Raw genomic sequence first — 70,299 nt, forward strand, 5'->3', positions numbered from 1 at the left:
TGCAGTCACGATCCGATATAATGGATAGTGGCAACCCATGAAGTTTATACACAATGTCAATAAAGATGCGAACAATTTGTTGCACTAAAAAGGGATGAGTTAGTGGGATGAAGTGTGCATACCATGAAAATTTGTCAATCACCACCAGACATGCATTGAAATGATCCGATTGTGGTAATCCTTCTACGAAGTCCATCAAAATGACTTGCTAAGACTGAGTACGTACTAGTAGGGGCTGCAATAATCTGGGATACTTGGAACAGTCAGGCTTCGCCTATTGTCAGATGAGACAACTCTGCCCAAGTTGATGCACTTGTGATTTGAATCCCTTCCAAGCAAAGATCTGCTTAATACGTCAATATGTGACTGGGAATCCCGAATGACCGCTGAGAGCACTACTATGGAGTGTTGTGATCTGCTATCGTATTGCTGGATCATTCCCCACCCGGATTCTTTGCTTGTACCAAATGACACCTTGATGAAAAGTATAAGGGCCTTTCGAAGATGATTTTGTTGTTAATGCCACCAATAGTTTCTGAGCCTATGGATCATTCTTGTAGCTAGCAATGACCTCAAGCAACCAACTTGGTTGACAGGAAGATATTGCACTGAGTTCAGAATCAGCCTGAGGATGGCGGGAAAGAGCATCCGCCACCCTATTTTGGTGCCTTTTTCTATAAATGATTTGATACTGCAATCCTAAGAGTTAGGTGAATACTTTTATGTTGCTATGGTGTATACAAACATTGTTCATTTAAGTGAGAAAGATAGCAGTGGTCAGTATATATTACAAATTCACCATGTTACAAATAAGAATGTCACTGTTCAGTTGCTAATAGCATTGCAAGGTATTCTTTTTCGTATGTCAACAAACCTTGGTTTCAAACTCCCAGTGATTTACCGACAAAGCGATGGGATGACCGTTTTGCATTAGAGCAGCACCCACTCCCACTTCACTCATGTCTATCTCCACATGAAAAGGTTTCTAAAATTTTTGAAGGGCCAGCACCGGGGCTTCAATTAGAGCTTGCCTCTTCCTCTGTCTATTGATCATATACTCCGTATTTCTTGCTTTGTATCATATCTCTTCCTCTGTCTATTGATCATATACTCCGTATTTCCTGCTTTGTATCATATACTCCGCGCGTGTGTGTATAATAGCGGGCATAGAGCATCTACATTTCCAAGCCAGAAAATAGTTTCGAGTACTACAATTGGCAAACGGACTGAATTGTGCAAATAGATTGTAGAACACATGCTTGCTAATCTTGATTAGATCAACATGTTGTACGGCGATTAATTTTTAATGACTGCTTTGTCACACTTGTGGAGCGTGAGTAGCCACTATTCCACTAACCATGTCGTAATCAGTCCTTCCCAAAATCACGGCAAAACACCGAGAGGCATTGTGACGTTCCATAGATATTTTGTAATTTCTTGGTATTTATGCTGGGAAAAAAGTATTTGTACTATTTTTACCATCCAATATATAATCTTTTACATACAATACTCTCACGTGCGCAACACCTTTAAAAACTAGATTTCCATATCACGCTTACTGGATTTTTGCTTCTTGGTTTTATTAACCGCAGTAGAAACATAAGCAAACGTGCAGCTCCTGCAGTAAATTCGGACCCCGGTTTACCCTCTCCTACTCAGTTCACATTCAATTTCGAGATGGATGGGGCACTCTGACAGGCATCCCATGCCGAATTTAACGCGCACATTTATCTTGCCCGCCATATTTCCAGCTTCACCATCGCGAACAGCGCACGCAAAGTTTACCCCCCGCTGACTGCTGGGGCCACGCACGCGTCGGGCCCGGCTTTCGGTCACACAACAGAGGGCGAGTTCCCGGTGCCGCCAAACAGCCAACCCCGCCGGCAGCCAGGTCGCTGTCGGCACTCCCTGCCCCCGGATCCCACCGCCGGTTTCGTGCCGCGATTGCTCACGCCCACGCCACGCTTGCGCTTCGCTTCCGGCTTCCCCTGCAAGCTCGCGAGCCCAACCCTGCAATTTCGCGCACGCCCCAGGGGCAGCACGGGCAATTCATGTGCCCCATTAATTAAGTCAACACCAGTCGCGGGCTCCCAGCCCACGCTGCCCCCGCACCCGGACAGGGCCACTTTCCCCAAACTGCCCCTCCCACCATCGTCCCCAATTTCCAAAACCACCACCACCCTTCTCTCCTCTGTCCTCTCTCTCGTCCCCTTCACTCGGACCTCTCCACGCCCCGCACCAATGGCCGATTCGCCAAACCCTAGCTCCGGGGACCTCCCCGCCGGCGTTGGGGGCTCGCCGGAGAAGCCGGCCCCGGCGGATCGGCGCGTGGCGGCGCTCGCCGGCGCCGGCGCGAGGTACAAGGCGATGTCCCCCGCGCGGCTGCCGATCTCGCGCGAGCCCTGCCTCACCATCCCGGCGGGATTCAGCCCCTCCGCCCTCCTTGAGTCCCCCGTCCTCCTCACCAACTTCAAGGTGATTACTGATTCGCTGTACCTATCACTGCTCCACTTGTTGTTGCAGTGGGATCTGCGAATTCTGCGGCTCCCATGTCATGCTGAGGTTGATTTGGGGCGAGGAAAGAGGGATTCCGATGCGCATTAGCTTTATGCCCTAGTTTATGAGTCATTTGCGCCGGTGGGATTGGCTTGTGGCGTCGGAATAATGCTATGCGCTTTTGCCGCGCCCTTTCGCATTTCCAGTGGTGCTATGCGGATTCTGGAGCTCCCTTTTCTGGAGGTTCTCGGGGATATGGTTGTTTTTGCTCTGTTTCTCCTTTTGGCGCGTCCCTGCGCCGCCTAATTGGTGCGGAGTGAGGGGAAGAGCTGTTGCTTGTGCGTCTGGAGCTAATTATTCTGTCCTGCACGCACTTGGTGGCTCGGAGAACAAATCATCACTTGGCATGTCTCTTGTGGGGGGCTTTAAATGGCCTTATTTAAGGAAATGTCTCCTCAGCCTCGGGTGGTATTGTACTGGTCGTTTGCTAAGGGATGGTACGCTTCCATAAAGAAAGCATCACGCTGTTGGGAGAGGGAAAGAGTGAATTTTGTAGGCTTTGATTATGGATGACCGTTTCATTGCTACAATTTCTTGGGATTGGTTTTAGTGTTGTATTTCTGGTTCTAATTCTTCTTGCTCACAACCCACAAGCTGAAATGGCCTTGCTTGGTGAGCATGGGATACTTGATTACGTCTTCATAATTATATGCTTTGATCCAGTTTGTTGTTTTTGCCGACGTTCTTCTCCATTTTTCCTTTTCCAACCATCAGATGCTTGGCAAACATATTCTTAGTACATGAATAATTGATGAACTTAGCATTCATTTCACTGGTGTTTCTGAGTAACATTAATTTGGCATGGTTTAAATACTATTTTAACCATGACAAAAATAGCTCGAACAAGTTGCTATACAATCTGGTGGCATGAGTGTTGTTGTACACTGTCGGATGTTCAAAGTTTGTAGAGTTTACCCTGCTTGACCAATAATCAATAATTTTTTTCTATTTAGGTTGAACCCTCTCCCACAACTGGTACTCTGAGCATGGCTGCAATAATCAACAAAAGCACTCATCCGGATGTACTGCCTTCGCCTAGGGATAAACCAGTTGGTAGCAGCCATGACGATGGGAGTTCTTGGGATTTCAAATTCAAGCCTCATCTCAATGCATCTACCCAATCAGTGGTATGGAACCATTTTTTTGATATATTACATCTTCAGCAGTATTTCCTGAACATAAGAGGTTAAGGATTTTTTTTTTATATGTGACCTACAAAAAAGAAATGCATTTTATCTTGTATAATAGCAAAAGAAGTTTAAGCATTTGTTTATATGGTACTGCTAAAATAAATCGTTAAATAATCTTGGAGCTCTGCAAAAGTTACGGTTCTGATATACTTTACACCACTTCCTTTTGGCAGCATGAATCTCTCAAATTGTTTGAGCCTTATTATTTTGTGAGTCTTAGGCAACATTGCTAATTGGCTTCATTGTATTGCATGTTATTTAGCTTCTCTATCTTGCAATCCTGTTCATCATTTGTTTTTTAAGTTCTTGCATTCAAAATAAAGTGTCCCTTTCTATTCTATTTTGGTCCTTTGATATGTGTGCTCTTCCTTTTTTCTTAACTAAAATTGAGAGTACCATAAAGTCATAATCTGGTAACATTCTTGATTAGTTGCACAATTATTCACTAGTTGGTCCGATAATTTAATCCAAGAGCTGACATATTGACAACCAGTATCCTACCTTTGCACACTGAGTACAAATGCATATTTGAAATTTACCCCCCCCCCCCCCCCCCCCCCGCTATCTTCTCTTTGGAAGGTGGGAGGTGAATTATGTTCAGATGAATTAGAACTCTTGAATGTTAGATCCGATTAGCTCATACTTTTGTTGCATCTAGCACATGTTGTCGCTAATCCAAGATTTTTTTTATTAAAAATGTCAATGCTTATATTTATGTGGATTTGCTACAAATGGAAGAATTAGGTAACACTGCTCACACTCATGGCTTTGGAAAATTGCCCCAGACCTTGCACTGACATGGGAAGTACATGGAGACTGGAGACATGCCATGGAGTGGCCAGTAGTATTTTTAAATCAATCACATATGAGTGATATAAACCCTAATGTTCCCCAGGATTTTAAGCCTGAATAAGTACATGATTTGGTTACAGTGGGGTTTGATGGCCTAAAACAGGCTGCTGTGTTGGAAATTGAGAATGGGAAGTGTCCTGTCATCCCTCTAGTGAGAACAGGTTATAATACAATGACAGGAAAATTCTTATGAGGTGAAAAGGTTGCTAGTACGCTTACTTATTCATTGACAGAAAATATGTGTAACCACAATACAAAGATGAAAATCTGCAGGAATTCTTGTAGGAACCCGGTATCCAGTGAGTGTGGATGTTTCGTATGAAATTTCGATGGCATTCCTGCATTGCAGAACTGAAAGGAGGTCAATAATCATCAATTTTGTCCTTAGCTACTCTACCTATGCTTGGCAACGGGGCGGGTTGGGGCCGGGTGCAGCAAGAACGCACCCGACCCGAAACCCGAATTGGAAAACCCAACCCAAACCCGATACACATAACGGGCGCAAAATTGCCCCCAGCCCCGAACCCGACGGGGACCCGCGAGCGGCGGCATGCGCCATGGAAGCGACCAGAAGCCAAGGCGGGTGTAGACGGTGACCAGGAGGCAGGCACCGGGGGGGGGGGGGGGGATGCGGGTGGCGGCCGAAGCTGAGGAGGACGCGACGCGCTAGCGGGAGGCGGCCTGGGGCACGTGCAGGTGGCGGCTGGAGCCGAGGGGGACGCGACACGCCGACGGGAGGCGGCCTGGGGTGCGTGCGGGCGACGGCTAGGCCTAACTGGTGGTGTGGGCTTTTCGGGCACCCACTGAGGTCCCGTGAGCAACAATTTGCCCCCGCCTTCAACCCGACCAGCAATCAGGGCCCCGACCCGTTACCCCCGTGGGCGAAAATGTAGCCATGCCCCCGCCCCTGACCCGACCCGCAATCAGGGCCCTGACCCATGACCCCCGCAGGCAAAAATGTAGCCCACGGGGCCTTGACCTGGCCCGCCCCGTTGCCAGCCCTAACTCTACTTAATTAGTCTACCTCACTTGTGCAGAAGTTTAACTTATAAATTTTGAAGAAAAAACTTGAGTACAGATGTGTGATCTGCCTATGCTGCGTCACTATCTTTCTTATTCTTGTCTTTCTTATTCTTGTTGACTTATTCTATAAACAGTTTTGCATTGTATAGCATTCCTAACGCTCATACTTTGTACTGCAGGTTCCTGCTATCAATGATCCAAAACATCATGACACTTCTATGCAAACTCATAGCCTGAATCATGCTTCATCATTTAGCAATTTGATGACAGAAAGTAGATCTCTCTGTTCACAGGAGTCAACTCACACAGTGAATGTTTCAAGTGCTCCAAACCAACCTGTTGCAATGATTGGTCCATCTGACAGCATTCCTGCTGAAGTTGGAACATCAGTCCGCCAGATGAATAGCTCTGAAAATGCTGTGCAGGAGACACAATCTGAAAATGTAGCTGAAAAATCAACCGAGGATGGCTATAACTGGCGCAAATATGGACAGAAGCATGTCAAGGGAAGTGAAAACCCTAGAAGTTATTACAAGTGCACACATCCTAATTGTGAAGTAAAAAAGCTATTGGAGCGTTCGCTTGATGGTCAGATTAGTGAAGTTGTTTATAAGGGGCATCATAATCATCCTAAGCCCCAGCCTAATAGGAGGTTAGCTGCTGGTGCGGTTCCCTCAAGCCAGGGTGAAGAAAGATATGATGGTATGGCAACTGCTGAAGGTGAGTGCGCCACGGTTTTGCAAAATTATATTTGTTTTCATGTGGCTTGGAATTTCACCTTGTGCATACCCATATCAACACCAGTGATTTAAAATGCACTGTATTTGCTTGCTCATTTTGCCAGTCTTTCTCTATTACATTTCATGAATATTTTACTGTGGTAACAGCTCAAGTCCAGAGTTCTTGAAATTCTTTAGAAGGAATGCTGTAAACCTGCAATAATCATTTGATACTAAGTTTATACATTGGGCAGTGTCGGCAGTCCATACATCAAATAAAAGAACTTGTTGTAAAGGCATAAAGCTGTTTTTTTCTTCTTCTTACATTTAGATGGGTCTCTGAGAATTTTCTGCCAATATGCAGACAAGCCCTCAAATGTTTCCAACCTCTGTAATCAAGTACATTCAGCTGGCATTATAGATCCTATGCCAGGTCCAGCTAGTGATGATGACATCGATGCTGGAGGTGGAAGACCCTACCCTGGGGATGATGCTAATGAGGATGATGATTTGGATTCAAAACGCAGGTAAAGTGGTTTGAACTTGGGTACACCCTAAAGATTCCCTCCTGTCAAGTGTTAATCTTATACTCCACAACTGTGCAATCAGGAAAATGGAATCTGCTGGTATTGATGCTGCTTTGATGGGTAAACCAAATCGTGAGCCCCGTGTTGTTGTACAAACTGTTAGTGAGGTTGACATCTTAGATGATGGGTATCGCTGGCGCAAGTATGGGCAGAAAGTAGTGAAAGGAAACCCCAATCCACGGTCAGTACTAATTCTGTTATTAATTTTATGCCTATTGTGTTTTCTTCTTTTTGTGTGTATGGCGTGTTAATAGAATTTGTAACCATTATCTAATAATTCTCTGGTTATGTTCTTTGGATCAGAAACTAAGAAAAGTTTATATTCAGCATATTTAAAGTAATTAATCATTTGTGTACCTTTTGACTTTTGTCCCTTCCTCAATAAAGCTGTAGTTAGTTGTACTCTATAAAAACTTCAATCCAGTGTGGAAGACTAAGAAACAAAAGTAAATGGCCAAGAAACAAGAATTTTTTCTACTTCACATCTATGCACTGAAAGCTTGAATTTGAACAAATTAGGAGGACGATCTGGTAAAGATGTATGGTGGATGAAGATGCAAAAACTGCTACTTACGGTCTATAACTGAAGTGTCAAATATGGATAGGGAAGCATCCATATTCAGATCTGTCCATGTTTAGTCTGTTGATTCGTGCTGTCATTTGGTTCTTTTTTTTTTCAAAATAAAATTTGGGCAGATACTAGCCAGTAGCTTTTATGATCATGAGTTCTATTCCTTTGGTAAAAATCACACCTAAACATACATGAATTGAAATAGTGGGAACTATGTATATAGTAAAAGAAAATAATAATAATATCAGGTGCTGTACATTTCGTTTGTATCATGATACAAGATTATTTTGACGTATGTATATATCCTAGCCCTGCAAGAGTACATTTCACAGGGATTGAAAGTAACATTTCAGTGTACCATAAATAAAATGTGGTTTTCCTAAGAATACGAAGTCAACTAGTCAAGGCAATTGGTTGGTTGGTTGGGATATGTCTGTTTTTCAAAGAGTGGTCTTTGGTTCAAACCCCTGAGGGTGCGCATTATTTTGTCGTAGTTTTTGGCAGTTTAATGTTGGCTGGGGAGTAAGGCTTTAAGGAACTTGCTCTCAATCGGGTTTCGAGCTGGGCATGTTGAACTTCCATTGAAGTTTGGTTTGAAGCTGATAAGATTTGTGGCGCTGATCAGATTTGCCATCTGGTTTGCTGCCCAAAATTTTGGATAGATTCCGTTTCGTATCATCCTGGGCCAATTTGGAATGCAGGAAAAGAGAGGCGGTTACACTTCAGATACTTCAGGGGGGAAACACAGGATCTCTAAAGGAAAAAAAAAGGATCCCATTCCTATAAAATTCCCACAAAAATCCTTTGTTCCAAACAAGGACCTAGTTTGTTTTCCTGCCAAATGTTGGTCAATTCGTGGGCATGATCAGATCTTTGGCATTCCAAATTTTTATGCACATTAGCTCAGCAGACTTATGCACAGCTAAACATCCTCTATTGGTGTGCGCACGGCATAGGTGTATGCATGTCACAGACCTTAGTTATTCAGGAAGAATAATTTTGTATTTTGATTCACTTTCTTAGTAGGTCAATGTGTTCTGTATCAAGATAAGCAGATATGTTCTTTGGGATGACACTGTTTTTTTAACAAATGGATGACACATTAGACAGTGCATTCATTTTTATTTTTTATCTTTGAGATCGGCAGTGCTTTTGTATGTGATATCCACTTCTGTTCTTGATTGCAGGAGTTACTACAAGTGCACACACACAGGATGCCCTGTCAGGAAGCATGTTGAGAGAGCATCACATGACCCAAAGTCAGTGATAACAACATATGAAGGAAAACATAACCATGAAGTCCCTGCTTCCAGGAATGCAAGCCATGAGATGTCCACAGCTCCCATGAAGACTGCTGTGCATCCTATTAACAGCAATATGTCGGGCCTTAGTAGCATGATGAGAGCATGTGAAGCCAGGACCTTTGCCAATCAATATTCTCAAGCAGCCGAAAGCGACACCATCAGTCTTGACCTTGGTGTTGGTATCAGCCCAAACCACAGCGATCCAGCAAACCAAATGCAGCCTTCAGTTCCAGATCCGATGCAGTATCAAATGCAATCCATGGCTCCTGTGTACGGTAACAAGGGACATCCAGGAATGCCAGTGCCATCAGTACCTGGAAATACAGCTAGCAGTATATATGGTTCCAGAGAAGAAAAAGGAAGTGAAGGATTTACTTTCAAAGCCACACCGCTGGACCGTTCAGCTAGCTTATGCTATAGTAGTGCCGGTAATTTAGTGCTGGGTCCATGAGTGTCTCTATTAATGGTTATACCTCCAAGGATCATATATTACCGATGCGCTCGCCATGAAGATTCTCTTTAGAAGATGCTCAACTGTGTATCGTTTACACATAATTGAACCAGAGGCGGTAAAGGTATACCCAGCGGGCTGCAAGCGATTACACGAGATCTTTCGGGGTTTGAGATTTCATTCGTTGTACAGCAAACCAGTTATGATTTATTAGATTATGAGGATTTGGTTTTGTAAACTTCTTTATGTACTGGAATACTGGGATAGAACCAAAGAGCCATCGGTGGCAAAGCTCTGTTATCTCCTGCATATGAACGATGCCTGTTTGACATTCATACGGAATGAAATATGTCATTTGACAAGTACTTTCTCCTTGACTCACGAGTCACGACGTATGGTACCTTCAGCTACGCAAAATCCTTTGGATTTCTAAATGATTTTTCTGTTGATTCAGCCCAACTAGCCAAGACTTTCAAAGGATTAGTGATTAGTCAAGGGTGGATGGCCTTTCTTATTGAGATCAGTTTCATGCAAAAGGCTTATCGAAGCACAACTGATTTAGCTGAAACATATACCCTCAAACTTGTACTACATCTCATCAGCATTTTCTAGGCTGGCTGGCAGTTGCCATTACAACATCAAGGTATTCTACTCCATCCCAGTATCGCCGTAGCTCCCTATAGTTCGTGTTCAACCAAGCATACATCTAAACGACTACGAGGTACAAATTCTTCGTCAGATATCACATCACGTCACTAGTGCCAAGCGGAGGAGACCACCAGGGGCCTGTTCTTCCACCCGAGGTAGAGCACCCCGTCCCTCTCAGCGAGCTTGTAGTTGAGCGAGTAGCTCTGCAGCAGCGTCTTGATGGTGGCGTTCACCAGCGCGCTGAGCGGGGACGGCCTGAACCCGGCCATCGTCAGCCGCGCCTTCCACTTCCCGAAGACCTCGTGCCGCTCCACCCTCTCCTCGCCCTCGCAGGCCACCAGGTTCACGATCTCCCTCGCCAGGCAGTGCTGCTCCATGTTGATCCTCTCCCTGTCGTCCCTGGGGAGGGTCAGGTCGATGGACTCGAAGACGGCAGTGTAATAGTCCAGCGTCTCCGCGAACCGCTGCGCGAACGGGGCGGTGTTCGTGTTGGACTCCTGCTCCACCAGGGTGAGCACCTTCGGGGACAGGCCCTTCACCAGCCTCAGGATCCGGTCCCGGTGGTTCTCCGTGCTCACGGTCTCGTCTGGGATGTGGTGTAGCTCCAGGGTGAAGTTCACAGCGACGGCTTCACCTGGGACGATGCCCATATGTCCCTCTTCCACCTCACTGCCCGAGATAGCAACTGCATTGAACTCAAAGGGCACCTTGCACAGGCCAGCAATGTGTGACAGCCTCCTGCCAACTAACTCCAGGCCGCCGCCTCGGGCGTAAGCTGAGACGGAATCATCAATGCCCGTGATCCTGACGAACGGTGGTCCACTAGGCCTGGCTGCAAGGGCCTGAAGGAGAGAGATCCACTGAGCGCCTTGAGAGATATGGAAGTCAATGATATGGATCCTGTCTTCTCCCTTGACAGCCTCTGCAATTGCACCATTTGCAGACATGTAGCCAAACTTGAAGTAGGGGCAGGCCTCATACAGGAAATGCATGTAGGACAGGAGTTCAGAACTCTTTGGCTCTTTGCACTTCAGAGCTTTGTAGATTGAGTTGCCGGAGGAAGCGAGCCTAGCAACAAGACCTTCAACCATGTAGGCTCCCAACCTCTCAAGAGGCTCACCAGACACTGAGACCATTTTCCTCAACTCTGGAATCATCAGATTGATCGCGAAACTGTTATTCTCTTCCACTGCTCTAGCGCAAGTAATCAGCAGCTCCTTCAGGTTGCCTCTGGGCATGCTCATCATCTGCATCCACACCTCTGGTTCCAATGAAAGTTGGTTTGCAACGGACATCTCGAGGCTATTGACTATCTCTGAGTCTGTCCCAAGCATTGCAGCCTCAAGATCCTTCAGTTTTTGCTTGAGATCATTAGGGTCCTCAGTGACACATGACGCGCTTACAGGTGATCCATTGCCATTGGTGGATCCGGAGTGGCTGTCATGAGATAGAGGGCTGTCACTCCCAGTTGGGAGACTCTGACTGGTGGGAGAATCATGTCTCATACAACCAGAAGCTGCAGAGGAGTCCAGTGTGTACCGCTTATGGTCTTCAGAACCAGCATCTGGCGAATGAAACTTCATGGTACAATGATGCTGTGCTACAACGTGGGTGTCCGAAGCCGACTGATAAGGATGACAAAGGTGCTGTGTATTGCCAGAATAGAGGAATTGTTTCGGAGTCTGCCTTGGTACATTGCCAAAGGAGTGCACCCTGCGGGAAGTTGGAGTATCAGCCATCCTGGTTCAGTTGAGAGTCCAATGCACTAAATCTCCAAGTTATCAAGTGCTTCTGGTATAAAGAGCATGTCCAATTTTAAAACCAACTCGGAGGAAACTTTTGCAGTTTGATTGCAAATGTCTTCTAGTCCTCTAGTAAATCCAGATTAAACAAAAATCTGCGACACGAGATTAAGAATGTAAGAACAAAAACATACAGAGTTTGTACAAGTATGAATTGGTACTGAAGCGTGACAGTGAAATATGGGAACCAAGCACAGCCTTGTCGGTAACTCAAATAAATTTAGAGGGCTATGTTTTTAAAGATAAGCACTCACAGAAGTTCCCAACCGTCACAAGTCAAGAATCTATTCCTCAGAAAACAACACCTCAAGTATGAAACTAAGGGCACTTCAAAAATCTCAAGTGGCAAAATTACCATACATGATGAAAGGAAAACATCAAGTAACAATAGATAAAAAGAGATGACATTTCTCATTTTGGTTAGATAAGTTCATGAGTTCACTTTACTAAGTAATATTCCCTCAAAAAGGTTCTTTTCACTAAAGGTAACATAAAGCTGTCTTCTCTATGCTAATTCTGAAAACCATGACACAGAATACTAGTTAGTCTGATCCCCATGCCAAATGACTTAGCTGCTAATAGTTGTACTTGTACCTAAAACTGGAACCAAATTGAAAGGATAGCCCTACCCTGCTGGATATACGATTCCACAAACACACCCAGCGCAAAACTGCAGCCTTGAAGCAAGCATTGTGGGTAGTTGACATCACAAACGCCTCGGATGCCGGATGCAGATCAAATAGCAATCCTCAAAACCTCAGCTAGATTTGCCTTGAAACCGAACATAAAATGACTATCTGTGCATTCCTACCGACAGAAAGGGAACGCAGGAGGATGCTGTAACGCTGACCAAAGAAAAGCTACGATTTGGCATCATGGTGGACGTACAACGTACAAGTTTCGAACTACACGTACTGCTAAAGAAGTACTCGTAGTATGACCAGTCAACAGACCAGCGGCTGTAGGTAAGAGTCATAAAGTATCCCCGTCTCAAATAATTTCCTGCGGCAAACCAAACCACCCGCACAAGGAGTTTGACCCGTCTGTTGAACCACTCTTGGCTCAAGATTTTTTAATCCTGTTTGAAAAATCAGGAAAAAAAATAGGTGGTCAAAAGCTTCTAGATCTGCCTTGTTTCTGTCGTGGCTCAGCACAGATCAAGAGATCTGCGTACTAGCCACCACTCGTGTGCAGCGTGCTCATCCAAAGACCTAACCAATTGACATGGTGTCCAAAAAACAGGAAAAAAAATCCGCACAACTTCAGAAGCAAGGGCATGAGTGACAGTAGGTACTGAGTAGTACCAAGTATTACATGGTCCTGTTCTTGCAAAATATGCAGCCGAATGGTCATTAAGTCATGAACCAACAAGCCCCTTGTGAGCAAAAAGTTTCTATTTTTGCAGCTCCATGCCGCAGCAGAACGAACCGAGCATAGATCGATTCACACAAAAGTACTGGCCACATGCAAACACCAGGAGGCGGTAGTGAGGCGGCCGCTAGAAGAGTGACATAGTGAGAGGAGATGAGGCCTGAAGCAAGCTAAGCAAAGACAGCAGCTTCGCATCCGTTTCAGGCGCTCACCGCATGGAAAATTAGAAACCGGAGAACCAGCTACGGAGCTACTACCAACAGGGCAGGCAAGAGGGAAAAGCGCGCCAAGAACGCACCTCTCCCGTGTCGCGGCGCGCGCCCAGGCCGGGACCCTTCAGCTCGACGCGTCTCCGGAGAGGGGATGGCAAGAAGAGCCCTGCTGGTCGCGCGGAAGAAAGGGAAGAGCAGTAGTAACACGAACAGGGAGGTGGGGGTAGCTAGGGAGAGGAGAGGAGACGGGTGTGCGCGCGCAGGCAGGCAGGCAGGCAGGTGGTGGTGGGATGGTGGCCCGGGGAGTGGGAATGTGGGATGTTTCCGCCAAGGGGGAGCTGGAGCTGGGGGTTGGCGCTGGCGCGCCGCTATTTCTACCCGCGTCGCGTCGCGTGGCGCCTCCCTCCGCTGCCTGCCCCTGCCCGTGCGGGTGCGCGTCGTCCGCGGTTTATTATCGTGAGGCGTGACGTGCGCGGGCGCGGGCCCTCACACGGGGACACACCAGCCACCAGGCTGTCTAGGCAACCGCGGGGACGGGGCAAGAAAAAAAATCTAGACAGCGCCCTGCTGCCCGCCCGGTGCATAGGGCTGGTAATGGGTTGGGGGCATGTTCTCACGGCTTTTAGATCTAAGTGGGAACGAGAGTAAGAGTTAGTTTAAAATTAGTTTTGTAGTATTGTAAATTGAAAATATTATTAGTGTTTGAGTCAGATAGGAGGTAGTTTTTCATCTGCAAACGTAGACGGATATCCTATAACGACGGCCTAGCCACCCGCCTAACCATCTAGGACAGCCTAGTCGCCCCCACCTAACGCTAGCCCTGATGCTCTGTGCTCATGTAGCCCGTGCTACTGCCCACACCCACCTTCGCTCCCGTCTCGTGACAGCCCATCACCTCTCCCGCTCGCAACGCTAGCGCGTCGCCATGCCGCTCGCCCTAGGCCATCACGACGTCGGCACTCAGATCCTATCCGCGGGGTCCCTGTCGGATTTTGGGTTGGGTCGGGCTTCGAATCAGGTGTGTTCTTGCTGCACCCGATCTTGTCCTGCCTCGTTGCTAGGCCTACCGGTGCCTGAGCCAACTCTCTTGATATCGCTCGCGCGTCACAACCCATGACCTAGTGCAGATGTTGCGGGATTGAAGAGGGGTCAAAGCATGGAATCGCTGGGTCGCGTTCGGGGAGGATCGATTCTTGATGAGTAGCTGAGTAGGATTTTCACTTGAGAGGAGAGGTAACACTGCATAGGGGTAGAGAAACTTGCAACTTGTAGCGTAGACTTTTTTTCACGCTTCCTGTCGCTCCCATGATTGAAATCGATCAGCTATTGAACGCCAGCCTTAGTCAGGGAGGAGGGGTTTCATAATTGGAGGTGTGTTCCATGGATGCTGAATTTAGTAGGAGGCCCTTAGGAGGGAGACTATCCCGGTAGAGGAGGGTGGCTGCGTGCGAGGCAAGAACAACAGCTCTCACTACATAGCATCTTTTTTTCCTTCTTTGAGTAGCTTGCAGGCTTGGGTGCCACATTTCGGCTAGGATAATTTTGATCTGTGAAATAACGATGACGTATTTATTATAGCGGCGTCAGCTTTCTGACTCGTATCACATGCTCTAATTGTAGCTCTCACTGGATGATGAGGTAGGTTTAGGGCCTTTTGTCAAAAGTGATACAGTTGTACGTTGCCTTCGATCATACATGCAACTTCTTCCGATACAAGCCGTCATGGCACACCGAACAACAACAGCTCAAGGTCAGAAAGCAACCTCTCAATAGCTGAGTAACAAATAATATCTATCACATCTTGTGCTACAAGCGTATTTTTCTTGTTTTAGGAATAACTAACTGAAAGTGAAATGATACACTGCACATGTAAATATTCCTTTTGCTTTTGTACTGTACATACACGTATGTCGGTACTGAAATCGAAATAAAAACCAAGGTGCAAGCTCATAGTTTTGAGTATTCGTTTTTTTTGCAGCCAACTTTTGTAGCAGAGCTCTCCCACACGCAGGCGTCTCCACTGATTTTTAGAGGCATACATCCATCTATTAGCTTTTCTAGCACATCACCGGTAGATTCTTTGTGTACACACAATTAAAGGCTCCGATGTCCTAATCATGCATTCTGTAACCTTTATCATTTCCTGTTTTCTAGTGGCATGATTTCTTATCTGTCTCAATGTTATCGCCACCATCTTTTTTCTTTCGTTTTGGCTGTACTTCTCTTTGAGCAACCTTTTCGTTTAATTATACCGCCTTTTTACTTCTGGATCGTATGGTGATTGGTGGGTCATGAACATACCCTAGCTAGTCTAGCACTGATGGTAAATAAAAGAAAATGGTAAGGCTTGTATTTTCTTTAAACATTAATATAACTCGTAGATACACTCACACCCTCACACCACGTACTCACACAACATCTATCGAAGACTAGATATGCGGAGTTTGAGGATTGACGACGTCACCACAGGCGCAATATTGTTGATGGGTACGTCGTTTACCACTAAAAGAAAATTTCTGTTTTGGTGAGACACGTAAAGAGAAAATACGAGGTTTGATTCTAGTGGGTAGGAGGTAAAACTACATCCACTAACCATCTAAGTCAAGATTTAGTTCTGGTAAGGCTTGCATTTAGATTAGCGGATATCGACATGAGTACTCATTTGTATCCGTTTGGTGATAAGTGGTAGGCGAAACGGCATGTGTCCCTAACTCCCAGCATGTGTGGCCGAAAAGGCTTATCGACACGTTGTGTGTCGATAGACCCTGGGTAGACATCGATATGGCTGCCAGGCTAGACGAGAGTCGCAACTGGCGTGCTGACATGTGGCATTTTAGTATATTTTTTTGTTTTTTAATAAATTTTTATTTATGTAGAATCATGTATTTAATGAGGCACAACCAAAGCAAAATTCAGTGTACATCTATTTTAGACCCGTTAGGTATATGTCGGTATTAAACAATACCGCTTGTAATATTGATATGTTAAAGCACATGAAGCACTATAGGCCATACATCGAATGTAACAACGATAGTGGCATGTTCGGTATATTTTTCATTCCATTATAGTTATGTAACAATGAGAGACCTAACATGCCTTAGGGAATTTAAAGAAGCCACATACAGAAAGTAACGACGACATTGTCATTTACGGTATAATTCTGAAAGTGACCTAGACATGTACCGATTCTAAACCTAACATATCTTAGAGAATTGAAACTAGCCAATTACTATTGACACTCTATTGAGTGCAGTATGGGTACTTTCCCTTCCTCATCGCCTCGGGTCTAGCTTCACGAGCCCGACGTGCCCTCTCACACTTTTGCTCCCTATCTATCTCACGTGCCTCCGCTTTGAGGCGGTTTTGCTCCTCTCTCCTCTCCTCCTTTAGGCATTTACGGGTCACCTCTCTCCTCTTGTCGACTTCCATTTCATGGGATCATCTCCATGCTGTCCAGTGTTGAGTGTGCATGAGGACCACATCAGCTTCATTCTGCTCATTATCGATCCACTTGATGAAGTCGTATAGTGGTGGCAGAGACTGCCAAAGAACGAAAAAAATCGTAAGTGGTAAATGACAGATAGTTGTGTTTTAGTTGTGCAATATGTTAGTACCTAACTGGGTTAGTGTGACAGTCCAAAATGCTTAAGCATGTCATTAAGAACTCATGAGCATCATTAGCATCTTAATCAAGGTTTTGGCCTGAAATTAATGCAATATATAACAAAAAAGGGTTAATTTTAATAATAATTGATGCTCTATGAAGGAGCTCACAAAATTGCTATCAAACATAGGGTTGGGAATAATTTTAGAATTTAGTCCATGACATGTGAAGAATATACTGATTTTCCCCAAATTTTGGGAATTAAATTGATGGCTTAAAAATTGGTGCAAGTTGCAAAAGGTTGAAACTTTCGAGAATTTTATTTCAAATTTGTCTCAGGCCTTTCAAGTCAAACCAGTTAAAATGGGTTGCATTCGAATTATAGATTCACACAAAAATTGTCCCACAAATTTTAGAGATTGGGAAAGTTTTCTTTTGAATTAGAGAAGAGGAGAGGATATTTCTTTCGGCTAGTTACTGTTCACACGCCCCACCGGTCATCCCCTTCTCTCCACTCAGCCAAGTAGCTTTGAGAGAGGCGGACACCGGTTTTTTGACCGTTGAGGCCGGCCACGTTGCCGGAAAATTGATCCATAGCACAAGGCCTCCAGAGGCATTGACCCCTCTCTCTCTCTCTCTCTCTCTCTCTCTCTCTCTCTCTCTCTCTCTCTCTCTCTCTCTCTCTCTCTCTCTCGGTCGGTCAGACTCCACGTAGTAGAGCTGCATGCACACATTGCACGCCGCCAAGCCACCAAGAAGCTCAAGGAGCCTCATTGAGCCCTTCTTTGCCGCTTACCTCGGCTTTTCCCGCGTGAATCGAGCTCGACCGCGCCGTCTTCCTCAACTCTAGCCAAGTTTCCACCACCCTAACATCGTGTCATTGCTCCACCGCGCTTTTCTCCGATTCGAGCACTCGGTGAGCTCCCTCGTACCCTTGTAGAGCTTTTACGCGCATCCTTTTCTCTTCCGCTTGTCGCTGGTGCGGTAGTCTACGGTGTCCGTGCCTCCGCCACCCGTGTGTGCACGCCGTCGGCTGAGCTACCGTTGGGCTCCTCGGCCTAGAGGCAAGCCATCATGCTCGTGCACCCGCATAAATGTCATAGGTGCTCTCGGTCGAGCCTATTAAGCCGTCTTTCGCCATCGGCGGACCGCGCTGTGCTTGCCGTCATGGCTGGTGCTATGCTGGCAGCAGCTCGGATTGATTTTGACCCGAGGTCAAATGCCCGGGCCTGCTATTAGCTGTTGAGGTTAGCTCTGCCCCGGTACAAAAAGTAATTAGGGATTTTAATATTTGGTTAATTCAAAAATCACGAAATAGAATTATTGTTATGTCATTAAATCGGCTGAAAATTGTAGAATGCATAGAAAATCGAATATTGCTCAAAAATCATGAAACCAATTTTTCTAGCTTTGTTTTATCATGCTCTACATATTAAAAATACTAAGAGTCATGAAATATGTTCTATGGTTTCTTCAATTAAGAAAATGGGTTTAAGCTTCATTAACTCATACTTAATTATTGGTAACTCCAAAATTGATAAAACCAATTTTGTTAATCTTATTATATTATATTCTGTTCATTAAAAATGCCCACACTCATGTTCTACTCAATTAACTTTCTAATTAGGTTTAAGCTTGGTGTTAAGCTTAATTAATTTAGGAAATTATTAAATGTTTAACAATAATTTAAATTAAGGAAATCCTTAATGTGTTAAACTCGTGTTATGATGCATTGCATCTCCACTTTATTCATGCGCTGTGAAGCACCTTTCGTTGCATGTCATCATGCTCATTGCGTGCACTGTCGTATTTATTTAGAAACCAACGCTTCGGAGTGTCACTTGATCGAACCTAAGAATGAACAAGCAGAATTTTATGAGTGTTACGCAGGAAGCATTAGGCAGGCACCAGGCAAGCATCTATAATATATCTCCTATGTTTTGGTAAATAGTTGGTCAATCTGATAGATTTTGCTATATGTCGTAGATACGTTGCATCATACTTGCCTTGATAAATTTGTCAATCTTGATCCTTGTATTCTAGGTATTTCGATGATATGGTCCAACTTAAAAGTGATACGATAATTGCTTAGCCTTGCATAGGTCATCGGTAGAAGTCGAGTGATGGAAGTCGCCATCGTTCATGGGTTACAGGAAATTCAACTATTGTTACAAAAGAATGATATGTTGGGATGATAAGTTAGAAAAAATTGACACGAGATGTGAGTGGGTGTCAGGGGCATTTTGGGAGAGGAGATATGGGTGTCATAGACCACTTGCATAGTTTAAGCATCGTCCGTTAGTGTCGTTGGCTCGAGCATTTTCCGTACTTCCACATGCCAATCTAATGGTAAGATAAACCGATTATTGTATGCTGTGTTGACGCTTGCCTTGCGCCCCTATGACGCGCATAAAAAGTATGAGGACATGCAAGGTGGCAGGGAGCCGGAGGTGTCCACGACACGCTCGCGGTAACCCCAGTGCCATAGGAGTAAGTGCAAGTGGGTAGTTCCTGGTATGAGAAATATTGTCTCGGGGGTTAAGATGACAGACTCGAGTCATGTGGGTAAAGATGTATCCCTGTATGGTGTAAGATCAATTTGAATTGACATGCTCTCGGTCATGAGCATGCTTGAGTTTCATCTACATCAGTAGAGTTTCGATTCAGTTTGGGAAAAAGAAATGGAAAATATGTGGTCCAGGAGAAATGTGTGTTTGTACTAAGTTGAGTTAGGCAAGTTTACTTTATTGAAGATTATATTTATTGTCAGCTTATGTTAGCAATTTATGTCATTATATTGGTTAAATTGCTTTTCGCTGAGTCAACTTAACTTTGTGGTTATGCCTTGCTATTCAACTCAATGCATTATCCTTGAAGTCGGGAATATATATACCCATATTGTGTAAGTCTTGCGAGCACCTTCGTACTTAGGGTGCTGCCATTAAGTTGATGCAGGTAACGACGGACTCATATGAGGATATTTTTATCCTGCCAATGCTAGAGATGGCCAGGAGTAGAGATCGAATGTTTGAGCTAGTCCCGGTGGTGCCTTACGGGCAATGGTGCCACTGGTCTTTTGTTTTATTAATATCTTTCTGCTGTGTTATGAAACCTCTGATCTAAGTAAAAAACTGGAACTCGGAACAAGGTCTGTAATAAAAGTTAAAACTTTTATACTCTATTCATATCTTGTGATGAAACTATGTTATAAATGGTATATGTTGTGATCTTGAGCTTTGTTGAGCATATATTGGGACTGTCGGGATTACTTCTTTTTAATTGACTGAATTGTCGATTAAACCGGGTGTAATTTGGTCGGGTCTGACAAGTAGCCACCATGGATGCTACCCTCCGGTGGGTCGTACTCGTAGTTGGAGCACATGAAGAACTTCTTGTTGTATGTGTCCAAGAAATCGTTGGACTGCCTAGCCTTACATAGATCTCTACACTAGCCATCGGAACTTTGACCCCAACAGGCAAAAGATCTAGCTTTGGGGTGAGGATTAGAGGCCATTTTGGTAAGAGGAGAAGGATTTGGTTTGTTGGGACAAGTTGTCTCCTAGCCTGCTATTTATACAGTATCAGTGCTAGTTCATGGACTGAGTCCATAGAGATTTTGCTTGAAATCTTAAGTCTGAAAAGGCTACTTCTAAAAATTCTACATCTGAAAGTCTACTTTTGAAAAGGCTATATCTGAAAAGTCTACATCTAAAAAGCCTACTTTTGAAAAGTCACGCCTGAAAAGGTTATATCTGAAAAGGCTACATCTGAAAATGCTATATCTAAAAAAGTCTAGTTCTAAAAAGGCTACATCATGAAAAGGCTACTTCCGAAAAGGCTACATTTGAAAATGCTACGTCTCAAAAGCATAGTTCTGAAAATTCATCAAGTTCTAAAAAGGCTATGTCTGAAAAAGTGTCTTAAATTGTTGGATTAGGGTTAAACATTATGATAAGCATCATACATAAGACTTAACGGTAATATCACCATAATTAATTCGTGGTATTGTATCTATAAAAGGGTTCGTACAGTTGGAACCATAGGCATCGGTGATATGGCTAGGTTCCTTTGGTCCTACTACGTACGAGGAGCCACTCGAGAACTTTCCTTTGTAAGGGAAGAGTGAGTTTCGATCACCCCATCATCTGACGATTTACGACTACATGAAAGAGGAGTGGCTGAAGTGCCCTCATGGATACGACTGCGTTGTGCAAATGTATGATGGTAGCATTAACAGAGGCTGTCGATTCTTCTAATGTCTCTTGGAAGGGTGAGATTGTCAACAAGCTTTGTATCATATTGTAGAACATTTTAGTCTATAATTTCTATGTACTTGTAGGAATCAGACGATGAGGAGAGTTGCTACTGCACAAGATGGGTCGATCCTCCCGTTCAACATAACATCCAAGAGTAAATCCATCACCAGTAAGACTATATCTTTGACCTGTAGTATGAGGTTGATGTTATTCCAATCCCTCTAGAGGAGGACGATATATTCATCCACACTAATGATCCTACCGTATGCCTCGATCCCTGATGCTCATGCCTATGTCACGAAAAGTTTCCGCCTCCTCCTCCACCACCACCACTAACGCACTATGGTGATAGGGGATGTTGGGAGTTATGAGAGTCTTCATAGCTCATTTTAAGTCAATATAACTAGAACTAATGTATCCCGATGTGTTACCTAAGTATTATGTTATATTTCTTTGTATCATGTTATTTGCAATTGGATAAATTATACCCCATCATGTAACGGTGTATTCTGGTTGCAAGCGTAATAGTAGTAGGGTTTCTAATGCGAATGGCTTTTATTTGGAAAGTTGCAAGTGAACGATTTATTGCCTGACAGGAAGGCACGCTGATATGGTTTGAAAGCGAATACGATTGCACAATGCTATGCTTTGGGATAGAATGAGAACACATGTAATAAAACATGGCTGGTAATATAGAAGCGACATAAACATTCTACATGATATGACAACCACATAATATAAATAACATGAACATGTCCAACTATTGTCTAATGACGCAGTCAAGGGGCGTCGCCATGGCCACGAGCGTGCTTGTTGGACACTCCTGGATGCCTAAACTGGCCAGCTACTCTATGACGCACTTGGTCGAAGGAGTACATCAAGGGCTCACACGGAGGGTGACAAGGCCGTGCAACTTCTGCAACGATGCTAGGGTTGGGTTGTGACGGCTGCGTCGGTAGAGGTGCCCGCTGTCTACGATGGCCCCTCCTCGTCAGGCATTATGGCGAACCAATCGTCTGGTAGGAAGAGCGTCGATCCTGATGTATCGTTGAAGGATCCTGGAACTATAGCATGGCACCAACATGTCAATTGTTGTGCACCACATATTAAGTTGCCAACCTAGAGTTATGAAATTGAGAGTGACAGACTTGGAACTGTACCATTCGAGTGGAAACCAGGAATCAACATGTAGCGCACCGCTGGTGGCTGAGATGACACTGGTTTGGTATAAAAGCGTGGCGCCATAGACTGAGTGCATACCGGAGACCACGTGTGTGTGCTAGTCTTGACGATGTCCGGTAACCCCTGGCATGAAGCATGGGGAAACCCATCGAGGCAACACCGTGCGAGCCGACACAGACCTACCATTAGCTCCGCCGGGTCAACCCGAGGTGCGACCAACTCCCAATGGTCCACAAAGTCTAGTAACGCTGTGTTGACATCCCTACACATGCTCGACTGCAATGCGAGAGACAACACATTTAATATAAGAATGCAAGTTAGTAGAATATAACTAGCCTCACGTACCATGGCATTGTACGTCATTGCCGGCTCCGTAGTGAAAGTGTCGGTGATCTCCAGGTCATGGTGTGGTGCCTCTAGAGGCACTGGGATGCACCTAACCCGTGTTGCCACGTGAAACCAGCGCAAGTACACGTCCTCTTTCGATGGGTCGTAAGGACATGACCAGTGTTGGGGACATGCTCCACCCACGACTGCAGCTTAACCGTCCAGGTTGCATCATACATAATGCCCTGACCCTTCCTTGTCATCTTGCAAGACAAAGTTATGATTATGGAACTGAAAACATGATTAGTAAAGCACCTGTAACAACAAATACTTACAAGTGAGTGATGTCCATCGAAAGCCGATGTAGGTGGAAGTGATGGTGGGCACCGAACTATTTGTACACTTTGTTTAAGTAGTAGGTCTCAACTGTGACATCGAAGACCAGCCACAACCTCGTAAGCTAGAGGGCCTGGTCCCTGTGGCCTAACTCAGAGAGGCCAAGAGGTGCGCGCATCATGACCGCCTAGTGATCGTACGATGTCCACCGCACCCTATCCATTTGCAGTTGGTTGAATGCAGTAACAAACTGAGGGTATGAAGTGTGTAACATCACCGTCGCCCACCTCGGCTGCATGAAAAAGTATAGTGTCAATCATATAAGCGTAATGAAAGAAAGATACTTAAAAAAATGTATGAACTTGTATTACTTATGTTGCGCGCAAACTAGAGTGAACCCATCAGAGGGTCGTCCACTGCGTCATGCAAGCCAAACTTGTCAGGGAAGTAGAAAGAACTGACGTACTCATAGTGCGAGCTCAAGCAAGGAGCCTACGTCGAAGCGCTCATATGACCACAGGTTCAAGAGCCACAACCTACATTTCAATGTAACTTCCTGCCTTCCGATACTGAGTCCGCCCTTGTCACGCAACATCACCTCGAATATATGCTAACAGTTACAAACAATATAAACCATGTGGGACTGGCCCTTCCCGCTCTTCTCTTCCATGTAAGATGTTATCTTCTCCATGTACATACTATGTGGGTTGCCCTTCCCACACTTCTCTTTCATGTAAGATGTTATCTTCTCCATGTACACCCTGTGGGATTGGTTTCTTCAAACTTTGTCCATGTTCCTACCAGTTACTCTTCCCACAGAGCATCAAACTCCCTCCTTTGGTTTTATTCGCACACCTTCTTAAAAAGATCTATCAATCTCTTGCTCCTGAATTATTTGTAGAAGTTTGCTCCAAGATGGCGCATGCACCATCGGCTATGTAAATCTGGCCACGGCAATACCCTGCCTACTCCCCTCAGCAATGTGTTGATAGCGTTCAACAAGCCTGGATGGTGATCGTGGGGGACACACATGTTTGGCCTATTACCAATAACACCTCTCTTAACCCATTGTAGGAACCACAACCTAGACTCGTGTTCCATGAATGCAAAAACCAAAGGCAAAACCTAGTTCTCACTATTTACCCCGATAGCTACCAGTAAATGCCCCATGTAATTCCCTATAAAGAATGTCCCGTCCACGCACATCACTGGCTAGCAATGTTGGAATGCCTCGATCATACAGCCGAACGACTGGAACACCCACTGAAGGACTCAATCTCCATCCCGATTTGACAAAATCATGAGTAGAAATGCAGGTTCCCCGGGTTCCTCCCCTGAATAACCTCTAGCAATGAAGGTAGGTTGCGGTATGAGTCCTTATATATGCCAAAACTCTTCTCTAACACCTTCTGTTTCACTCTCCAAGCCATGTCATATGAAATCTCGTACCCAAATCTATTGTCAATAGCATGCATAATTCTAAACGGGGACATACTAGTCTTCTTCACAATCTCTGGCTACATCTCCTTTGCAACAAAATCTGTAGTCATGTTATTGTGCACGCGCAAAGGTCGGCTCAAGTTGCAAGTATGTGGCTCAATAATGGACGCTTCCCATACATTTTCACACCTCAGCAAGAAACTATGGACTCGCCACATGCAACCTTCAGCTAAATATTTCACGTTGTGTGTCTAAGGATTGGAAATTACTACCTTGAACTACCTTTTCTCCAAGAAGCACCATCTCTTCACTACATGATGTAGATAGACCTTATCATGAAACATCTGATATTTGCTCACCACGATGGAATCATACTATCATGATGACCCATGTCTATAGTTCACTGTCAAATTCTATAATGCAAAATTAGATAATTCCTCCGAAATTCCAGCACCTGAGTCCAGAAATGTGTGGAACTCATCGTCTCTACCTCAATCGGTGCACTAGTCCGCAAAGGAACCTCTGGAACCACACTTTGATGATGCGCCTCATCGATGACATTTTCTCCAACAGCTTCTATGGTGCTAGGTTCGGCTTCTGTCGAACCAAGATCGCGCTTCTACAAGGATGCAATGGGAAAAACCCCGTCTCAACCCTAGTGACACAAATTGTTGATATTGCTTCGAATATGTAAGCTCCCAGAGCTCCCACTGCCACCCCGTTTCACGACATCTAGGAATCAGAACGTTCACCGTCAGTCACTGATGTGTTGAGCTAACTTGCAGCAGATTATACATCCAACCTAACAGTTGGGCCTGCCTCATCTCTCCCGGACTATTCATTTATGTGTCTACATACTGGAAGTTACTTAAACACACTTCACTGTCACAATGCATGACATATCCAGAGCCATAAAAAACTTTGAACCCCAATACGATCGACAACCCTGATTTAACAATCATATTATACCCCGTCAGGTTAAATAATTATAATCAACATACAACATATGCGACAATAAAATATATTCAACCCCAATACTTGTATTCTACATAACCATTAAATATCACCGTTACTATACCCTTTCTGTTGATACTATGCCACTTTAAATGTAATGCTGCCAAAAAAAACTACTCCATTTCTATTATAAATATCCTACAGCTATGAAATATTTCTACTACATATTCATAACAATTCGACATCAAACTATTCTAGATTGTCTAACTACTGTAAATATTTTTTAACTACATACATTGTACAAATATTCTAGATTCACAATCTACTTCAAAATAGTTAGACTTTTCTAACTATTAAAAAATTCCAAACTATATATGCATGCTAAATTATCTATTCTACTCTGATATAAATTTTCCTACTCTAAATTCCAAATGAATCTAATTTTCCACCAAACCATTCTAAAATACAATGCTACGAAAATCCACAACAATTCAATAGTACAATTCCTACATCAACAGAAAATATGTACGTCTAATGATATCACATTTTCAAAAAAACATTAAATAACCTATTTTAACTATAAATTACCAAAATATTTGAACTTTTCCAACTATTCTACATTTCTTAACTAACTAGACTATATTTTCTACCTATAGCTAATTTCCGAACCATACCTACTCTATTGTAAATTTATGTCCTTATTTTTCTAAACTATCTACTCTACTTTACATTTCTCTAATATTCTCTAACTATTTTCCTATTATTTTTCTAAGTATTTCTAATTTTTAACTATTTTCTACTGCTTTTCTAAGTATCCTGCCATTTTTCTATTTTTTCTAACTATTCATAATTTCTAACTATTTTCTACTGTTTTTCTAAATCACCTACTATTTTTCTAACTATTTCCTAAATTCACATCCTGTTATTTTTCCTAATTTCTATTTTTCTAACTACTCTAAAATTCTAACTATTCTTAACTATTTCTAAAAAAAGAAAAACTCACTAGTGTAGCCACCGGTGTTCGTTGGCTCGCCACACCTCACCATCTGCCGCCGCTTGCACGTCGCCGCCTGTGCTTGCTCGCCCATCACATCTCTTTGTTGCAACGGTCGCTGACCGAAGAATAAATAAAGAAATGTCACCGAGCGGAGTGCCGACAGGTCTAACATGACACCTGTCATGATGCATCACCTCGAGTGCTGATAGGTCCCTTCGCACCACGAACATTCTACATGGCACCCTTCTCGTTGGGACCACCACCTGTCGACATTCCGTGTGCTGATAGGACCCTGAGCTTACTGTCACGTAGGAAGTCAACACGCGGAGTGTCGATAAGTCTTTAGTCAGTATTTGGAGTGCTCACGTTTACCTATTCTTACAATTTTGTAAATTTAGTTATTATTTTTATAATTTTTTTAATAAAATAATATTATTAAAAAATCAGTATCTTGATGTATGAGCCCCTTTGATTTAAGTGCGGACCGCCAAAATTGTGGATATCCGGACTCTTGGGAGGTTCGTGCATGGACTTGGGAGTAGCAGAGCAGCGCCTTTTCTCGCACGCGACTAGGAAGTGTAGGAAAGCAACATAGCATCATTAGGTTGCCAATGATGCAGGGCAACATAAAAAAAAGAAAAAGAAAATATGTGTCTACTAAGAGATGTCATGAATAGGGTATTCTGTCATGGTGTGCTTTTTATGCGGTGAAGCATGTAAAATTTAATCCAATGCCTTTTCGTTTCCATTCAAAACAACCGAATACCGATCGTCCGTCGCAAGATAAACACATTGCGTCCATCGCAAGATAAACACGGATGCACGCCTAATTTGATGATATTTTCTAAAATAGAGTGGTAACTGCAAACTAGACGTACATCCATCGCTGTTCAGACCTCTGAAATTATTGGGTTCGCACAAGTTCATGCAGGCATTTTCAGTTTTTTTTTTTTTTCACCAAATGATCACGCAACTGTACTGTAGACGTAGCGTAGAAGTACAGAGACGGCAAAATAATATGACATGCATGCCAAGGTAGGCCAGCCAAAATAGTCGTCTTAAGAAAATGCGCCCGCCACTCTTGTCAGTCTTTACGGAGTACCAAACAAAAACCATGGGCTGAGACCTGAAACCTAGGGAAATTGCCGAGTTGTTGGGGCGACGGTGCTGCCTGCTGATCTCAACATATGGTTGTCAGCCTGAGGCCACCGTGAGGTGGCTTGACCCCAACCGTACCCGTCTCTGATCCGCGGCAGCAACACGACGCAACGCAGTAATCATGTGGAATTTTTACATTTTAAATTTTTTAACATATTTTACCAAATGACTTATACGAAAATAATTTTTAAAAATAAATTATTTTACACGGCATTATGATATTTAACATGGTGTCGTAATATTTGATGTCGTAATGTCCATATTCTATTTTGAATTTAAAAGGTCATATATGGTAGTTATTACAACGTTAATTATTATAATATGTGTTATTCAATTATGACGTTAAATATTATAGCACTGTAGAAGGGTTTATTTTTTGATATTATTTTCTTGTAGATCATGAGTATATTTTTTAAAAGGCCATTCTAAAAATTACACGTAGATCGGCAGATGGGCTACGGCGACTCGCTTCAGTCTACGACAAGCTCGTTGACCAGTTCACCAATTAGAACTGGGCCACACATTAGTACCCGGTTAGCTTTGTTTATTGTTACGTACGGTACGGAATAAATTGCGTCGCCTTTTCCGTGTGTTTGCTCACTTTGATCTTGATTGAATTTTCTACATTCTTTTTTGTTAAACTACAGGAGCAGTCCTCGCCCAAGAAAAAAAAATAAAGTACAGGAATACAGTATGTGTGTGTTTGATAAAGTTTTTAAAGCAGTTTTTTATCGGAATCAGAGAAGATCTAATAAACAATAGCTTTTAGAAGTTAGAGAGCTAAAAAAAAAAGCAGCACATATTGATTCACTTTCCGTACGAAATCATTTTCTTATATAATTTATTCTAAACAATTATTATATAATTATTTTCAATCACAGAATCACCTCTATAATACAGACCCGTTTCTCGATTCTCCGTGTCAACATGTTCGCATGTTGCATTATTCCTACCAGCTGGTTTTGTATTACCAACCCCCGTATCTACGACTTTCGTCCTGACAGATTTTTAGCAGCGAGATGATGAAGAGCTGACTAGCTGAGGCACCACGAAAAGTGGCTGCCAAACGAGTCACGCGTGACTCGACCCAATCCCAAACCCGGCAGCGCTGTTGCCATCCTTCTAGATTCCCAACTCCGTACATACATGGCAGCGTGATATGACAGACACCCAGGCGGGATCAAGCTATTTTTTTTTTCTTGTTCTGTTTTGTTTCGTCCATGGATGGATGCTGCCGCGATTAACCGGCGCCCCATCCATCTACGCGGCTTCGGGCATCCTGCGCCTGGCTGTTCACACGTGCCCGCCGGCCGACGGCGGCGTGCCGGTGCCACTGCCCCGCGCGCGATGCCCGCCGACCACGCCGCGTCGCGAGTCACGCGATACGATGCGACCTGCCGCGACCGGGTAGATCTAGTGGGCGGTCACGAACTCACGACGTTGGAATGCTTGGATCCGTGCGTGGCGCACGCAGGTTTTTTTGGGGGGAAACCGACAGCAGCCGCGGGCGCACGGGGCTGGTGCTCGTGCCCGCTTCACTTTTGGGGTGCTCAGGGGGCCTTAGCTGCAGTCTTCCACGGTTTCGATGCGGCTTCACACCTGCCATCGCGAGAGACCTCGACGGGCTCGCGCTGTCGTTCTCCACTGCCAAGCGAAACAGCGCGGCCGCACGAGGCCTGCGCGGCCTAACGCACGGCCGAAGCAGTCCGACTCCACCTCGCGGGCACAGCCTGCATGTTCCGCGCCTCCCGCCCTTTTTGGACTCGGGAGGCTCATCTGTCGTTCGGGCCGTGCGGCAGAACTCCGCAGGCTGCAGCCCATCACGCGGCGTTGCGGACTTGCGGCTCATCAGGCCCTTTCAAGTCCAGCAGGAGCCCACTGGCCCCCATATACGAGTTTTACCGACCAGATATCTTGCGTAGAGCGTCCTCTCAAAAAGGAAAAGGAAAAATATATTTGCGTAATTTGCACAGAATATTCACGTTAAATCCTCACATCTTTATTTAACTAGAGCATTTCCTGGGTAAATAAACTTAAGCCATGATCCATGCCATATAAGGCATAGAGCGTTGGGGTTGGACCTCGAAAAGGGGATTGCTAACGGGTTAACATTAACCAGTTAGCCAATCGGTCAACACTCTAAACTTGGAATAAACTCCCCATGTGTGACCTGCCACACCACCCCCCACCAGTTGGCCACTGCCAAGGGCCTCCCTCTAAGTCCGGAGGTCATCCAATTCACAATCCCTAAACCTAGCAACCCAAAACCCTAATCTTAGTTTGCCGATGAGCTCAAGAACAACGGACATACGATGAAGGGGGTGTGCGAACAGGGCTAACGAGCCCCCTACACGACGTATAGTATTCCCACCTGCAAACGGAATTGAATCCTCTAACAGTCAGGTGACTTCAAACCTCCGTGGACCGTTGGATCGTGGATAGATAGACCAGATGCTCTGCTACATTGTAACGGGAACAGTAAAATCGATACAGTAAATTAACGGAACCGTTGATACCGTACGCTTGCAACAGTAATTAACGTCAAAGAATTATTCATCTACTCACAATTTACTGTTCCCTCGTGATTTCGTACCTGAAGTCAGGGGATACGGATCCCCTTCAAACGTGGTCCACTGAGAACCTGATCTGACTGCGGCCGAAAAATAAAGCCCAGCAAAAATACAAAGAAGGAACCCCAACATAAATGGGAACTTGGGCCACGCACGGCTAGAAAAGAAGAAGCGGGCTCATGTCGTGGTGGGAAAGAAGAAGTGGGTCTGTTGATGGGAAAGGAAGTTTCAGCCCGTTAGGGAAAGGAACATGAGTTGTTCTCTAGATCGTTTGTTGGTGGGCTGGTTTTCTTTCCTCTGTAGGGTGTTAACTAGCTAAAGATCTAGATAATATATTCACCATCCAATGCCTTGAAAACAGGCCAATTTTTCTCCTCACCAATTGAAACACATAGTTTAAGTCCGACATAATCTAAACTTGGATCCCGACCGGTCCAAGCCAACTGGCCTTGACTCGGGAGCATATCCAAAAGCAAATATGCTAGATGTATATCTCAAGCTTTACTTCCAGCAATCTTATTAACGGCAAAAGGTTCTAGCGCTAGTTTTCTGTTTCATCACGCTATGCGTGACACGGTAAAATATGGCAATCTTTATAACTCTTCCAAAAGTCCGCGTTCGTTGAAGCAAAAGAGATACTTTCAGTAACCCCAAGCTAAAACTAGCGCCTTTAAAAAGCTACTGCAATATACCGCTACTTGGGCATTAGACAAGCATGTTCCAAAAGTTTTACAAAGGTAACAAGTACTCTGTAGAATTGATAGCATCTCTAGAATTGATAGCATGCCTTTCAGTAGTTTTGAGAAAAGTTTACCACTCAAAATCTGAAGAAAAAAAAAGTTCCGCAAAACCGCTATCACTTGCGCGTGGCGATATAAACCCTCCCTCGCACGGTCGCACCCCCAAGACTTCAGGAAAGAAACACAAACTAGCAAAGGCTACAACCTTTTCGATCTCGAGCAAATCACCACCACCCGCGCAGTCCCAATTTCCTCGGCGAGCCTGCCCGCGCGGCGTACGGCATTTGGTGTTCGCGGCTTCGCGCCCCTACACAGCCCCACGCGCCTGTCCCTGCCCCTTCTGGCCTTCTCTCACCTTTGCTGTGCTTCACGGAGGAAGACGATCGAGGTTTGTGCATTGCGACCACACAGGACTACTTTTTGCTCTATCTCGTCTTTGATCGCTGAGTTCTTACGGGTTTCTTGGAGAATCTGGAGCAACCGGAGAGGTTTTAGTGGTCTTTGGTTGGGGTTCTGGGGACGGGTTCTTGGAGCTACGACGGTTCTTGGTCGCGGATGCGCTAGTTTATCTCGTCTTTTCTTTCGTGCTGTTCTTGTGTCGGTTTGCAGTGTATCTGGATCGATTGGAGTAGTAGGTTTCGTTGCGCTTTGGTTGGATTCTAAAGACGGGTGCTTGGAAAGAGCAGTTCTTCATGGGGTTCGTTCTGCGAGCTGGAGTTTTTTTTGGGGGGGGGGGGGGGGGGGTTGGTGGCCATTAGAGTTGCTAATTCTTCTAGTAAAGGCCAAATCTATTATCTTGTTCGTTAATTTTGGAATTAGGAAATGGGAAACACGAATTCGGGCAAATGCTAATTCTTTTCTGTTGTTGGAAGCAGGTGCAAGCATTTCGGTTTCGCGTGCACTACTGCTCTCCATGGTTGCCGTGGTTTACTTCTTGTTCTTTCAACTCCGCCACAGAAGAATAACCTGCATTTTTGGGGAAATCTGAATTTTTTTTTTTGAGAAAATAAGAATCGCCTGCATTTGCTACTGCAAAATCTTGCCTTGCAATGTGTTTTAACAATTTTTTCCTGTGTGCTGCCGGAAGCAAGAAATGAACATAGACGAATGTGTGAGCTCTTTGCGGGATAGGGTCCGGCAGCTTCATCCATGGAACCCCGAAGAGATCGTTGCCTACATCGTCTCACGCAAAACACCTGCGGAGATCAGACAGTATCTACTCGCCTCGGATGACCAAATACGCCCCCTGATCGTTGAGGCGAAGTCTTCCAGTGTACCGCCCATGCAAAAGTTCTCACAGTTTCCCCAACCGCAGCCACCTTCATGGTGGCATGGCTTACCATTCCCCCATTCGCAGCTTCAGTGTCATCCAAGCAGCAGTTTTTACGGCATTCAGGCTCCATTCCCCCCCCCCCCCCCCCATTTGGTCAAATTGGACCATCGTTGCCTCAGTTTCAACCAAGCAGCAATTTTAATGGAATTCAGGCTCCATTTGCTCCCAATGTTCCAATTGGTCCTCGTCATTTCTACCTCTCCAGGGGCTACTGTAAGAAAGGCGAGGACTGTCGTTTTTGCCACGAGTCTGGTTTCCCTGAGATGTAAAACAAGAGTCAAGTTCAAACCCTTGAGTCATTGCCCATGTTGGAGAAGAAGGTCAGAAAGCTCCTGTTTTCGCTGCGACCGCCAAGAGTCCCAATTGAGTCGCTCGCAAATATGTACATCGAGAGGTATGGAAAGCCTCTGCGGATTGAGGGGTCCGGCGCGGAGGGCCAGCAGCATGGCAGGGCTGGTTACAACCTCACGGATCTGCTCATGCGGCTTAACACCACCAGAGTGATAAAGAGGTTCATTCTGATCTTATCTTATGCATCTCAGCTAGTTTTTCTTAAGATAGATGTCTGTTTCTTAGGTTGCATTTTGTCTCTATCATTAACTAGCAAACGGCACAATTTCTCTAAGTGTTTTCATTATGACTACTGCTGTTTCAACTTCAGACAGGGACAGCATTATATTATCCCGGTGGAAGATGCTCCTAAGTTATTGGCTGATGATTTCGAATTGGTGACGCCTCTTGCAAGCAATGGTTCTAACAAGATTTATCTTAATTTCGAGCCTAAAAGCGCATTCACTAAACAAGATGCTTGGGACTACTTCAGGTATTGTCTTCTGACTTTAGTGTCTGGTGAATTTTGACATGAAGCCTCTCCCTGGTATGTCTTTATGCAGCTGTAAATAATATTACCATGATATTTTTGCCAGCCGGTACGGTCCTGTCCATGATGTGCGAATTCCACTTCGGCAGAAACGCATGTTCGGTTATGTGAGCTTTCTGTACCCCGAGACAGTAAAACAAATCTTATCAGAAAGGAGTCCGAGCACCCCTCACTTAATCTGTGGATATCAAGTTTTCGTTAAACCCTGCAAGGAAAAACATGAATTAGAGTAAGGATCTAATACTTGGTTATTTTCTGTTGCTTGTTGTTTGCATATTGTACTGCCGCAAAATTAGACCACTACAATTTCCCGTTAAAATTATAGCTCATGTACGGTTTTAGCATGTTTACGCCTACACGAGCCATTTTATAAAAAACCTTATACTGCCTTTCTTCAAAATTTCCAAATTGTTATTGGCTAAAGACCATTCGAATAGTTTGATAGTTGTTGCAGGGTTTTGATTTAGCAAAAAGTATAGTGAAGACCAAAGCTCCTGATTGGCACACCGCATCAGCGCAATTTTACATTAAATCTTCCATCGTTCCTTCCCTCAGCTCTTGATCTGGATGTGCTGGAACTGCCGTTCAATGAGTGGGAGGTGTGGCAAACGATCAAGCAGATGCCGTCGGACAAGGCGTCGAGACCGGACGGGTTTACGGGACGCTTCTACAAAGAGTGTTGGTATATGATCAGGGAAGACGTCATGACAGCGCTGCATGCAGTATTTCCGGCCCATAAGCTTGGCGCTTTGGGGGAGATGACAGGCCCTTGCACCTTCTGCATTCGGCTCTCATGGTTCTGATTCCCAAAGCGCCAGACGTTGAGTAAGTGAAGGATTTCCGGCCCATAAGCTTTGTGCATAGCTTCGCCAAGCTAGTTACTAAGATTCTGGCTAATCGCCTTGCTTCTAAACTAACATTGATGGTTTCCGTGAACCAAAGTGCTTTCATCAGAGGCCATTGCATCCATGACAACTTCTTCCTCGTTTAGCAGATGGCCAAGTATCTCTACAATCAAAGGAAGCCTCGGATTCTACTCAAACTCGATATCACGACGTATGATACTCGACTCATTCATCCATTATCCGAAAATGTGGTTGTACGATGCTTAAACAATACAAGCGGTCTATGGTATCCGGGTTCCATTCCCGACCTACTCCTAGCACCGTCAACATCTTGTCTCATCTCACATCTCATAGATTCTATATCATTATTATTGTAATTGTAAATAATAAGTAAGTCCTAAGCTCACGAACAGTGATTGAACCATCGCTCGACTTCTACCAAGGATCTATGCGTTGCTAAGCGTTTTGAAGAACTCTTAAGTTAGATATCAACATGTTACCAAGGCGACAACGATAAGGATAATCAACAATTTCAAGGTAGAAATAATGCATTCAACATAGGTTCTACCCATATAAGCCCTACAATGACTCGCTAAACATACCTAAGCAATGACTTGTCAATTTAGACCACATTCAATTCAACTAAAATGGTGCAATATGCTTAGATACTTGCATTGCTCCTCTAGCGGTTGACTGATATTGCCCGCACAGCACTCACAAAACAATGGTAGCTCGACGTAGCCTTCACTCGCTTGGACTGTAGGCGCAACATTCTCTAAACGAATCAAGAATGCATTGCATAAACAAAATGAACGATGGAGAAATATGCAAATGATGCATGCTTGGATAATAATAGAGCGACGGGTTTCAAAAACATATGCAAAAGACCATCAAAAGTTTAAAACCCCAGACAAGATAACCTAAGTACACATAGCCTTGAATGGCTAGCGGTCAGATCGACATACAAGTTGCAGTCAGAACGTGAGCGTGCAGAGAGTTTAGGGCCCTGACAGTCAGACCGAAGGCATGGTGGTAGTCAGATCGCCGACCAACGGTTAGACCGGCCATAATGCTAGTTTGACTCCTAAATTCAGGTATTTTGAACCGACCTACTGGCGTTCAGACCGGCTCTACTGGTGGTCAGACTGCCAGACCCTATCGGCAACACCTTCACGGGGTCACCGGCAAGGAGTCCGGTGAAACCTTCAATGACAAAGGGCACCAAAATACTCCATAGGACTAAGTGAACATTCTATGATTGTTTAAATGACATGCACGGTCGAACATGTAAAACTCCCCAAATGTTTCACAACGAAAATTGAAACGGCGATCGCCTAGGGTTAGGAAACAATGGGAAAACAGTAAGGGGATATTTACCTCGACGTAGTGGAATTTGTATTAGATCGGAATCCTCCAGGGAAGCTTTGATCCACCGATTTGACTCCTGGATGGTGAATGAACTAGAGGAGGAAGAAACAGCGAGGAAACCCCTCCGGCGAGGAGGAAAGGGGGAAGAAGCTCGGGGAAGTCCTCTGGGAAGCTCGTGGGAGTCCCCAACTCCGATCTCCGGCTGTCAACATGTCGATTTGGAGCTCTCTCTCTCACTCTCTAGGGTTTGTTGGAATGAGAGAGTGAATGATAGGGAGAGAGAGGAGTGAGAGAGGCGATCAACCACTTAAGGGAGTCTCTGTGTGCTAGCGGTCAGACCATGGGAAGGGTCGGTCATACTGTGGGAAGACCATGTGCCAAGCCTACGTGGTTGTCCACCTGGCGATCGGACCGCGGTTGAGCTCTGTTAGACCACAAGAAGGGTTTTTGCTTAATTTTGTTATAATTTTCCTCTCTTTTCTTTCATCTTTCTATTCTTTTCCCCAAGGTATTTAGCGTCTTTCTATCTCTTACTATACCATTTTCACTCCCGAAATATCCAAAATAATAACTAATCGCATAAAATATAGCGCCATGATGATTATGCATGCTTGGTCCTGTAATTAGCATTTTGGGATGTCATAACAGGGGAAATGCAAAGAGACGGTTTGGGTAGGGTTTTTTGGGTGCCAGGAGTGAGCGTGGGGTGCGAGGGAGGGATCTCCGTGCTCGGCTTGGCCGGTGAGGCACCATCGGCGGTCGGCGACAGAGGCGGGGGCCAGCGGCCATGGTGGCTCGGGAGGGAGGGGGAAGGGTTAGGTAGAGGCACGAGAAAGGTGAAGGATGGTCTGGTGAATCTCGCTGTGGGGCCTAATTGGTCGGCGGTGGTCTCTGATGATGGATTAACAGCGGTTGTCTTTGGAGGGAAAAACAATGAGAGAGAGAGAGAGTAGTGGAGGGCGGAGCTTGCCTCGGTGTTTGGCGGTGAGGTGCGAAAGGCGAACGACGGGGCCTTTATAGCCGTGCGAGGGCTGCAACGGCCGGTGGTGGGGTCCAACGGTGGAGCTTCGTGTGCGGTACAATATGTGATGGGTTGTCAACGGCAACAGGACACGGCGATGCAGTGGCTTTGGACGCGTGCAATGTGGGTGGAAAAGTCAGCACGACAACCAAGATGGCAGTGGCTTTTCCACGCGTGCGTGCTCACACCTGTGAGGTTTTCGGATGATGTTGTCGCACGGCGCCAGAGGAAGAGGAGCGGTGAGGCGGCGGTGTAGACAACGACTTCATCATCGGCACAGGGCAGAATTTTGATGGGTGGCAGAGTTATGCGGGTGGCATTGTCACGGCTTTGGCGACGGGGCCAGTGGCTGGCGAGCCAGAGGGGAAAGAGATAAATAAAGGAGAGATGAAAAGGTTTTGAAATTTTGTTTGGATTTGTTATCCTTGAAAGGATTTGCTGATTTCAAATTCACTAAAATTTTGGGATGTTACACATAGTTAACTAGATCTCATAGCATAGAAAAACAACAAACTAACCTTAGAAATGTCTGTCCAATTATAGCCCTAGGCCCTAGCAATTGATGCTCCCAACAATGGATGACCGCAGCATCCAAATCAACTGGCCAAAAAGGAAAATGTTGATATTAGCCTCTCTCGACGAGCACCATTGAGGATGCAAAGTCAGAGGATCTGCTTCCACGCACACACCACTACGCTCATATACTTTAAGCCGATGATCTATTAAATCAGGTCACACTTTTTCCATTTTCAAGTCTACTTATCAAGTGATTTTGTTTAAAAGGTTTTAACATGTTTAACTAGACATAAATAGTCACTAGGATAAATATCATGCCTTTTAATAGTGAAGAGTTTATTTAAAAATGCAAAAATGTTGCATTCCAGAAAAAGTGAAAATACTTGTTTGACCAAATCTGAAGTTGTAACACGTTGGAGACCACCACAAGTCTGGAGTGTCACTGAACCAACCTACAAGATCACCAAACCTAAAAAATATTTGCAGCACCTCCATTGCATCTAGATGTATAACTGACTAATCACCAAAGAGAAAGAGAGAGATATCATCACACTAATAGAAATAAACATTCTAGTAGAACTAGGAACAAATCTCTATCATACATCCATGCTACAACGAGACAGACATATCGCACAACAACTAAGATACATCAAACTGACATTACAACCAAAAAGACAAAAAAGTGGAGGTGATTTGTGCCAAGTCATGCAGCTACCCATCTCGCATACTCGATATCACCTTAAGACACGCCTGGAAAGATAGAAAGGGTAAGATTCGAAAATCTCAGCAAGTGAATTGTTTTAATAAGCTATTTAGCTACCGTTGATTAAACATTCATCTTTAACAAAGGTAATACGCTGAACAGGTTAACAATATCTAAAAACCATAATTAAGCATGTCAATACAATATCAACCACATATTATCATCTACTAGCTATGATTTACCACCATAGTACCATAAAAAACGGTAGTAAAAACTTCCTTGTAATACTAAGAGACAATATCGATGTAATTTAAGTAAAGATATTCACATGAATGTATATGTATGCTTATGTCATGTTCTTTCTCACCCTTACCCTTCTCAAATAACATAAGGGTATACATAGTACCCCTTCTACAAGGGTAACATATGGTGCTATACCGATACGATCATGGCCATAAGATGGTAACATAACTTTCAATGCATGAAATACATATGTATGGCATGTTTCATGCATAGCCAATAACATAAGTTCCAAGATATGCGTAATACTTCAAGAATTACATACTATAGTAAAAAACAATTGCGCAGCAACGTATCTCACTTGCTTCAATTCTTAGTTCAAGATTCAAGTAAACTACAGAAAAGTAGATATTAAGGCATCAAGTTCATGCATAATCGAAAGACATAACTTCAACATAGGTATACACACCATGCTTCGCATACGAGTAATATAAAATGTAAGAAAGAAGACATATCTCTCTTCCTTTACCTCATAATGGAGAGAAAACATCCAAACCTTCATAAGGCATAAAGCAAATAATGTGCTCACATTTAATTTGATAAATTATTAGTAAGTGCAGCTGTCGGAGGGTTAACTCCTGTCGCAGGGATCCTGAGGGACCCCTTTTTAGAGATTCGGCCGGGGGGATGATCCTGAATATGTTTGCCGGAGAAATAAATGGGTATAAATGCGATGGCCGGTGGGGTGAAATGATCTAGTGCGGAACGAAATAAATGCACTGGGGTTTAGACAAGTTCGGGCCGCACAGAGGCGTAACACCCTACTCCTGTATGGATACTACAAATGCCCTGAGAATGTTCCTCAAGGATGTTGCTGGTTACAAGAATGTTTGTCTATCCTAGAGCCTAGGGCTCCTTGTTCTTCGGTCTGTGTGTATCTGTTGGCTTTTGGGTGCTCTTGGGCTTGTCGATCTTCTCTACTCTTCTCTACTCACTTCTCCTGGGATTTTCCCACTTCCCAGAGATTGTCTAACTTGTCGAGCTTGTTCAGATATTGTTTTTCGCCTGTTCCGATCTTGTCTTTGTCCGTGCTGCCGGCTGCTTTAAATACCCGCCGGTAGTAGCGTGCCCCGAACGGGAGGGCACGAGTTACAAGGCACCATAAATGGAAAGGGCGTCATCATAGCCTCTGTGCAAAGTGACCGGGGGTGAAAAAAGCACCCCGCGCCCGGTCATCCATCACCATAAATGCACTGGCAACGGGCGCCATGGAGAAGGCCCGCCGGGCAGCCGCAGAGCGGCCCGGCGTGCCTGCCCTGTCTTGTTCTCCTGCCACAGCAGCGCGGCAGACGGAACGCCTCGGCCCTCACGACGTTATCCCGAGACGTGCCGAATGGCACGGGATGGGACCCGTGCATTTAATGTCCCCACGCCCTTCTACCAGAATGTGGCAGGAACTGACACCGACCGTGGCGGGAGCAGTTGGAGGTGACAGGCCACGCACGCTCTTAAATGCGGCCTCGGGCCTTTGACTAGCTGACACCTCATCAGTGGGCCCCTGTGGGGGCCACTGTTAGGGGGCTTCCTGGGTCGTCGGGGAACCGAGTGCTCAGGGGTCACTGTTCACCTCCCCGAGCACTCTCTCCCGAGAATGCCCTTCCTCAGTCCTCGGGAAACCGAGTGCTCGGGGGTTACTGTTCACCTCCCCGATCACTCTCTCCCGGGCATGCTTGTACGGATCCTCGGGGGACCAAGTGCTCGGGGGCCGCTGCACGCAGCCCCGAGCACTCTCTCCCGGAACTTCCTTCAGTGGGTCCTCGGGATACTTGGGTGCCCAGGGGGCCACCGCTCGCGGCCCCGGCACACTTCTTCCGGTACTTAGCTTTCCTGATCGTCGGGGGACTCGGGTGCTCAGGGGTCACCGTATACCTCCCCGAGCACTTTCTTCCCGGCACTTAGACTTCGCAGATTATCGGGGAACCTGGGTACTCGGGGACCACTTACCGTGGCCCCGAGCGCCCTCTCCCGGGACTTAATCTTTTTTACCTTGTGGAGGAGACCCCGCGGAATGACGCCACGTGGCGGATTGCTGGCCTGGCCTCGGGATTCGGGGACCCCCAGTTCCTGATTCACCGACAGCAGCAATTAAAAAATGAAGATGGTCAAATAACAAGTTAAAATATAGCCATCCGTTACATTCACTTGCCTTCACCGATGACGAAGACGGGAACTAGCTACATTATAAAGCGGCACCATCTGAACAAGTGCATAAATTAGTACCAAAATATCACAACAACAAAATAAAAAAGAGACACTATCCTACGCCTAAAAACCCCGTGAACACAACAATCAAGATTTACATAAAAACATCTACCACTAAGCTTGCAAGATGCCGAGTGAGAACTTTAACTAACAGGGTCAAAGATCAAAAAAGAAAGCAACGACACGCAGATTAACTCTCACCAGGCGACAACACTGATTTAATAATTACTCTCAAACCGATTAACCAAAAAAGAATAAGACTAACACCAACGGAGAGCTATCGACGTGGACTACAACTTCCATTTTAACCATATGGTTAAATTTGGCACCTATTAAATCTCAATTTCTAATTAATCAATGCACGCTAAACAGATCATCGAAATACTAATCCGATGGCGGAATCGATCGTCCTCATACATCTACAAGTTTCTAAGGACTAATAAAAGTCACATTCGTGACGAGAAAGTTGAATCGACGATAAATTCGGTAATTCCCACGAAAATCACTCCTCTTTCCTCCTCGTACTTCTTCTTTCTTTCTTTCTTCTTTTCCTTTTCTTCTTGCTCGGCTGGCCCCTTGCCTCCCACCCGCTCCCGCTCCCCTCTCTCTGGCTGGTGACAGCAAGCGTAAGCAATACTGTGTGGTGCCTCGGCACAGGCAAGCGACAGCGACATAATGCAGGCGGGCGACAGCGGCATGGCGCGGTTGGGTGGGCGATGAGCTACCGCCGGTGGCTAGTTGGTAGCGGCTAGGGTTCTGAGGAATGTGGCGCTAGGGTAGTCAAGAGAAATGAGTGATCCGGGTGGTGATTGATACCACTCAATCTAATCTCTTTCTTTTTTATTTTTTTTATTTTCATCCAAAGATCAGTGTCTAAATGATATGTTAAATAGTAAAATAAAATCGACACATCCACAATCTTTAATCTTCCATCCAAACAACATATAAAAATCAAAATTGACCCTCACACGGGCCCACAGTCAACATCCGAAATTCTAAAAATTCTTAGGTTATTACAGAAGTTGATGGAAAAACCCCTCTACCCCAAAGCGGCCGACCAGCTTGGCTAGCCCGTTCCACTTCCACAGAGCCGCCCCTGCGCACGGCGATATAAACCCTCACCCCCCCCCCCCCCCCCGGCCCGCTTCCAAGAGTTTAGAGAAGAACACCAACTGGCAAAGGCTAACCATCCCAACCCGGGGCAAGCAAATTGCCATCCACGAGCTGAGTCCCAAATCCGTAGCGAGCCTGCGCGCGCGGCGTACGGCCTTGGTGTTCCCGCCCCTATAAAGCTCCCTCGCGCCGCTCTGGTTCTCCCTCTCCTCAGTCCTCCCCTTCGTTGCCTGGCGTCGCATGGTGCTGTGCTTCCCGGAGGAAGACGAGGTTAGTGCATTGGGATTACAAAGAACTACTCTCCGCTCTATCTTGTCTTAGCTTGATGAGTTCTTGCGGGGGTTCTTGGACAATCTTGAACAACCGAAGCGGTTTTGGTGGGCTTTGGTTGAGTTCTAGAGGCGGGTTCTTGGAGCGCTAGGACGGTTCTTGGTCGCGGATGCGCTAGTTTATCTTGTGTTTCCTCTTGTTCTATTCTTGCGGCGGTTCGTGTTTTATCTGGCTCGATTTGAGTATTAGGTTCCAGTGAGCTTTGGTTGGATTCTGGAGACGGATTGTTTGAAAGAATAGTTCTTGATCATGGGTCCGTTCTTGCATGTTGGAAATTTTGGCGTGTTTCGTGGCGATTAGTGTTGCTGATTCTTGCTAGTAAAGACCCAATTCGTTCTTTTCTTCGTTTAATTTGGAATTACGAAATGGGGAAAGACGAATTCGCGCAAATGCTGGTTCTTTACTTGTTGGGTGGACGTAGAGAATGAAGCAAAATTTTCATTTTCGCGTGCATTACCGTTCCTCATTTCTGCCGTGGTAGTGGTTTACTTCTTGTTCTTTCAACTTTCGACAAAAGAATCGCCTGCGTTTGCTATTGCGTAATCTTGCTCTGCAATGAGTTCCAACTTCCAACATCTTGTTCTTGCTGAAGGAGACAAGAAATGGATATAAAGGAATGTGAGAGGTTGTTGCTGAATAAGATCCGTCAGATTGATCCACAGAACGCCGAGGAGATCGTTGGATACATCGTCTCAAGCAAACCTTTGGAGATCCTACGGTATTCAGCCGCCTCGGATGACCAAATATACTCTCTGATTGCTGAGGCGATGACTTTCATTGCACCCCACTCGCAACAATTCCCACAGCTACCCCCACTGCAACCACCTTCATGGAATCAGCCTCAGTTTTATCCAGGCAGCAGTTCTCATAGAAATCAGGCTCCAGTTCCCCCCATTGGTCAAATCGGACCATTGCACCATGGGTATCCTTGGTTTTATCCAAGCAGCAGTTTTCAGGGAATTCAGGCTATATTTTCCCCCACTGGTCCAACTGGAGCTTTTCAGAGCTCATTTCCTGAATTCATTGGCTCATGGGAGCATTTCCAGTCTTCGAGCACCCCAGGTGGTGGCATGCCAAGTAACCATTTCCTGAATTCATTGGCTCATGTTGGGGAAGTTCACACCCTTGAGTCATTGCCCATGTTGGGGAAGGAGATCAGAGAGATCTTGTTTTCGCTGCGACCACCAAGAGCCCCAATTAAGCATCTGGCAAATATGTACAATCAGAGGTATGGAAAGCCTCTGCTGATTGAGGGATTCCCATGGGAGGGCCAGCAGAATGGGAAGGATGGTTGCAGCCTCAAACGTGTGCTTGAGCAGATTAACACCATCAGACTGATCAAGAGGTTTCTTTTGATCTTACGCAGCGTAGTCCTTTCGAAGAAAATCTTATGCATCTCTGCTATTCATAATTTAGATGTTTGTTCTCAGTTTGCATAATGTCTCTTTCATAATAACACAATTGTTTTATTTTTCTTAGCGTTCTGATTATGAGTCCTGTTTTTTGAACTTCAGACATAGACAGCATTGGATAGTTCCGGTTGAAGATGCTTACAAGTTGGGCGGCTCACGACCAGCTGATGATTCCACATTGGTGCTTGCCTCTGCTAACAGTGGATCTAAATTGATTTTTATCCACTTCTTTCCTGAAAGCACATTCACTTTCATTGATGCTCAGAACTACTTCAGGTATTGCTATCTAATTTAGTACTAGGTGCATTTTGATATAAAGCATCTATATGTTATGTTATTATGTAGTTGTAAATAATATTACCATAATATTTCTGCCAGGACGTACGGGCCTGTCACTTATGTGCATATTCCACGTCCGGCGACAGGGCGAAAGTTTGGTTTTGTGAGCTTCAGGTTCCCCGAGACTGTAGAACTGATCTTATCAGAAAGGACTGAACGGACCCCTCACTTCATCTGTGGACAACCAGTTTTTGTTGAGCCCTACAAGGAAAAACATGAACGAGAGTAAGTATCTGATACTTGGTTGTTTTCTTTTGCTTGCTGCTTGCATATTGTACTAGTACGTAGTGAAAACCTACTACTAACAGTTTACCAATTTCCATTAAAACGATAGCATATATATGGTTTAGTAAGTTCATGCCTAGAATCTTACTATTAACTGTGGTCGAAATTTTGCATGAGCTGTTTATAAGTGCTCCAGTTTTTGAAGATTTGTTGGAGGGTTTGTTTATTGAAAAGTATAGTGAAGTTCAAGGTCCCTTTTTGCATGACACTGGGAACTTTGTTGCTTGTTAGAACTCGGTATCCATTTGGAAGTTGGAACATGTGAGCTCCAGAGCTTGATTTTCAAGCTTGGTTGTCTGTTACCATGTATTCTCCCTGTTGACAGCGTTGCACGCTATTGTAAACTTACTAGCCTTTCTTGCTGTCCAAAGTTACAATCTAATATTTGTGTATCGATATGGTTTTCTTGGATTTGTTTGTTTTGTCATTATGGGTACTTGAAGATAGGTTTCCTAACTTATGCGGAACTAGTTTGGTGTTGGTACACTTTTTTTGTTACCTTTGTGCAATTCAGTTCTCCTCTCTTTTGTTTACAAGTTCAGGAATTAAGGCATTTTGTTTTGCATTTTGAAACTTTGAATGCTCAAGCTTCCAATGTGTTGAAAATATAGGAAGTTCGCTCAGGAAGATGCCCATTCTAACTCTGGTGCACAGATGGCGTCAGAAGCCGTTGTCATTCATGAGCCTCATAAAGGTGAGTACTGACTAAAAACTCTGTTTTGTGTCAATGGCAAAGCTAGAGCCAAAATCACGGTGGTGCACCTCTTCACTAGCAACATATACAATTTCAGACGATATACCCCAGGACCAGAGTAGATGATTTTGTACTTCACAGTAGTGCATATGCACCACCATACCATAACCTAGAGCCACCCTGCTTCGTCGTCAACATATAACCTATCTATTCAATCTGTTAATAAAGAAGGTCCTTCACAAGATATTCATATGGAATTTATACTTTGTTTATTCTTGTATTTTTGCTGCACCTTTTCCAGTTCTTTTAACTTTTAAGCTTACTTGATTCTGTAAATCTTCTAGGTGACACTACAGCAGAATCGTCACATGCTCCAGATCGTTTGGATGAGGCATCAGAGGCTCAAAATAGGTGAGTTTTTCTGTTTAAGTTAGTAGGTTCAGCTATCTTCTATTGACTTCTAGGATGCTTTATTGATCTGATGGGCACTTTAGTCTTTATGCAAAATAGAAAATTTGAAGTCAATGCAATTAGCCATTAAGAACTTTCATCGGGTTATCCTTGCCCAAGTTCTAATTATTTTGGAATTGGAGGGAGCACTTCGGATGCTGCTGCACTGTTTTACATCCTCTCTTTTGTTCCCGTAATTAATCTGGCTGCAACATCTGAACCGTGCAAACCATTTTGCAGTGATGACTTCGGGCTTCCAGATAACCTTGATATCGACTACTGAGAGGAAGCATCGCACCACGATCAAATGACCAGCAGAATGTACATTGCCATAGGATCAGAAGCGCTAAGCGATCTCAGATCAGTGGCTTTGAGACTATACTGTAGATTATGTACATATTCTTCAGATGTAGTTCACTGTGCAATCAACAAAAGGACAGGACAGGAAGCATTTTCCTTAGTTTGGTCGAGTCATACAAAATCAATTTTGACTTGCTGATACATCTTATAGAAATGGTATGCATCCAGGCATAGTTGAAGTAGGCTTTATAGAAAGGTTATTCTACAATTCATCGTAAAGCTCTGCAATCTAGTCCAAGATGGGAATAATACTTGCATGTCTCACTCTGAGAAAAGAATAATCTATAATGCACCTATTCATTTGTTTTTGTTGTGATAATGTTCCGGGTCTTGCTTACCTACTGAATCTCCAATTGTTGGATGTTGCATGGGATGGCGCTTACTGCTTCAACAAATGGTCCATGATCTGCTTACCTCTTAGACATCCATGACTGTATGATATGTTGGCATATCTGAGCTCAAGAGGGGTCTTCGTTTCTGTTTGTGCCAGTCACCATATATGCCAAAAGTTGTGAATGTCGCATCGATTTCACTATTTCACCCAAAATAAGTTTTTCTTTCTTTCTGCTTGAAGAGGAAAGCAGGTGATTTGATAACTCTTTTCGCCTTTACAGCCCTTTTTTTTCTAGGCCTGGACTAGACATTTTCCTGTGCCGATAGAGTTTCATGTTCTCGCCGGTTCTATTTGTTGGAAAGATTGTCATTTTGGTTTTTTGGAAAGTCAAAACAAATTTGGCTGTTTTGGACGGCACATACTGGAGCCAACATATTGTCTCGCGACTCGAAGCATTCTGCCGAAATCCTATGAAATGAGCCTTAGCAATATCTGCCTGTGCCACACTACAAAATTAGCACCAGTGAAGAAAAATCAGTGAGTTTGACTAGTACATTTCCAGTAACATTGGGAACCCTGAGTTAAACAATAACCAACTGATTCCAGAATATTCCTTTTTGATTGAGGTAGGAGCTCTGCCTATTTTGTTGAGAAAGGAGGCAGAGTTGAGTTTAAATTACAACTAAAAACAGGATATTACTGAAAATGAGACGCCTAGACTGGCCTTCGACTACTACCCAAGTACTGTGGCAATTTCGACAATAACACCTGGTACATCGGTTATTCAACAGCCACCACCTGGCCGATCAAGGATCGATGTTAAAAGCTATTCGCCCACTGATTTCTACCTTCCCTGATCTTTTAGAGCCACTTGTAGCCTTGTGGTGAAATTAGCTCTTCTCCTTGAAAGACTCCAGTCCTTTTACTTCCATAGGTTCCATTCCCCGGCCCAGAATGTAAAGACAATAGCTATACTATAGTGTATGATTAGGCTGTACAAAAGAAAATCAAGAGCTAACAAACGGTACAGCATAAAGAGTTCTTTTAATGAAACAACCTTGAAAACGTAGGATGTACAAGCAGGTATTGTAATTCACAGTAACAAGCCTTACGAAAAAGAAAGCACAAAGGTTAACCGCATTACAGAATTACATCAGCACAGAAGGCTGCCTGCAATGGCCCTCTTACACAATTAGGCTACGATTTTCTAAACATAGCATTCTGTTCAGCATTTGTAGTTAATATTAACTAGCAATACAGGTGAGATACCCCTGGAACTAAATAACCAAATGTCTGCCAACCATTCTGGCATATTGCTGTTCTTTTAGATCCATTTGCAATTGATGGGGAATCCGATGAAAACTTTACACCATGTAAAAGGAGGCAATATGAACAATACAATGTAAGCTGTAGTCAGTGACATGGATGTGATGTATTATAAACCCACTGATCATTGAGTATCAGGTCAGCGACCAAGGCAATTCCTGAAAACAGTGAACCAATCAGCATTACTATGGAAAACAACTGTCCAAATAAACCCAAAAAAAACAGAAAGAACTGTGTAGAATAATCATCTTACAGTGAGGAGCGCAGGCTCAAAAGCAACCCATTTCCCACCCACCAGCTAGGCATCTACCATCTTGAGGTTAATGTTTTCCTTCCAGACTTCTCTGCAAAACCTGTCAGCAGCAAGCTCTGCCTAAATGTATGGTATTTCTCTAAGCTGGTCCCAGCCCACCGCTGGCAAAAACGCTCATCTGTAGGCACAAAGGAGCTCAAAGGAAATGGACCCTTTGGAGCTTTCTTCAATGAAATGAGAAATCGGTGGCGGGGACGAATTCTCTGATCAAGAGACAAGCTCAAGTACATAGGATATTTTGTTAAGGATTGAACTTCGTTCTTAAGGTCATTAACCAAGTAAAGATACTTTGGCTTGAGATTTTCCTCCAAGGACAAAGATAACACCTGAAAAAGAAGCATGGAAGGTACATCTACCATGAGACACACGTAAATTGAACAACAAAGACAATTGTAAGGCAAGAACAAAAGAATGGTGGATAATAACATGAATGAGGTAATACCTGAGTAAGACTTGTCAATACTTTGAGAATATCGGAGTTTCTCATGCCAATGCTTCTCAGGAAATTGATCCTAGGCAAGATTCCATCCTCAATGCTGTAATGAAGCAGCTGAGGGTGCTTTGTGACCATCTTAACAATGTTATGTTTGGGAGCACCCAGTTCTTTTGACAGAAAAAGTGATCTAGACTTCCATGCACTATCAATTCTCTGGACCAGAATCTGTGGGCTTAGCTGCACTACTTTGCCCACATCACTCTCCTCAATACCTACTTCCTCAATCAGATACCTTATAGTTGGTTTCAGAGACTGCTCCACACTGTAAGAAAAGAACGAGGGAGCAGCAGAAATAATTTGCCCTATGCGTGCACTTGGAACACCAATGCTCTCCAGAAAAGCAACATGAGACTTCAGATTGCTAAGAGTGTATTCCAAAATCTGTGGTTGTCTAACCAGTATCCTCTTCATATCCTTGCTTTTAACACCAGAACTTAGCAGGAACTCCAACCTTTCTTCTGCAGAAGCTTGACTGATTTGGAAGCAGGCCATGTGTCTCTCATAGATGTAAGTAAAATGAGACTCCTTCAGTCCAAACGTGCACAAGTAATCAATCAGTGGTAACCATTTACCATCAAATTCGTATTCTTCTTGCAGTTTCTGGAACACACTTCGAGAAATGCTTTCATTTTTTAACTGCAACAACAAACCATTGTCAGTCAGTGCACCTTAACTAAAGAATATGGACAAGGTACATGTACATGCTGAATCATCATTAGTGATGTACCTCTACTTCACTGTCCATGTCCATAAGACCTGTTGACGATCTTCCTGCTTTACTCCTGGGATGCTGGGAATTATTTTTTTCTGGACCGTATTTATCACGAGTTTTAGGTTGCCTTCCTTCCCACTTTTCTTTTATCAGTGGAGTTTGCAGTCCTGAAGTATTAGAGTTTTAATACGAAGCCAGTAACCACTGGTTTTCAGGGATTTTACTTAGCTTTAGAGATACCTGGTCTATTGCTTGGAGCACGCGGGCTCTTTGAATAAAGTACACCAGGATATTCCAAACCCGACAAATCATCCTGAAAGGAGCAACAGACTACAAGTAAGGTAGGAAATGTGGTATACTACCAGTCGTGAGATTCCAATGTTTTGTTCTATGAGAAAATAAACTGAAGAAAAATACAGAACAATTGTCTTCTATCTAAGTGAACATCCGACTATTCGTGTAAGTAAAATTCAATACCCAGGGATATAATATTATTGCATAATCAAATCAACATGTGCCCTGCACTCCTGCAGTTTCTCAGTTAAGCATTCAGGGTTTGGGAACATAGTGACGAAGTAATTTATCAGCAGTACATACATGTGAGTTTTTTATTGCAGGGATATGCATATGGATTTTACTGGACTAAATTTAGTAAATATGTGTTGTTGATCTGCTAACGAGATTCAGAAAACCTTTAGCTAACCCTCTGAGTCTATGGTGTTATGTCATACCGCAGGGTGATATGATTACTTTTATTCAATGAAGCCTAGAATGTTTGCAACATGAGCTATGGAGAACATCAGTTATTCAAATGAATTAATAAGCATGGTAGCACTTGATGCAACAGCATAACCAGGAAGCTGGAGAAGTTTAGAACAAGGGCTCCCTTAGAACAATGGTTTTGATCCACCCTTTGAAGAAACTATTGGACCTAATTTTTTCTTTTTGTAACATAGGAGTTGGAAGAACACTAAAAACACACATCCAAACACCAAACATCCACCATAGGCCAGATTGCTCATGCTTTGATGACTACAGCATGTTGATGCAGACTTTTGACGAAAATCAACCAGATCTTAACCGATAAATGTCAACCTTGCCAGTCCATATGGTGCCTATATAACCTGGTGAAGCGTGGGAGATAGAGTCCAACATTGAACAGAGACAGAAAATAATCAGTGCAATCAATTATACACCTGAACTACATGTTACAAGGGGAAAAAATTTCTTGAGGAGGCACCACATCAATAAGTGAATCTCCTTGCCCGTGTATGCCAAAGTAGAAGTGGCACAAAGACAGCTTACCTTACAAGCCCACTAGATTTTAGCCAATTGTTCAATCCTAGTATGCCCATTCAAGCAACATCCGTATGGTTCATTCAGCTACCTATGTAAATTACGCACCTAAAGTACAAATGCGCAGAACCTTATTGTGATGTTAATATCTGAGCATCGAGCAGTGTTCATATCAGGTCAGCGTATTTAGAAGACAAAAGGTTAGCGACGGTTACTGGCAATGGGGTTGGTTCCTCACATCGGTCTCGTAGCCCTCGTCATCCTCGACTTCCTCCTCCTCCTCCTCGTCGAAGTCGTAGTAGGGGTTCCGGGAGCGCCGGGCGCGGCGGTTGGGCTTGACGAGCCGCACGTTGCTCTGGAGCGAGAACGCGCTGCCGTGCCTGGCGGTAGCGGAAGCACCGCGGGTCGGGGCGACGGGAGAAGGGAGGAGGAAGCAGGGGCGGACGGCGGCGAGCCGCGGCGGCGGAAGCTGCAGCGCCATGGGGCAGGGGAGTGAGTGAGGCGTACGGCGGCCTTCGATCTTTTTGGACGTTTATCTGCGGAGGTGGGGGATCGATTGGGGTTTGGATGAGGACGAAGGAAGAATCTTTGCGGGCGGACTACGTGGAGCTGCGCGGGCAGCGGAATCGCGCAGGGGAGGAGGGGACGAGGCGTTTAAGGCCACTGGGCCGGGCCGGTAGGTTGACAGGCACGCAAAGCTCGTTTTTGGAGATTTTTTAATATAATTTTAAATAAAAAATTACAAATATATATGTCTATTTTGAAAAATTATAAATTTAGATACATGTGGCCTGTTGCAAGAGCGAAATGTGTCTTGACGCCTTTTCAACAAGGACAAATTTAAAATAAAAAATATTACGTTCTAATACTTTAAAATTCAAAATACTATCGAAATAATTATGAAAAAAATTCTATCATGCAGAGGATGCTATCATTTACCTTTTAAAAAAATTCGAACAAAATATGACTAGTTCAATGAGAGAAAAAACAACTTTTTGTGGGACGTGGTGATGGTATAGACTAACGTGAAGAGGTGTGGCCTCAAGGCTTTAGTAGGCCTAGTTTGTTACAAATCTACTTTGAAAAAGGATCTTGGACAAAATGATGAAGCTTGCTCCGAAATATATCTGCGCTCATGACGTGGGCTGCAAAAGTTTAAAAACAATGGTTGGATTAATTTTTTTATAATGGAATGAACTGTATACCGGTCTCTACGTCCGAAAAGTACGCAGCGTCATAGCTATTGTTATTACAAAGTTTAGCCATAGGCTAGAGAAAGGTAAATCCAACAAATAACCAATGTTCGCGACAAGTAACAATGTCAAGTAGTATTAAATCACATAGTATATTGATAAACCTCTGGCCATGTTTGATGAAAATATCCATATTATTGGTCTCCAAAATTTGATAAGTCATATGCATTCTATCTCAGCCGCATCGGGGATCTCAGCCGCCACCACTGCTCAGGCGGAATCGGCATCTGTTGCTACCGCCAGTTCCAGAGAACCAGCGATGGGAGGGGTCATTGATCTGTGCACAGCCGCGGGATCCATGGCAGCGATGACTCCCCCGCAGCTGCCCAGGCCACCGCCGGGCGTGGCACTTTGTCACGCCAACAAGAAGTACCCTTCATAAACAAGCGCGCTAGGGAATCGTCAATCACCGAAGCCGAGCTCGACCGAATGGTAGAGGAGGGGAAAATCCCCTCTAAATATGTGGCTCATGTCCCGGAGGGGGAGGTGATCCTGGCCTTGCATGGCCATGAGACCATGGTCTTCGAGACCTTCTTCGACGTGGGCCTCGGCTTCCCGACCGTGCTGCTCCTCAAAGGGGTGCTTTGTTGTTTTCACGTGGAGCTCCCCTAACTTTCTACCAATGCCATCCCCCGCTTGACCATCTTTGAATGGGCCATGAGAGCGAAAGGCCGTGAGGGGTGAGCGGAGCTCTTTGCCATCCTGTATGAAGCAAGCTACCAATCGAAGACCCAGATAGAGGGCAAGGAGATGAAGGCCCTCAACTTCGGCAGCGTGAACTTCCAGCTCTAGTAGGAGTACCAGGGCATGTTCCCAGCGAAGGCTATTAACAAGAGGTGTTACACTGGATGGCTGACGTGATGGTTCTACTATGACATGGGCTCCGGATCCCTCCTTCGCTCAACCAACTAGGACATCCATTATGTTCGTACCCTGGTGGTGGATATTCCTGAGGCTCAACTAGCCTCGCGGGTGGCACTTCTACAGAGGGTGGCCCAGAGGATAAGCATGCATGACCTTGTGAAGGAGTTCACGATGCTACGCATCTGGCCCCTTCACAAGGATTGGGACCACGTCTTTGAGCAAGATGAGAAGTGTGATACATGTGCGTACTCTGGGCCCACCGTCAGCTCCGGTGAATCCTCTCTGTTGTCTAGCTTCGAATCCAAAGATGTGAGATGTTTTTTCTTTTAGGGAATTGTCTAACGCTAGACCAAGCGACTGAGATTGTGGATAAATTTCTTAGCCAGCCCTCCGTTGTGAAGCGTGACCAGCGTAAGGAGCTAGGAGCGGCATAACCGCATCTACGTCAGGAAGCAAGGGCACCAGGTCATTGGTGCAGCGACCTCCACCATTTTTGTGGTCTCGCTATGGGCTCAAGCCCCGTCCAGCCCCATAGGCTCGTGTGCCAGCTAGGTGGCCGAGTCATCCAAGGCCGAGTCAGATGGGGCAAAGTGCCCAAGGCTAGCAACTGACATTGGGTCCGCGGGTGGTGTAATCGAGGACGAGACCTAGCATGGTGGTAGTGACCTTGGGAGGGCTTCGAACCCGGCCAGCCATGGCCATATTAGAGGAGGTGGCAGGCGTCCCTGGATGATTATCTGGCATGGGGAATCGCCAATCCCTTTGACTACGAGGACGTTACGGGTCCTATTAATGTGGTGACCAGCGGTATTGATAAGGCACTTGTGTTTTCCTTCTATTTGTATCATGCCACTTCAGTGCTCGAGGATCCTGACTTTCGTATTTTTTTGGCATTCAGGGGCCGCTGAATTAGACCCAACCTCAGCCTTTCCTCACAAGGTCTTGTCACCCTTGGAGAACTTAATGGCTACTCCAGAGGTGTTTGTTGCTACCCCTCCAGAGGCGACGGCCTTGACGCCTTGGGGCATCACACGGGACCAAGACCTGACTCTTGCGGTCGGTGTAGGGGGAGCCAGACCCTCCGCGGTGGCCACCTCTACCTTCCTAGGGAGGAGCTTGGGCTTTGAGGCCCTGACTTCATATGACTTCTCTCTCCGCTCGGAGGTGTTAAGCACCTTCATCTTAGCCTCATTGCTCCTCAAGAGCAGAGAGATGGAACTATCTCTCGCTTGGAGGCCCTCAAAGGAGGTGGTGGCATGTCTAGAGGTGGGGGACTGACAGGTATGTTCTAGAGGAAAGTCTGTTCATCTCTTACATTTGGGCCTCCATCTTATCTGTCTTTCTCTGTATTTTGCAGTAACTTCTACTAGTGAAGGTGCTAGGATGCTCATAGCACCAGGCCCTTATGGCGGGCAAAGACATTGCTCAAGAGGAAGCGACGAGGCTCCGACATGCCTTGGAGGAGGCCCTGAAACAAGCAGAGACCGCGGAGGGTCACCTGTAGGAAGCGGTGGCCCACCGGGAGCTAGCGAAGGGTCGTTTGAAGGAAGAGACAATGCTTTAGGAGCATGCGGAGGCCGCAGCCCGAGAGGCTGTAGAAGCCCACTAGGTTGCGTAGAAGGCCATCGATACGGCTATCATGGGCCGTGTGGCTGCCAAATGCGAAGCCTAGGACCTTCGGATCACGGTGGCAATAGTTTCGCATGAGCTGAGGGAGGCACGAGTGGTGGAGGACGCGCTACGCGTGGAGTGCTGAGGACTGGCCGAGCGCACTATGGAGGCAGCTCATGCTACTAAGAATGCTCTAGGTAGCCTCGGGGCGAAAGGCATGTCACTGCCCTCCGGCCCTGAGGCCTATGCTAGCTCAAGCGTCCGTGTGGCCTTGGTGCTCTAGCTGGTGCTATTGCATTGAGCGGAGCTCCACCAGCTCGGAGCGCTGGAGTAGTCGGCTCTGAACTTGGTGGCTAAGGATATCCGACTTGAGGCACCTCTGGTGGAGATCTGTGCGGCCTTGGATGGTTTCCACCGAGGAGTATGGGTGAAGCACAACCGGCCCACGATGCTGCGTTTTATAGCAGATCACGTGAAGTCAAGCACTGGAGGGGCCACTCGTTCGGACCCCTAATGTGTCTCCTCTGAGGCATCGGGAGCTCAGTCATCGCGCTCGGATGCCTCTTCTGATGCTCTGCCATTGCCTGGATGGCTTCCTTGTCCGGACGTCACTTCGTAGGAACAATCTTCACGCGACGGTGATGCTCCGAATGAACAACCTTCACGCGAGGGTGAAGTTCTGCATGATCGGTCTTTGGAGGTGTAGCTCTAAGTAGGCCTTATTATTATTATTATTATTATTATTATTATTATTATTATTATTATTATTATTATTATTATTATTATTATTATTATTATTATTATTATTATTTCTTTTGTTTCTCTCCTCTTCTTTTTGGTGGGGAGTCAAAGGCCTAATCGTGATAACCCGTCTCTCCTGCTTTGTGTATCTTGACTTCTTCACCACATTTTTATGAATCTATGTCTCATTTGAGCTTCTGTCCATTTATTTGTGTGTTATGCTTGGAATGTACATGCACACAGCTAACTTTTGAGCAGAATTTGCGCATACAGGTTTTGTGACTGGGAGGCACAGGAACGTCTTCGAGTGATCAAGCTACCGCTTTCGAAGGAGGGCATAGTATGTCCCAATCATCCAGGCATGCATTGTCCTTCCTGCAGCGTAAGCGCTTCGTCCTTCCTCGTGATTCCCAGGGGTGCGTGGACCCAGAGGTGGTCATCGATGTCTTGGATAAGGTGGAGCCAGAGGACCCCTCTGCCTCTACTTCGAAGACTATCCTAGGTTCCATAGGTTTAGGCGAGTGATGGAAGATCTTTGGGGCTACGGGTCTGTGTGACTCTCAGCAATTTGTCCTCCCACGAGGCCCTGACGTAATGGTGCCAGCAGATATTCTTGAGGACGTTATGGCCAGGGTCAAGACAGAGGATGCAGAGGCTGCAAAGGCATCAGAGGAGGAGGAGCTGGATTTTATTGCCATTGACTCCTATCCCTTCTAGGCGGAACTTTCGTCTCCTCGGGTTTGGGAAGATTTTATCTTTGGCAAGAGGTCTTTGTGTCGGGGTTATCCACGTCATCACTCCTTGTGTCTTTACGAGCGTGTGACTAGTGGTTCCAGTGGGCGTGGATGTTCCTCCACATCTAACCATACTTCAGGGAGGCACGACAGCTTAGCACGCTTGTTAGGTCTGGATTGACTGTAAGGCATATTACCAAGCATACTTTACGCATGTGGATAAGATTTGTAATGTGTTGACTTTTACCTCTTGTCTTTAATTTTATTATCGCACCAATGCCCCTGAAGCTTCCCCTTTCCCGGCCCACTCGTATGTTGTCGTCGTTGGCGATCGGAGGGTGCGACTAGAGGTACGCTTAGGTGTCTTAGGTGTGAATAGAGCAAGTAGGCCTCACACTGGTGATCGAGTACATTGGACCTCGATACGACTGAGGCATGATACCATCGAGATGACGGAGGGTTGGATCTTGACACTACCGAGGCAGGGTGCCTTGGAGGTGGCAGAGGGTTTAGACCTCGATGCGACTGAGGCAGGTGCCTTCAAGGTGGCGGAGGGTTTAGACCTCGACATGATCGAGGTGTGCTGCCTTCGAGGTGGTAGAGAGTTTGGACCTTGACACAATCGAGGCAGGTGCACTTGAGGTGGCGAGGGTTTAGACTTTGACACAACCGAGGCAGGGTGCCTTTGAGGTGGCGGAGGGTTTAGATCTCAACACGACTAAAGCAGGGTGCCTTTGACCTCAACGCGATCGAGGTGAGATGCCTTTACGGTGGCGGAGGGTTTGGACCTTGATGCGACCGAGGCATGGTGGCTTCGAGGTGGTGGAGGGTTTGGATCTCGATGTGACCAAGGGTTGGTGCCTTCGAGGTGGTAGAGGGTTTGGATCTCGATGCAACTGAGGCAAGGTGCCTTCATAGTGATGGAGGGTTTGGACCTTGACACGACCAAGGCGTGATGCCTTCATGGTGGTGGAGGGTTTGGACCTCGACACTATCGAGGTGTGGTGCCTTCGAGGTGACGGAGGGTTTGGACCTCAACGCACTGAGGCGAGATGCCTTCGCGGTGGTAGAGGGTTTGGACCTTGACGCGATCGAGTCATGGTGTCTTCAAGGTGACGAAGGGTTTGGACCTCGACACGACCGAGGTATGGTGCCTTTGAGGTGACGAAGGGTTTGGACCTCGACGTGACAGAGGAATGGTGCCTTTGAGGTTGTGGGTATCTTGAAACTTGAACTATCACAACATACATTATGTGTGATGGTGTGATATTATCCTCTTTTCCTGGTGCAAGCTCACGATGACGCAAGAGGTAACGTGCCAGCTCTCTTGGGGCCTTGCGCCAACTATCCTTACACACATTGAAAGGGATTTGAGCAATAAATACAATGAGTTGTGTGTGCAAAAAACCAGAGCACTTGAGTGGAACTTGGAACGCTGCTTGGCATACTACGGTGTGGCCACGTGTCCCTAAGTGGGAATTGGAGCAGTCGCAACAAGGTTTTATAAGCAGTGTCTTGCATTGCGACCCTCTTACCTTTGAGTAAGGTAAAAAAACTCCTCCACTACTCAGTCGTTATCTACCATGGTGTCTCCTCCCACTCCGGGTGTGAGTGACCCGACCGGGTCATTGCCGATGCCGTTAGGGAAGGATGAGCAAGAAGGCCCGCGCTGGTGGTGATAGGGCTTCCACCCCTACTGGTATTGCCATCGCCTGCTACTGCAGCTCCATCTTCAGCCTGATTAGTCCCTCCCCCCGAGATCATCGACATCTCTGATGACGAGGAGATCGACTGGGATCTCCTGGAGAAAGAGATTGATGAGGAAGAGGGAATGAAGGAGGGAGAAGGAGGAGGCCAAGGAGGAATATTTTAGCTCTTCTTCCTCCTCTAATAGCGTCGGCTTCTGCGTCAGCCTCCTTAGTGGGACTCGCCTGAAGCGCCTGCATCGCCGTTAGGGTCATGTAGTCTTCTTCACCTTCTTTTTCTTTTGTTCTTTCTTCTCCTGAGTGTCTCGGAACACTAGAAACCTGCAGGGGTATGCAAGTGTCTTTTGGATGTAAGAAGCACTATGATAACTTTTTTAGTGGATTCATTTGCTATCTTTTTCCGATCACTCGTATTGATGTGTAAAATAGTGGCAGAGGGTTGCCATAGCGATGGGCTTATTGATGCCATCATTGCGGGCTTTTGCTAGCTATGTGGCACGTGGCACTATTGAGCAAAGATATCACTTTAGTTCTATGATTATTGTTATTGTGTGTAGCTAAATGCAGTAGACAATATAACTAGCTCGAATGGCTAAACTTAGCATATGGTCACCAAGGTGCTTAGCCTGCTATGTAAAGGTCAAAAATAACAGCGATGCTTAACTAGAATAGGCAACAGTGGGGCGTACCTCGCATGTCTTAAGCATTATCAGCAGAGTTTTGAAGGCCTTTGAGTCATGCGACATGAGTCTGCATGCTTGGGTTTTCATGTCGATGTAGGGCTTGAGCCTCGATGCGATTGAGGACTAAAGCCTTCAAGGTGCAGAGGGTTTGCATTTTGATGAGCCTAAGGCCCACGGCCTTCAAGGTTGAGCTAGTTGGGACAACTTGGGTAATGCTCCGTGTATTACCAAATGCGGCCAATGATTTGCCTCGGACACATTGCCGCTTACACATATCAGCTCCCTGCTTATACATACTAGGAGTCATTTCTTATGCATAGTACTTGTAGAGTGCCTCTGCATTCCAGGTGTGCTCAAGGGGTGTCCCCTCCGTGTTTGCCAAGCGATAGGAGCTAGGCCTGCTAGACTCGAGGACCAGGTGGGACCTCCCTACTTGTTCCGCAATTTTCCTGGAGCTAGGGCATGCCGGAGTACTAGGTCTCTGGAGCGAAGGTTCGCGGTGTGATCTTGGGATTATACCAAGTCTTGGTTTCGACGATGTAGTGGTTGAGGTTGCGGATAACTTGGAATCTTATGCCCTCAATGAGGTCGAGGGAGAGCTCTCGTTCCCCGACGATCTCCGAGAGTAGAAGCCGGAGTGACTGTCCCTTGACTTCTATTGGAGTCATTGCCTCATGGCTGAAGAGGAGGCGGAAGGGGGTAAACCTAGTGGGGCGAATGACCGTGGTGTGGAGGGACCACAACAGCTTTGAAATTTTCTCCACCCATAGGCCTTTAGCGAGGCTGACGAGGTGCCGATTTAGGCCTATGAGGATGTTGTCATTGGCGTGCTCGATGGCCTCGTTGGACTATGGGTGACGAATGGCAACGAAGCATAGTTTGATGTCGAGCTCGGCGCAGAATTCTTGAGACAGGCTGGAGTCAAACTATGTGTTGTTATCTATGGTGAGCTATTGTGGGATGCTGAAGTAGCATATTATATATTTCCAGAAGAACTTTTGGACACTCTTAGATGTGATTGATGTAAGGGGCTCAGCCTCGATCCACTTAGACAAGTATTCCAACGCCACCACTATGTACCGTAGGTTTTCCTTGATGTAGGAAATGGTTTGATTAAGTCCATTCCCCAACGTGCTAGGTGCCAGATGGGAGCGATTGGCTGTAGGAGAGTCAAATGCCGGTGGCTTCGGTGCCCCATCCACTGTGTAACACCCTGAATTTTTAGCATATAAAAATATAGCAAAATTCGCTTTGAGTTAAAAAAAATTATAATTATTAAACCAGTATAAAATCGAGGAAATATATATTTGATGTATATATACTCGTATGTATATATTCAAATATATTATTTTGGCTAAGTATTTCAAAGGGCACTAAATTAATTTCTAAATAAATCGTAGCACTGAATTGAGCATATGCATTTTTGGTTTAGTAATTCTTATGGTTCTTTGTGTGGCGATTCGAATTTGAAGTTCTCTAAAATTTGAATCCATTTTAGTTTTCTCGACAATTCCCTAATCTAAATTCAAATCCGAATTCAAATACTTCTATTTGAATTCAATCCCAAATATCACAAATTCCGACTCATTCCAGATCTTTCATGTTTTCATATTCGAATGCGGTTCAAATCATTCGAGTTATAATCTATTCTTTCAGTTCAATCGCTTCGCAACTCAATTCAGTCGGTTCAAATCTTGGTTCAAGTTCGAATCTCGTATCTCAAAACCTCAATCAAATCATCATCGAATTCGTATTTGCATGCAATTCGAATCCTCTTTCTGAAGTCATTTCAATCTCTAATTCAAATACAATTTGAATTACTCAATCCAATTCAAATTCAAGTCATTCATTGAATCATTATGAATACAAATACGTCCATTTACACAAATATCTCACATCTCTCTATTCTCTCTTAGCCATCACTATCCTCTCTGAGCACTCTCTCAGATCTTTTCTCCTCTCTGCTCTCTCTCTATTCTCTCTCAGCCCATCCATGTGCCCATGCCCTGCTCTCTCTCTCTCTCTCTCTCTCTCTCTCTCTCTCATCAGCACCAGCAAAAGATCTCACCATGCCCATCCCCCTCTGTCGGTGGATGAACACCGCAAGCGGGGATCCCGAGAGACCCCCTTTGAGATTCGGCCGGGGGGCTGGTCCTGGATCTACCTCATACGTGGGGTTAATGCGTGTGTATGAGACTTAGGCGGGACAAAAGATCGTCGGCTAGTAGGAGTAAATGCACAGAGGATTTAGACAGGTTCAGGCCGCACGGAGACGTAATACCCTACTCCTGTGTGTCTAGTGTGTTACTAATGCTCTTGGAATGCCTTTCTCTGGATCTTTAGCACTCTCATTTTTCTCTGTGTTACAAGGTGCTGCTGTTCTAAGTCTTGAGCTTCGATCTCTTGTTGGCTTGTTGGCTTGTGTTTCCAGTCTTGTCTCAAGTGCCCTTTCTACGAAGTGCCCCCTTTTTATCCTACCGGGGGGAGGCCCTCCAAGGCATGCCCAGAATGAGGGCACAAATTCTCATAAACAATAAATAGAAAACAACCATCATGGGTCTACAGTTGATGTTACAGAGGGTTGAAAATGCGCCCCTCGGACGGTCCCGTCGGTCTTTACGCCCTAACTTTAGCAGGTGCAGGGGGGCCCACCGGCCAGCCACTGAGTACCCTCTCATGCCCGTCCGGTCAGGGTAGGTCTGACACGGTCTGACGCAGCAGGGCAACAGGCGATATGCCTCGAGCCCATCGAAAATATCTTCAAGCCGTCTTCCTTTATGGACCCCGCGAGGGGACATGCGATGGGACCTGCCGCATTAATTGTTCCCACGCCTTCCTACCAGGCGGTGGCAGGGACTGACGTACTCAGTACGACAGGCGTGGGGGGGAGTGGTTGGATGTGACCGACCACGCTCCCCCTTAAATGCAGCATCGGGCCTCCCACCGATCGACACCTCATCGTGGAGTCCTTGCGGGGTCCACCAGCAAGGGGCTTCTCGGGTCCTAGGGGAACTCTGGGTACTCGAGGACCAACTGTTCTTGGCCCCGAGTACACCCTCCCAGGCCTAGCCCTTCTCGGGTCCTCGGGGAACTCTGGGTAGTCGGAGACCAACTGTTCTTGGCCCCAAGCACCCCCTCCCAGACCTAGCTCTTCTCGGGCCCTCGGGGAACTCTGGGTACTCGGGGACCAACTGTTCTTGGCCCCGAGCACCCCCTCCTGGACCTGGATTTTCTCGAACCCTCGGGGAGATAGTCCCCGAGGGAGGGCGCCATGTAGCACTGCGCTGTCCTAGTCTCGGGACTCGGGAACCCCCAGTTCCCAGATCACCGACAGTAGCACCCGGGCCCATCGGCAGGCGATGGCCCAGAGACTGTGGATGGGGCCCTATTTCTTCGAGGCCGATCACAATATTGGTACCACGTGGCTTTCTGTCGCCCAATGACGAAATCTTTGCGGGCCTTGCTGTTATTAGGCCCAGGCGCTTGGTATAGCCCAAGGAGGAGCCGAAAGGGCACGTGCCCTTCTGACTTTCGAGGAAGGTGATGATGAGGCGGGAGTCGCCCCTGGCAACTGTGCAGATCGAGGAAGACGTACCTCGCTTATTGCGCCGAGGAATAAGGCGTTTGAACTCCCTACGATAGAAAAGGGGAGGGCCAACGGACCGTTACCTTCCTCAATCACCATTCTTGCTGTTGCCATCCTTGCGCACTGGGAGCCTTCTCTTCATCCCTCAGTGCACTTTGACTCTAGTCTCCTCCAGCGCACTTCCCACCCCTGAAAATACCAAGGGCAGGAGGTGGCCGTCGGGAAGCATCGAGGGTCAGCAGCATTTTGTCGAAATCCCGCCTCCTGGACGAGGAGGGTGCAGAGAAGGTTCAGAAGCTTATGGTCCACGCCGGCCAGCGGGGGCCATCGGGCAGATCGTAATCTTTGCCTCCTTCGTCGCCGCCGGTCGGTGCCGCCGTTCTCGACGTTCTTCATGCAAGTGCCGGACACCTTCGATGTGCAGCTGGCCCACTTGAGCCCGAACTCGGTGGTGATTCTGGCAGTCTTCACCCACCTCTGCGAGATGTTCGTGGGGGTGCCACTGTCGATGGCGCTCTTCCTGTATTTCTTCATCCTTCGAGCGGCCGGGAAGAAGAAGGGGTCGGAAGACATGGAGGTCGTGGGCTGCTGCAATTTTCGCCTGCGGGAGGGATTCGGCGACACCTACATCCAGCAGGTGTTGCGCGGCAAGTGGAACGACTAGCGCTGGGACTGAGTCTACGTCAACGTCAGCCCCCACGACCGCCTTTCACTACCCTGATCGTCGGCGGAGCCCAACAAACATGTCTGGGAGTCCACCCCCATGGAGGATGCCCGCCTGCGCCCGGTGCTGAACCGCATCAAAGACCTGCACCGGGCGAGGCTTACCTCGCTCATGGTGGTCGCCGACTTCTTGCGCCGCTGGCTGGCCCCCCTAAGGGAACGCGCCCGCCTTGCCTGGATGTACACCGGGCCTCGTGATCTGATGAGGACATGCGTAGGCGAGGACGGGGACCTCGACAAGGGGGCCCTGGCGGCGCTGCTCAAGGTGGTGACTGGCGTTGAAGACCTTGCCCGGGCGGTCCTGCCACGTGAGGACTTGGCGTTTTGCTCAAACCCAGGCCGGGCGGCTCTACAAGCGTCGATGCTAGCCTTTGACGCCCAGGGGCCGATTGACCGCACGGGGCGCCGAGACCCCAGGACACTGCACATCCGTGGGGCGGACGACAACGGAGGGCGGGGCGCTGCCACTGGCGACGGTAGGCCACCGAGCCAGGGCGACAAGGGGAAGCGTCCCCGGGTGTTTATCCCCCAACTGTCCTCGTCCTCTTCGTCGTCGTCACCTCCGCCATCCCCGCGCCGAGAACCCCGACCGACGGCTGGCGGCGCGACGGCCGGCGGCCGAACTGGCCAGTCCTCGGTGAAAGTGCCTAGAGGGGGGGTGAATAGGCTTTTCTGAAATTTAAAACTAAAAACAGCGGATTAAACTGCCGGATATTCCGGTGAAGTCCGGATACTCCGGTATGGTCCGGAGTATCCGGTCTAGTCCGAAGTCTCCGGCCTGACAGGAAATTTTAGAATAAATTTGGACTGAGGATCACAGCTAGATTCTATGAGATGCACTAGGTCAAGTAGATGTTACTAAGCTAGAACAACAATTAAAACTAGCAAGATTGATACTATAGCAATTTAAATGACAAATGATCAAATGCACACGATCAAGTGAGTTTCACAAGAAAGAACACGAGAATATATCCCGGAGTTCGGCCACCTCACAAAGAAGTGCCTACGTCTCCGTTGAGGAGCTCACAAAGAGCCGGGTCTTCTCCAACCCTATCCTCTTCTAGCGACCACAAAGATCAAGCTAGAAATTCTTACTCAATATGAAGGTGCTTACAAACTTCCCGAGGCACACCACAAGTTTTGGGTGCTCTTCGGGCAACTCCTTTCCTTTTAGAAACCCAAAGCTTCAAAGGAAATGATCGCAGTAAATGCTCGATGAAGAACTCAATGCTCAAGTGGCTTCTCTCTCCAAACCCACACTCTCAAATTTGTGCAAATTTGGCTCTAGAGATGATTGGAGAGGCTTTGAATGCTCTTAAAGTGCTCAAGAGGTCTCAAGGAAACCAGCCACAGCAAAAACTAAATGATATGGAGAGAGGAGGCATTTATAGCCCTCTCTCACAAACTAGCTGTTACTGTTTTTTGTCAGAGCTTACCGGAGTATCCGGTGAACACCGGAGTCTCCGGTCCCAATTCCAAAAACGGCGTCAGAACGGTCACGAACGTGTCAGAACTAGCCGTTACAGTTCTGTTTAATTACCGGAGTCTCCGGTGAACACCGGAGTCTCCGGTCCTGACAGATCTTCCAAAACAGACTAAGTCCAGAGACTAGCCGGATCCTCCGGCATCTCCAGGTACCGGAGTATCCGGTGAACACCGGAGACTCCGGTCTTTCCTATTAATTATCAAAAAGATTAAAAGCTAACCGAGAGCCTCTGCCGGAGTCTACCTCGGAGACTCCGACTGCACACAAAACATTTTACCGGAGTATCCGGTGAACACCGGAGACTCCGGTCTTTTTCTTGAAAAGATTAACCCGAAGCCGAGACTCTCTGCCGGAGGCTAGCACGGAGACTCCGGCTGAGCGCTGAGTACCGGAGTATCCGGTGAACACCGGAGACTCCGGACTCAGAAGATTTTCAGAAAGAGTTTCATATCCGTGAGTGAATGTGTCTCTCAATTGGGTGATTCTAAAGGATCTCTTGAGCATTGAGACACTAATCAAGCAAATAAATTCATCCATCTAAGAAAAAATCTATCCTAGACTCAATTGCAAAAGTAAAAAGAATTTAAGCCCTATCTTATATCCTTCGTTGATTCTTCAATTGTTTCGACGGGCGTCAAACGTCATTTACCTTCACAACTAATGCTCATACCTGTTCAATACTCACAAAACATGTTAGTTCTTTAATCGTTTTGTCATCAATAAGCCAAAACCCACTTAGGGGGCCTAGATGCACTTTCACTCGGGAGCAGGGAGTTCTGGGCGGATGCTGGGACCAGCTCACAACACCCTGAGGGCCAGAGCCGACCCTCGAAGAGGAGAAGGCCGGAGCCCAGGCCGAACGCCCTAGAATTCCAAATCCCGCAATCCCGATGGCGGTACCGCGAGCCAAAAAGCACGTAAGCCCCCTTCCCTTCCTTGAGCTCGTTTTGCCCGTGTCTTCGCTGGGGGTTAACCTATTTTCATTCCAGGCCGCCCAAGGACTCTCCAGGAGGCCAGACGTCCCCGGAGCAGCTGAGGCCTTCCCCTGTCCCTGAGTCGAGAGCCCCAGCTGGCTCTGCCCCGAGCCCTCCGACTGGGGAGGAGCAATTGGCGTCAGGGGAGGCCATCGCGACAAGGGTGGCGCTGGCGCGGCCACCGTCAGGGTCCCCGAGTGCCTCTGCTGAGAGGGATCTGAGGGGACCCAGCTCTCAGCCATCCCCTGGCCAGGCCCCGGAACCCCTCCCCGAGTTGTTGGGCAGCGCCCGGGAGGTCATCGGGCGGCTCCAGGCGACCGTTGTGGTGGAGCGTGCCGAGCTCAAAGAGGAGCACGCCACCCTAGTCGACGAAAGGGGCCGGCTGGAGGAGGCCCGCAAACTCCTGGAGGCCCGCATGGCCACGGCTCGCATGGCCTACGAAAGGTCCATGCAGGAGCTGGCCGTGGAGCGGGAGGCACTGGAGGAGGTCCACGAAGAGGCCGTCGCCGCGCAGGAGGAAGCCAACTACCTGGGGCGGCTCACGGTGGAGTATGACCAAGCATCGAGGAAGTGCGCCGATGAGCTGGCTGCTCGCGAGGAGCAACTTGCCCGGCGTGTGCAGCTGGTTGCCTCACGAGAGGAGGCGGTCAGCAAGAGGGAGGAAGCCGTGCGGTCTGCTCAGGCGGACCTCCACCTCCAAGCCGATGGTCTCGAGCGCGGCCGCGCCGACGTTCTTCGCCGGGAGGAGCAAGTCACACTGCGTGAGACGGATGCTGATTTGGCGTCGTCAGCGCTCGCCGCCCGGGAGGAGAACGTCGCCAACCAGGAGGCAGGCTTAACTGCCCGAGAGCAAGCCATCGAGGCCCTGGCCGAGCGACTAGAGAAGGCCTGGATCGAGGTGGCTGCCCAACTCTAGGAGGTACGGGCCGCGAAGGACGTCCCTGCCAGCACCGCCGACAGCAAAAGTCTTGAAGCTCGGCTGAAGAAAGCCATGGAGGACCTTAACGCCGTCCACGAAGAGCGGACGAACGTTAAGGCGATGATGCAGGATGTCCTTCAGCGGGCGCGGGACTCCATGGAGGCGATCGGGCTCGGGTCCGTGTCTGTGGGTTCCCAGGGGATGGAGACGCTAGGCCATCTTGCCCTTGGGTTCTCGGAGATCGCCCAGCACCTCGAGGCTCTCCCTGTCGCTGTCCAGGAGTTGGCGACTCGGGAGGGGCGTGCGCTGCCCCAAGGTGTGGCCGAGCACGTTCTCGCCTGCTATCGTAGCCGAGACCCCACCTTCCCTCTAGAGCCAGCTCGGCAGGCAGTGGTTGAGGCAGAGGAGGCCGCCGCCCAGGCAGCCGTCCGCGACGTCGCCACCTAGGTGGTAGAATTTTTTGTGTGGGAGCCGGGCCCGGGCAGTGATAGCAGCGAGGATGCGTGCCATCCTCCTTAGCCTATAAAAAGTTAGGGTTTTTGTTTTTCTAAAAGTTGTAATTATGGGAGTGATTCCCTTCTGAATGGTTCCTTTCAGTATAATAGAAGTCATACTTGGAATCGTATTCTGCTTTGTACTTCTTCCTTGATTTTGTTTTCACTGATGTCCCGAGATGCACTGACCAAGCCGAGCACTTACAGTCTACCCCCGAGAACTTAGGTTGCTCTGGCCACTTGTGCTCAAGCAGCAGGACCACCCGAGCATCCAGCCCCCAAGCCCGCGCGTAGGATCACATGCTCGGGGCGTGCAGCCCCCGGGCGCTTACGAGTACGCGGCTGCTTAGTCAAATAGACACAGATAGACACAAAACTCTTTTGTTCGGGAAGTAAGTCCACCTGGCACGGTACACACCATGACTCGTGAACGCCTTTCGCCCCGCGACCTCTCAAACAAATAGACCTGAGACGCGCGCAGGTGGAAATGCAACCAAGAGTCCCCACGGTTCGGTGATGCTCAGGGTAGGACTGACCAAACCGAGCACCGACAGCCCGACTCTGGGGACTAGGTGGTCCCGACCACTCATGTTTGAGTGGTAGGACTACCCGAGAAGCCCGGAGTCTCGGTAGTGCTCAGGGTACTGCCATGCCCGCCGGGCACCACAGCCCACCATAAGGACTTAGGTCAGCGATCGCCGCCAGTGCGGTACACTGACTACCGTTTATTTTTGTCGTTCCGGAAAAGCGAACGCGAGAGCGGGGTTTTACGCGCGAGGAAACTGCCTCGCCGAACAGATTAGCATACGAGGGTCCCGATGATAACTCGGGAACAATAGTTTATTGCGTATGTATGAAAGGAAATTCATATGACCTTAGTGACTTATCGAGCCGGTGCTCGGGGCGCTCGGGAACATGGATTCCCTTGTGCAGAGTGCTTTAGCCCCCAGATCATCCTTTTAGCACCCGAGCACTGCAAACCCGGCAATGGAACCAGGGGCTAGGTGTTCCCGACCACTCATGCCTGAGCGGTAGGATTATCCGAGGACCCCAGAGGCTTGACAGCGTCCTAGGCACTGAGACCCTTGTGCTCGGGCAGCTTGTTTCTCGAGCATTTATCTGTAAGCTTAAAATAGGCAAAGGTTCTTTGCTTGGTGCGCTCTGTCAGTGCGGTACTCATTATAGCTTGCTCTCGTTTTTGACCCGCGACCTCTCGAATGCCCGGACCGGCGAAGTGTACAGACAGAGATATGACCAAAAGCAACACGCCTCGAGCCCATCGAAGATATCTTCAAGCCGTCTTCCTTTATGGGCCCCGCGAGGGGACATGCGAGGGGACCCACCGCATTAATTGTTCCCATGCCTTCCTGCCAGGCGGTGGCAGGGACTGACGTACTCAGTACGACAGGCGTGGGGGGAGTGGTTGGATGTGACCGGCCATGCTCCCCCTTAAATGCAGCATCGGGCCTCCCACCGATCGACACCTCATCGTGGAGTCCTTGCGGGGTCCACCGGCAAGGGGCTTCTCGGGTCCTCGGGGAACTCTGGGTACTCGGGGACCAACTGTTCTTGGCCCCGAGCACCCCCTCCCGGGCCTGGCCCTTCTCGGGCCCTCGGAGAACTCTGGGTTCTCGGGGATCAACTGTTCTTGGCCTCGAGCACCTCCTCCCGGACTTGGCTCTTCTCGGGTCCTCGGGGAACTCTGGGTACTCAGGGACCAACTGTTCTTGGCCCCGAGCACCCCCTCCCGGACCTGGCTCTTCTCGGGTCCTCGGGGCACTCTGGGTACTTGGGGACCAACTGTTCTTGGCCCCGAGCACCCCCTCCTGGGCCTGGCTTTTCTCAGACCCTCGGGGAGACGGTCCCTAAGGGAGGGCGCTATGTAGCACTGCGCTGTCCTGGCCTCAGGACTCGGTAACCCCCGGTTATCAGATCATCGACAACTGCTTGCAGCTCCTCCAGCTGAGCCCGAAGGGCCATCACGTGCGCCTGTTGGCTAGCCATGGTGGCCTGTACAGCCGCGACCTCAGTGACGGCCCTAGGGGTCCAGCGAGTCCCTCGCTATACTATTATTGTTCAAGGGCCTCCGAACCGACATGGGCCCCCGTTCCAGCCACAGCCAGAGTAGTGGTTGGGTCGGTGGTGGCCGCCTAGCCCTCGTTCTGCTCGGCTGTGGGACAGGTTTTCGTGTATTGGGTGCTTGGTCGTGGTGGTCATGCAGATCTTCGCATAGGGGCGGCTGTGGTGTCAGCTGTTTGAGCCACCACCCTGGTAGTCTTCTTGTTTGGTGGAATTCTCTTAGTGCTTCTAGTCTTCTACAATGTATCTTCTCCACGGACGGCACCAACTGTTGGTGAAAGAAACAGTCTTTCATGAACAAGGTGCGACGAGAACCCGCTCGCTAGAGTGGCTCAAGCTTAAGGAAGAAAAGGAGAGGAAAGGATTACCCCGAGTGTTCATAAAAATCTATCCTTTTGTATTATGTGTCTATGGTCAGTATTTATAGAGCCCTTCAAGATGTAAATGTACAAATTTTACCATACGACTGGGACCTGGGAATAGTCGAGTAAAACATCGCTCGAGCCTGGGTACTCTCCTAATTACCCTGATGGCATCATCTAACTGTGACAACAACAATGGTAGCAAATGGACATAAAGCTTGGTCGGTCGCCACTTACTGTGTCGTCCATACCTAGTGTGTCAGACCGGCCACCATAGATCGGTATTAAGTGTTGATCATTTCGTGGCAGGCAGATGGATGTTGCCCCCCCCCCCCCCCCTCTCAATTGATCTTTCTAGAGAAGACCAATTTACTCCCTAAGGCTCCGGGAGACAGTGGCCTGAGGAAGCCCGCACTCTCCGGAGGCCTTGGTCTCTGTAGAGAATCTAGGGTTATGGGGCTCCGGAGATGTTTCGAAGCTAGGCGGGCTTCAATCCTTACAGGCGGAGCCTAGGATATCGGGGGTTCTTATTGGCGACCCCAACAATGACACTAGCCTCATAAAAAAAATGCTAAAGAGACTATTTTTAATCAAAAGTTATTGTGACAAAATATTACGACGAGATTAGCCACGCTATTAGCGTAAGCCAACTTGCTAGTTTCTCAAAAGCGAGTGACATCATGGCAACAGATTTTAGACCAAACCGCACCAAACACTTATGATGCTAAGAAGGGTCAAATGATCTATTTGTTTTAGCTTTATTATGATAATACAGTCTAGTTCCTATAATTCATAGGAGCTCTTCCCCACTAGATCATGTATTATAGGATTTCATAGCCCAATATAGATTGTGAAATATAAGAATCAGCTTTAAATTATAATAATCCACTCTAGTTTATTTTTTTACTTTTATTATTGAGCTGAGATTCATAATTAGAATACAAACAAAAGGCCCTAAAACGCCGTCAGGGCTCACGAGTCAAGCGCCAGGTAGCCCACGGAAAACGTGAGGGGGTTCGCCGCTCCAGGTCACGAAAACCCGACGACGCGCAGCACGGCTTCGGACACCTCGCACACGGTCACATTTGACCTCGCATACCCGTCCCCGTCTCCCGATTCCTCCGTGCGATCCGCTCCGCGCCCACTCGTCCTCCGTCGCCCGCCGCGTCCGGCTGCGGCGACCCGACCAGCGTCAGTCGCCATGGTAAGCCCCTCCTCCCCCCCACCCCCCTCCCCACCTCGTCCTCTACGGCCGCTTGTTCAGTCTGGTTTGATGGAATCTGCGTTATTTTGCCGTTACTCGGCTGCGAGTTCGCGCAGATCCGTGCGCGATTCGATCCTGGCTCCCCTCCTGAAATGCTGAATCGGCGTATTTTCTCGCTGATTCGTCGACGACGACTCGACGGCACCTGTGTGAATATTGTAAGGCATCTCTAGAATCTAGGTTCCGTCTGGTCTATTATTTTTTTATGAAAAAGGATTAGAAGATTCGTCTCGAAGAATCTAACTTTTTAAAAGATCCACCTTTTGCAACTTGCAAAACTTCTACTCTCTTCGATCATAAATAATTATAGTTTTGATCACGATCAGGTCAAATTTTTAAAACTTTTAAAACTTTGACAGTCAATAATTTCTAAAATGTTTAGTTTGGAAACATAAAAATCACACATGTAGATTTATCTTGAAATTTTTTTTATAATATTATATTTTTATTAGATATTATAATTATATTTTAATAGAAAATAATGATCAAAGTTCACGTCGAAGACCGTGAAAAGTCAAAAGCGACAAGTATTTATGATTCGAGGGAGTATTTCTTTTTTTCTTGTTTCTGGTTTTTGACCCAACTTAAATTCCATGAATATCCATCAAAGAAAATCCTGGTTAGAGTTGGACGGTGATGGTTCCTTTAGCAGAACGGAGAATGTTGCAATTATTTTGTGGAATTTTGCATTAAGATCCCACCTACAAGTTCTGCATGAAGATCACGTATATTCTAAATGCACGTATTTAGTGTTGTATGATGTTGATAGCTTCCTTCAGTTTAAATATCTGGTTTTTTATTTTATGCTTGCGGTGTTCTCGTAGTAACAGCACGGTTATCCTGCTAGCAACATGTCAGGTTTTGGATACTAGTGAACCTGGTGTGGATTTGCCACTTGTGAATGATTTGTGCTGGTTCTAAATGAGTTTTGCATTATGTCTGCATGCAAGCATTTGATTTTCTCAGTATGTTTTCGGTGCACTTTTTGATTTGCTTGTTCGCACACTAACCATACTCAAAATTCTTATATATCAAGCACTTTCATTATTTACGATGATTTTGACGTTTATCATTTTAGGACACTTTCCAAGGGTTGATAGAGAGTATTAATTTGCCATGCAATTGTGCAGGACTCCATTGTATTTTGAGTTTACAACATGTTGCTGATAAGATCTAACAGTTCAGGATTGGTATTTAGTAGGGACACCAAATTTTGGGCTAGATGCTTTTTATTTCTAATGAGAATTTCTAGTATATTCTTCTGTTCTTTTCTTACATCTTGTTGAATGATTTTTTGTTGATTTTGAACAGACTACCTCAAGGCGTCTTGCTGATAGGAAAA

At 46.4% G+C, this 70,299-nt stretch overlaps 5 protein-coding genes across 9 annotated transcripts in view; 3 read left to right on the top strand and 2 right to left on the bottom strand.

The window, feature by feature from the left end:
* Positions 1–2,012: 2,012 nt before the first annotated feature.
* LOC133892360 (WRKY transcription factor SUSIBA2-like) lies at positions 2,013–9,615 on the top strand. 2 transcript variants are annotated; one of them, XM_062333078.1, is made up of 6 exons: positions 2,013–2,475; positions 3,510–3,683; positions 5,801–6,341; positions 6,672–6,867; positions 6,950–7,108; positions 8,686–9,615. In XM_062333078.1, exons 1-6 carry the CDS (start codon positions 2,242–2,244, stop codon positions 9,251–9,253), a joined length of 1,872 nt encoding a protein of 623 aa, XP_062189062.1. In that variant the 5' UTR covers positions 2,013–2,241; the 3' UTR covers positions 9,254–9,615. The 2 variants fall into 2 exon arrangements, with proteins under 2 accessions (XP_062189062.1, XP_062189063.1); XM_062333079.1 differs by having other exon boundaries at positions 2,022–2,475; positions 6,705–6,867.
* Positions 9,616–9,792: 177 nt separating this feature from the next.
* On the bottom strand, positions 9,793–13,720 carry LOC133892361 (chitin-inducible gibberellin-responsive protein 2-like). 4 transcript variants are annotated; one of them, XM_062333082.1, is made up of 3 exons: positions 13,373–13,720; positions 12,333–12,781; positions 9,793–11,798 (listed from the first exon to the last, which is right to left on the bottom strand). In XM_062333082.1, the coding sequence occupies exon 3, from the start codon at positions 11,638–11,640 to the stop codon at positions 10,009–10,011; it is 1,632 nt and encodes a 543-aa protein (XP_062189066.1). In that variant the 5' UTR covers positions 11,641–11,798; positions 12,333–12,781; positions 13,373–13,720; the 3' UTR covers positions 9,793–10,008. The 4 variants fall into 4 exon arrangements, with proteins under 4 accessions (XP_062189066.1, XP_062189064.1, XP_062189067.1 ...); XM_062333080.1 differs by lacking the exon at positions 12,333–12,781 and having other exon boundaries at positions 13,373–13,719; XM_062333083.1 differs by lacking the exons at positions 12,333–12,781; positions 13,373–13,720 and adding an exon at positions 13,008–13,366.
* Positions 13,721–32,488: 18,768 nt separating this feature from the next.
* LOC133893050 (putative zinc finger CCCH domain-containing protein 51) lies at positions 32,489–45,316 on the top strand. The gene is made up of 9 exons (XM_062334021.1): positions 32,489–32,694; positions 32,845–33,006; positions 33,110–33,194; positions 41,262–41,401; positions 42,976–43,149; positions 43,252–43,437; positions 44,109–44,191; positions 44,536–44,602; positions 44,882–45,316. Exons 1-9 carry the CDS (start codon positions 32,489–32,491, stop codon positions 44,922–44,924), a joined length of 1,146 nt encoding a protein of 381 aa, XP_062190005.1. The 3' UTR covers positions 44,925–45,316.
* A 1,044-nt stretch (positions 45,317–46,360) lies between these two features.
* LOC133892596 (transcription termination factor MTERF9, chloroplastic) lies at positions 46,361–50,097 on the bottom strand. The gene is made up of 6 exons (XM_062333463.1): positions 49,717–50,097; positions 48,423–48,495; positions 48,198–48,349; positions 47,417–48,106; positions 46,915–47,300; positions 46,361–46,819 (listed from the first exon to the last, which is right to left on the bottom strand). The coding sequence occupies exons 1-5, from the start codon at positions 49,957–49,959 to the stop codon at positions 46,968–46,970; spliced, it is 1,491 nt and encodes a 496-aa protein (XP_062189447.1). The 5' UTR covers positions 49,960–50,097; the 3' UTR covers positions 46,361–46,819; positions 46,915–46,967.
* Positions 50,098–67,348: 17,251 nt separating this feature from the next.
* Positions 67,349–70,299, top strand: part of LOC133893051 (uncharacterized) — a 4,003-nt gene continuing 1,052 nt past the window's right edge. Inside the window, exons 1-3 of the mRNA XM_062334022.1 lie at positions 67,349–67,441; positions 68,688–68,897; positions 70,269–70,299. The exon at positions 70,269–70,299 is cut by the window's right edge and continues 123 nt beyond it. Coding sequence (XP_062190006.1) covers positions 67,349–67,441; positions 68,688–68,897; positions 70,269–70,299 — 334 coding nt within the window. The remainder of the gene's footprint in view (positions 67,442–68,687; positions 68,898–70,268) is intronic.

Source organism: Phragmites australis, chromosome 15 (genome assembly GCF_958298935.1).
Source record: "Phragmites australis chromosome 15, lpPhrAust1.1, whole genome shotgun sequence".
In the NCBI taxonomy this organism is placed as follows: domain Eukaryota; kingdom Viridiplantae; phylum Streptophyta; class Magnoliopsida; order Poales; family Poaceae; genus Phragmites; species Phragmites australis.

Coding starts and splice junctions, on each gene's coding strand:
- LOC133892596 (XM_062333463.1), bottom strand. CDS start 49,959: ATGGCGCTGCAGCTTCCGCCGCCGCGGCTCGCCGCCGTCCGCCCCTGC. Junction 48,350..48,422: donor TGCTCCAAGCAATAGACCAG/GTATCTCTAAAG, acceptor CTAATACTTCAG/GACTGCAAACTCCACTGATA. Junction 48,107..48,197: donor ACATGGACAGTGAAGTAGAG/GTACATCACTAA, acceptor TTGTTGTTGCAG/TTAAAAAATGAAAGCATTTC.
- LOC133892361 (XM_062333082.1), bottom strand. CDS start 11,640: ATGGCTGATACTCCAACTTCCCGCAGGGTGCACTCCTTTGGCAATGTA.
- LOC133892360 (XM_062333078.1), top strand. CDS start 2,242: ATGGCCGATTCGCCAAACCCTAGCTCCGGGGACCTCCCCGCCGGCGTT. Junction 6,342..6,671: donor TGGTATGGCAACTGCTGAAG/GTGAGTGCGCCA, acceptor TCTTACATTTAG/ATGGGTCTCTGAGAATTTTC. Junction 6,868..6,949: donor GATTTGGATTCAAAACGCAG/GTAAAGTGGTTT, acceptor CTGTGCAATCAG/GAAAATGGAATCTGCTGGTA.
- LOC133893050 (XM_062334021.1), top strand. CDS start 32,489: ATGTTGGAGAAGAAGGTCAGAAAGCTCCTGTTTTCGCTGCGACCGCCA. Junction 33,007..33,109: donor GATGCTTGGGACTACTTCAG/GTATTGTCTTCT, acceptor TATTTTTGCCAG/CCGGTACGGTCCTGTCCATG. Junction 33,195..41,261: donor GCTTTCTGTACCCCGAGACA/GTAAAACAAATC, acceptor CCAAATCCGTAG/CGAGCCTGCGCGCGCGGCGT.